Source organism: Gossypium raimondii, chromosome 5 (genome assembly GCF_025698545.1).
Source record: "Gossypium raimondii isolate GPD5lz chromosome 5, ASM2569854v1, whole genome shotgun sequence".
NCBI classification, from domain to species: Eukaryota; Viridiplantae; Streptophyta; class Magnoliopsida; order Malvales; family Malvaceae; genus Gossypium; species Gossypium raimondii.
In genome coordinates, this window is record NC_068569.1 from 51,386,654 (window position 1) to 51,458,742 (window position 72,089).

Sequence of the window (72,089 nt, forward strand, 5' to 3'; positions counted from 1 at the left end):
ATTGTTTTAAACCCTCCAAAATTTCTCTACATTGTATGTATTGAAAATTAAAGAATATAATGTCTTTTACAATACTTTCCTAAACCAAGATCATAGTTTTGCCTCACCTTAAATCATTTTGATTAATATATGTTTATATTTTATTTAAATATTAATAAAAATAAAATATATTTTAATTAACGCACATTATCATTTCGTGTAAAATATTTTTAATACTATTTAAGTTTTAATACTTTTTCAAGCCCAGGCCCGTTTTCGGGATAACTTGGTTGATCCCAAAATTCTACTTTACTGTGCAAAAATATTTTAAAAATACTTATTAAATTTAATTTTAAAAATATTTTATATTATTTAAATTGAATTCGAGTTGTACCCACTCAAGACTTCTTTCCCACCCACGCCTTTATCTTTCTCTTCAACATCACAAAATATACATCAAATTTTATTAATATGGAGAAATTAGATTTATAAAAATAAAAAATAAACTAAACTATAAATGGTTCATACCTTTCATCCTTCCAAAGGGGTTGAAGAACATTTTTAAAGTTTGGATCGTCATCCCACTCTAACCATTCCCACCATTCTGTGCTTGACCTGATGATAAGAGAAGGTGGAGCATATGCAAATGGCTGCCCATTGCCAACAAGGGGAACAAATGGAGGAATCCTCTTCAGTTTATCACAATCTCCAAACACTTGGATAAGTTGGAGAGAATCACAAACCATCACTCCACTTTTGCTGCATATGCTCTTCACATTTGGTAATCTCCACAATTCCAACTCTCTCAATTTGGGAAGATGGAATTTGATTAATGCATCACTCCCTTTTTCTTTAACTTCTGATGTTGCTGCTCCCAATATTTCTACTAGCTGACTACAAGCCTCCACGTGTATTTTTTCCAAGTTTTGGAGGTTTGGAAGCAACCAATGTGGAAGCAACATCTTCATACTTGAGCAGCTGTTTATCGTAATTTCCTTAAGATGGGAAAAGGTGGTAGACGGAGCCAATGTTGATGTAGTTGCTGAACCAATTCCTGCATCATTCATAATAAGGGCACTCAACTTTGGCAGATGTTGAAGATCCAACATCTCGAGGCTCTGAAATGGATGAATGGAAGAAGAGGCAAAAGAGGACAAGGAAACAACACACTCTATCCCTTTACAATCATAAATCCTCAAGTCAATTGCATTTTTGAAGGAAGAGTTATCATCGACTAAGCATCTCAAATAGTGGCACTTTACAATATTCAACTCTTGAATTTCAATTGGGTGCATAATTAAATCACCTTCCCAATTCTGGACTCCTCCAATTGTTACTGTTTTATCCCTTGTATCATGCATATAAGATGAGCCCACTTGTAAATAGTACTTGATGAGATTTTTCTTACTTTGTTGCATTGAGGAGATGAACTTATTGAATTCATTGATGTCTTCGAAATGTCCGGTTAAGCACTCCAACTTCTTCAATGGTTCCATCTCCTTTGCTTTTAGACTTGTTTTTTCATTGTTCCCAGCAAAACTCAAGTGCTGAAGGTGAACGAGTTTTGGTAAAAGTCCAGCGGGTATCTCTTTCAGAGTGAACACTTCAAGATCAAGATATCTTAGCTTTATCAGCATATCCATGCCTTCAGGGACTTCCTCAATTTTTGTCCAACAAAGATCTAACTTCTTCAATTCTTGAAGCATCGAAAGACATGGCAGATCTCTTAATTGATAACAACCACGAAGCAACAATGTTGTGAGGTTCTTTAATTCAGAGATGGAATTTGGTAAACTCTCGATCTTTGTAAAAGACAAATTGAGAACACTCAGACAAGGCATGTTTGTGAAGAAAGAAATTGAGATCTTCTTTATAGGGTTGTTCTGCAATAACAAGGTTGTGAGCAGTTGGCATTTTGTAGGCAGCACATCTATGGAAACTTCTGATATGGAGTTATACATAAGTGACACTTTCTCAATATCCGGACTCCATTGCTCCTTTTTTGGTAACTCCTCTAATTGCAAACCTGCTTGTATCATATATCGAGGATTCATTCTTGTGATCGACAATGCCATGTCTCTCACTGCATCATGCATTTTCATTTTTCCACTCGAGCCATTTTCGAGCAAGCAATTGTCTTCCAACTTCTTCAAAATAACATGGCCCTTGCCTTTCATTTCTTGTCTTGTACCCATATCATCTATGAATCCCTCTTCAATCCAGCACTCAATTAACACATCCTTCCAAATTTCAAAATCTTCAGGAAATAATGCGCAATGTAAGAAACAATATTTCACTTTCTCGTCCTGTAAGTGATCGAAGCTAAATTTCAAACGCTCTATCACTTTAGCTTCCACTCCTTCCACTTTTTCTATTCTCTCTTTCAATTCCTTGAATGCGTTTTTCCAAATAAGAAGGTCCTCTTCTCCTTTCAATGTACTAGCTACGACGACAATTGTAAGAGGCAGACCCGCACATTCTTCGACAACGAGCCTCAAAATTGGCATTAAAGTTTGATTTTGCACTATGTTAGGCCCAACTTTACTCAAGAATAGTGTCAGTGCCTGTTGTGCAGAAAGGGGCTTCACTTTTATCACCGTGCAACCCATATACTTACCGACATGCTCCGAACGGGTTGTCAACACCAACTTGCAGCCATTGCTGTCACTCGGCTCGGGGATCCCAACTTCCTCTAGAGAAACTTTATCCCACACATCATCTAGGATTAGAACATGCTTTCCTGCGTTCTTCAGCATTTCTGACAAGATTGCTGCTCGTCTGAGCTCGTCTCCTTCTCTGGGCCAATCTTCCTTCAACTTCAAAGCACCTGCAATATCATCTTGTACCTTCATCACATTGAACTCCTTTGATATGGTAACCCAGATTACCCTTTCGAATCTCTGTTGCTTTAAAAGATCATTGTGGATGTGCTTCATGATAGTGGTTTTACCCACACCGCCCATCCCCCAAACCCCAATCTTGCTCACCTCCTCCTGCATCAAACATGCCCAAATCTCATTTCTGACAGCTTCCTCTCCAACTAGTTCTGATGTCGGCAGCGGCAACCCAGCACTTGGACCATCCGTGGCAAGACCTTTAGAGGCATTAGGAGCTTTATCAAGAAATCTCTTCATTTCTCGAGTCTTTTCATCAACCAGCTTGCCGTTGCAAGCACGACAGAGATATCTCCCGTTCCTGACTTTGTTTTCAACAACTTGTGCTTCCCTAATCATCTCTTTCACATCTTTCAACCAATTTTCAACTACCTTCTTTGGTATCTTCCGCAGAGGACGAAGAAGCTCTGCTTTCACTTGCAGCTCTATATCTTCCATTTTGCAATTCAATTCATCTCTCATCCTCTTGAAGTTTCTCACATAATCGTTCATCTTTCTGTGATATTGCAAGTATTTACAAACAGGAGTTCCGAGACAATTTGCAATGCCAACAACAGGCTCTACGTACTCCATTGCTATGTCCCTGCAATGCAATCATATATAACAGTAGCAGATAATGAAAATCTGTGAATGTATTGGATGAAGTATTGATATGTCTGTGTAAGCATGAAAAGGAAACATGAATGCAAGTTTCAAGCAATGGCGTTTGTCAGATGGAGCTATGGATGGGTGGCAGACAGAAACATGATGAAATTCTGGTCACCAGAATCAAGCTCTCAATGTGTATAAAATGATAGATTCAAGTGTGCAAGAGTTGATTACAGAAGATAAAGAGGTAAAATGTTCAACAGGAGATTTCAACATTATATTGCTTCTGGGTAGCTCTTTTTGTATTAATTTCTATCTATAGTAGATTATGTCTGGTGGTCATCCACTCTTAAAATCTAAAACTGTTGATAATCAGTAGAGGAAATCATAGCTTCAGATTTTATTACCTGACTTAGTGGCTGAAAAGTGTTGAGAGATTAGAAGTGAAAAGGAAGCAGTGAAGTTGAGTTCCTTGACAATCTTACAAAGCTAGCTGCTATAACAGTAGCAGATAATCAAAAGCAAAGAAAAGCATGTGATGAATTAAGCAAATGAAAGAAAATTACCTTGACTGGATGCTTCAAAATTTGTGACATCGAAACAAATTAAACACAGTGGATAAGAAATAAGAAGAAAGTGAAGATAAAACGAGGGAAATTATGAAGTCAGTGGTAGGTTTCCACAAAGTTTTATTACTTTTTCTTTTAGCTTTTCTCCTTGCTGTCTGCCATTACAGATGGCATTATAATTATTCTTATTATCAATTTAATTTACGGTACAGTATAAAATTATAATTATAGAAATTTAAAAAATATATATATATATATGAGCCAAAAAAAACTACTATCAATAATGTTAATTGTTATGCCTTACATAATTTAAACTGGACTAATGTGTAAGAGAACTTTTTAGTTTTGGTGTTGAAGGGGAATAAAAACACTATAATAAATAATAAGGGTTTACAAAAAAATTAACCTTATTTAAGATTTTGTGCTACCACACTGCACACAACACCCTTATAGTGAGAAATTTACATATCAAGTCTTTAAATTTTTTAGTTATCACATTTTAGTCTAGTGTTGCCAATATGCCAGACGACACCAGCAGAACATGTATCAAATGTCTTATTTTTGTAATTAATTTATTTTCCTTATCATTTTCGTAATTAATTAATTTTTTGTATGATTTGGATAATATACATGTTTCTATTTTATAAATAATTTTGAGTTTTTTATACAAAATAAGGAAATTTTTTATTTTACCATACACTATTAATTATTAGTTACTAAACTATGAGTATTTTGGTTGGTTTTTTGTTCTTAAATTGGTAAGGAATAAAATATTTGATGGAGATAGTTACGTGGGTTGAAACATATGTAAAGACTTGAATATGGGAAATGGAATGTCCCCATGAATTTTGTGTTTTAAATTATTTTTAATTTTAGTATTTCTTCTAAAATATTTTAAATCTTTTGCTAAACAACTAACAACATTTTAACACTAATTTTAATTGTTTTAAGCCGTACAAATTAAATAAAAGTAGATAAAATTTTTAAAATAAATAAAGTGAGAGAAAATGAGAGATAATTGTTTTAAGCCGTACAAAATTTTTCTATATTATTTGTATTTAAATATCCAATACACATTCTTTAGTAAAAACGTAAGAAGAACATAAAGCAAAATTATATGTTGTCTGCTTTCTTGACATAGCTTTTACGTTATAAAATTTTTTTAAATATAATTTATTTTTATAATTTGAGTTTTAAAAATAATTTAAATGTAATGAAAAATTGAATTAAGTTTGAAAAAGGAAATTTTGTTATATATCTTGACTAAAAAAATGGCATTAGGGTCAATTTCAAAAGCCTTGGTAATATGAGTTCTAAATGTTCTTCAAGGGCATGATACTCAACTTGATAATATTACTAATTTGGTTTCGAGAAACATTGAGGAAGCTTTTTTTGGTTTTGTTCTGTTTTTAATTTGTTATCGGATTTTCCTAGTAATTTGCTTTATTTCTCATACAATTTAGTTATTAATGACCTGTTTATTCTTTTTAAGAACAAGAGATACCTTAGTGTGGTACAGGTTATTCTTTTTAAGGTTTTACAAAATTTTCTAATGACCTGTTTGAAACCATGATATGGGTAAAAAAATTGGATTCGGTAATGGGTGCACGATCTTTTGGGGATGACGCTCAAGGTTACACCATCTTTTCCGATATTGTTTTTGTTTGAGGGATGTCGCGTGTTGATGGTCAAATTTGGCGGTGGCGAGCATTCACTACACCAAAACAGGCTTTTAGCGGCGCTTTTTAGGCCTTTAGCGGCGCTTTTAGCGCCATGAAACTTTTAGCGGCACTTTGATAAGCGCCGCAAAAGAAGCCGCTAAAGATTAGCGCTTAACTTTAGCGGCATTTTAAAAAAAACGCCGCTAAAGGTGTTGGTCTATAGCGGCGCTTCTATCATAAACGCCACTGAAGAGTAAGAGCTTTAGTGGCGCTTTAGTAGAAGCGCCGCTAAAGACTAATACCTTTAGCGGCGTTTTTAGTATAAGCGCCGCTATAGATCGGGTCTTTAGCGGCGTTTTTAGTAAAAGCGCCGCTATAGATCGTGGTCTTTAGTGGCGTTTTAGTATTAGCGCCGCTATAGATCGGGGTCTTTAGCGGCGTTTTTAGTTAAAGCGCTATAGATCGAGGTCTTTAGTGGCGTTTTTAGTATTAGCGCCGCTATAGATGAGGGTCTTTAGCGGCGTTTTAGTTAAAGCGCGCTATAGATCGAGTCTTTAGTGGCGTTTTTTGCTCAAAGCCGCTATAGATCGGTCTCTTTAGCGGCGCTTTTCCCAAAACGCCACAATAGACCCTGATCTATAGCGGCGCTTTTACCAAAAACGCCGCTAAAGACCAACACCTTTAGTGGCGTTTTTAAAAAACGCCACTAAATTTGGCGATTTGTAAAATAAATTTTATATATTTTCACCCTCACGTAAAAAACAAATCAAGAAATCATATCTAAACCAAACCAAAAGTAATAAAAATCTATATATTAAACAAATAATATAATAAATATCAATAAATATAATAAAATTCGTATTATTCTTACAAAAATGTTAAAACTTAAAATGATAATTCAAAGTCAAAATTGAAATATATTTACACGATAATATAAGGCAATGGCGGTTGCATCATTGAAACATCTTCATCATACTCTGAGTTGCTGCTGGAGTTCATCGAACTTTTGACGCTGCTCTGCTTCCCTCGCTGCAGCCTCTACTTCCCTCGCTTTAGCCTCTGCTTCCCTCGCTGCAGCCTGTACTTCTCTCGCTGCCGCCTCTGCTTCTCTTGCTGCCGCATCTGCTCTAAGCTGCTGCTGGAGTTCTTCATACTTTCGTTGAACCTCAACTTCTCTCATTCTTGCATCCGCTTTAAGTTGTAGCCGAGTTCTTCATATCTTCTTTGAACATCGACTTCTCGGATGTTGCCTCCGCTTTAAGTTGTGTAATTTGCTCACCGTTGTCGCTTGCATCCGAGCCATCTGGTCTCTTAACCTCGAACTTGACTTATTTCGACTCCCGAAGGCATATATTGTTGCGAGCTAGATCCAAAATATTGGGATGGGTTAACAAAAGATCCTTGAAATCGAACCCGACCATACCTTTCAGACCCAAAACTTCAAAGTGATAATCCGGTTATCAAAGTTGTCAATATGAACAGAACTATCACTTGGAAGCAATCGCCCAGACTCGCCTTTTATCCTTTAATTTTCCTAAAAATAAATCACATTGTTAGGAGCATAATATATATTAAAAACCGAATGCAACATAACTTAACAATATTTGCATTACAATAAATGAAATAAATAATTAGAAAGTAAACACTATAAATAATTAAAACAAGTGAAATTGTATTAAGCAAACGTACCATAATTTCTGCAGCTTCAGGAGTCATAGGGTTTCCATCTTTCTTCCTATGTGTAATGTCAAAAAGTTGAAGTCGTCCAACTTTTTGACCGGATGATAGTTCCTACAATACAATAGTAAAAATATTAATTGATAGAAAGTAATAAATATATACCAATATTAAAAAATTCAAAATACCTCTGCATGAGCTACACACACAAAACTTTTCGACCCAATTTGTGTGAGTGAATTTTTATTGTTTGCCTACTTTGTTTTCCAACTTGTTTACGATCCTACATTATGAAATTATTAGTACGTTAATTAGGAAATACTATACACCAAAATAATTACAAAATTTTATAAGGGACACATACCTCTCCCTTCTTCGAAGTCCAAAATCTAACGACCTCTTCCCACTGGCACCTCAGCATTCCCGGCGGGACATTTTGTAATCTCTCGTCGAGTGTTGTTTTTGTCTTAAAATATTGTTTCTTTAAAGTGCTCTTATGGTCTCTCCATCTTTTCCCCAATGCCTTCTTTACATAAGCATCGGAGACCTCTAGAGCAAATCTCGCCTACAAAAAACACAACTTAAGAAATTAATCGTAAACGAAACTTAAACCCAAGTATTATAAATGACATACACGTTTTTTTACCTTAATGTTATCGAGAGCTTGGTTCTTGTTACTCTCGGGCACTTTATGCCATGACTCGAAGTTAATTGGCAACATATTTGCATTCCGTGCTAGAATGCCCATGTATCCTGCTAAAAGGTGGGCTTCTGATCCAACAGGCTGACCAAAGCTATTACTGGATACTTGGACACGCTCGACTGGATCTAGGTCGTATAAATCGCTTTCGATCTTGACGTCATGAACTCTCCGCGTCCCACCGTTTCATCTGAAAAATGAAAGTATTGTAATATACGAAATTTTAAAAAAACAAACAAGAATTCAACACACATGTAAATTAAATGTTAAATTACTTTGATCTTCTATAGGTTCCTCAGGTGTAACCGGAACATTCGAAGATCCAATAGCAGTCTGTTGTTCAGTGCTGTTTGTTTCCGCCGAGTTTGGAGTACCTTGAACAATGTGGTGCGATCGCACTTTTCTTCTAGGCATTTTATCTGCAATACAAATAAATTATGTAATAAACTTAGTATACAATTACAACAATAATATCACATATAAAATAGTTGAAATATCATCATTCGTAAATATATACATACATATTCGTAAAAGCTTACTACATTATAAATCGTAAATATCTTCATCCGTATCCTGGCGGACCCATCCAAATTGTGTACTAGTACTAGGGATGTTTTCGTATAAGTTCTGTTCTGGAAATGGTAAAGTTTGTGTTCTGTCGTCAATGTCATCTCTACTTCCACTGCCCATGTCAAACAAGTCTCTAGGGATGTTACGGAGTACAACGTACCAACCCTCATCAGTTGGATCTTTTGAGTAAAAAACTTGTTTGACTTGAGAAGGAAATACATACTGACTCATCAATCAATTGTTGTCTGTGTGAATCAATCGGCGAAGTTTACCATTGTGAAACCAAATTGATCTTGCTTGATTCCACGTGCGATATTAACATCGCCCAATCACCTCGAAATAAGACAACTTTCCATTTGCCGTAGTAATCCAACTCAACTATGTCAGTAAGAAGTCCAAAATATTCCACATTTCCCTCAACAGATTATTGTCCCTAGCACTAGCATAACTTGTAATTGAGGAATTAACAACTATTCCACAATTTTGCGTTCTCCTCAATCTCTCGCGATATTTTGTATGAAATCTGAATCCGTTTATGAGGAATGCACTATATCTTTTAACCACCTGATTTGGACCTTGGGAAAGCCATTTAACTTCGTCGGTGACGTTCTTCCCACTCCAAACCTATTGAATGGAAAGTAAACTAGTAATTAAAAATGTGAGTGCTCAAATATTATTATTTGTCGGTGAAAGAGGCCATTTACATACCGTTTGGCTTAACCATTCAAGAAAAGATTCTGTAAACAACTTATTGATATCTCGATGTTGTGTTCTTCGGGAGCGCGAACGAGATCTCAATATTTGTTTCTACTCACTATGTTAAAAAAATGTTCAGTTTGTTAACCTATAAACAATTTCTACGTGATGAATATTTATCAAATTTCTAGAACTTACTTGCGTAAAGGTTCCATTGATTCGTGGTGAAACAGAACATATCGATGTGCTTGTACCCACGATAAATCATCTAATTCTGCAATTTCAACTTTACCGATTGGTTCTCCAAAACTTTGGAACAAATAATTGTCCGCAAAGTTATGATCCGTGAGTCCAGCATTTCTATTTGGTCTGTTCAACCGTGTTTCAACATCTTCCAAATATCTTGAACAGAAGGTCATACATTCCTCTGCCAAGTAGCCTTCAGCAATCGATCCTTCTGGATAACGCTTGTTGCGGCAATAAGACTTTAATTTGGATAGGAATCTAAACACGATATACAACATTATCAAGAATTGTAACTAAAGGCATATAGGTGAATGAAGGCAAATTTTAAAAATTGTAATTAACACATTTCTATGGGATACATCCATCGATAGAAAACGGGTCCGCCAAGAATTGCTTCATGCGGGAGATGGATTATCAAGTGAACCATAATAGTGAAGAAGGAAGGTGGGAAGATTTTCTCCATGTTGCATAAAGTTAAAGCGGCTTGATCCTGTACCTTTTGAACTTCTTGAACATCCAAAACTTTGCCATAAATGGCTTTCATTATATTGGATAGTTCAATTATAGAAGACGTCACCTTCTTCGAAATACAACATCGTAGAGCAACTGGAAGTAAATCTTGCATCAAGATGTGATAGTCATGTGATTTTAGCGAATATAGTCTTCGATCTTTAACACTAACACATCGAGATATATTTGATGCATACGCATCTGGAACCTTTATATCTTTCAACACCATGCAGAACACTTCTTTCTTTGTCTTCGACATTGAGAAAATAGAAGGTGGCAACCGATATTTACCATTCGGAAGTGGATTCGGATGAAGATCAGGTCGAATTCCCATCTGAACTAAATCAAGTCGACTCTGAAGATTGTCTTTTGATTTTCCGTCTACATTCAAAATTGTACAGACAATGTTCACGCAGACATTTTTCTCAATATGCATAACATCAAGATTGTGTCGTAAAAGGTGGTGCTCCCAATAAGGCAACTCAAAAAAAATACTTCTTTTCTTCCACAAGTCCGACTCATTAGGATCATCCTCTTCATCGAAGTTATCATCAGCTTCATCATTTGATCTTCTATTTCTCTGCGTGTTTGCCGGTTGATTCATCTTCCCATAACAAAAATTCATATCTTCCAACATAGACAAGATTTCAGATCCACTTGTCTGCGAAGGAGCTTCTCTGAACTCTTCAGTACCGTCAAATGCCGAACTCTGAAATCTAAATCTATGAGTTTCCGGTAACCACCGACGATGCCCCATGTAAGAGAACTTCTTCCCATTGTATAACCATTGCGAACATGTTTGTGCAGCACAACAAGGGCACGCATAACGACCCTTGGTACTCCAACCGGATAAATTGGCATAAGCGGGGAAGTCATTAATGGTCCACATCAAAGATGCACGTAAATTGAAGTTCTCCTTTCTCAGCACATCGTATGTCTCGACACCAGCCCATAATTGTTTTAACTCTTCAATAAGTGGCTGTAAATAAATGTCGATATCATTCCCGGGCCCTTTCTCTCGTGGATAATCATAGACAAGATAAGGAAGATTGCTTCATGCAAATCCACGGAGGCGATTGTAAGGAACAAGCACTCATCGGCCAAATCGTATGCGATACTCATGATCTTGTAAGGATTAAATCCATCAGATGCTAGGCCAAGCCTCACACTCCTTGGATCGCTTGAAAAGCTTGGAAATTTATTGTCAAATGATTTCCAAGCCAAAGAATCTGCCGGATGCCTTAATAATCCATCATCGGTTCGTCCTTCATGGTGCCACGTCATTGACTTCATTTGTCTTGACGACATGAAAAGCCTTTGAAGCCTTGGTATCAGCGGAAAATACCGCAAATCTTGACCGGCTTCTTTCTTGGCTGTGCATCATTTTCATCGTTGTTCCCATCTTCTGTGTTTTTATTTATCCAACGGGATTCACCGCATACATGACAGCACTGTTGGTTTCTCCGATCGCCCCAATACAACATGCAATCATTTGGGCAACTATGGATTTTGTTGTACCCAAGACCTAAGTCTTTTATAATTTTCTTCATATCTTTGCAAGACAGAGGGATTTTTGCAAACGGAAACATTTCTCTCAAAAACTCTACCAGCATTGTCAATGAGTTCCCGGTCCACCCTCCCAAACATTTTAACTGGAAAAGACGAATGCAGAATGACATTTTTGAAAATTTCGATCCCTCATATAGTTCTTCGTTCATCTCATTAAGTAGCGCGTAGAACTTTGCCGCTTCTCCATTCGGCTCTTCATGATGTACACTTCTTCCGGGTTGGGCACCAGCATTTCCACCGAGATTACAATCATCAGATGGCAGAAAGTCGGGTGGGAACGACTGTAAACCATGACTCTAAATATTAAATGCTTCACACAACATCCCTTCCATGTCATCCCCTCTAACAGACTGATGGTAGGCACTACTATCATAAGATACATCCATCCTTGAAGAGGAAGTACTAGGCGGGCATTCTCCATGAAAAAACCATTGTTTATAACCACGAACAAACCCATCAACAATTAGATGCTCGTATACAACTTCACGATAATGCCAGTTTATGTTGACACACTTCTTACACGGGCAAAGAATCATGTTCTCTTGGCTTGCATATTGAAATGCAAAATCTAGAAAAGTTTGTACTCCATTTCGGTAATCGTCGCTTACCCTTGACAAATTCATCCAAGACCGGTCCATTTCTTATTTCTTGAAGCCTAATCTTGAGAATAAATTGCACGGGTTTAGGATTTAGGAATAAGTATAACTAAGCTACGTAAGTTATGTATTATGTAAGTTATTTATTATGGCAATTATGTAAGTTGTGTATTAGTCAAATTATGCTATGTAAGTTATGTATGTCGTATAAGTTATGTAAGTTGTAAGTTATGTAAGTTATTTATTATGAAAATTAAGTAAGTTATGTAATTTACGAATAATTAAAAAATTGTAAGTTATGTAAGTTGTAAGTTATGTATAACATTAATTAACTAAGTTATGTAATTTATGTATAATCTTGATTAATTAACTAAGTTATGTAATTTATGTATATTAACTAATTAAGTTATGTGTGTTGTAAGTTGTAAGTTATGTAAGTTATAAGTTATGTAAGTTATAAGTTATGTAAGTTGTAAGTTATGTATAATATTAATTAACTAAGTTATGTAATTTATGTATCACATTAATGTAAGTTATGTAACATATGTATAATATTAATTAACTAAGTTATGTAATTTATGTATCATATTAATGTAAGTTATGTAACTTACGATCGAGATTAATTTCGTAAGTTATGCAAATTATCGTTGATAAGGTACTGCAGATTGGAAAATTGAAAAAAACTAAATTGTTTTAATATATAAACCCATTTAAAACCTAAAACAAAACCCATTGCTTTTAATTAAGTTTTGTAAAACTTTTATTATGCTTTTAAATATTAATTAGCTAAATAAACATAAATCAATGTCAAGTATTATAAATTTATTACTTTTTTTTATTGTTGTTAAAACTTTCAAGAATATGTGTTCCCTTTATGTTATTATTGTTATTAAAACTTCTAAAATTTTGGTCGTCATTATTAACATTTTCAAGTTTGGTACATTTTTTTGCTATCATTACAAAATAATGCCTCGTTTGGCTAGTAGAGTAATAATATGAGGAAAAAACTTATTTATTATATATGTATTACAATGGTTAGACATAAAATAAAATAAAATAGTTAGTACAAATTTTGCTATCCAAGAAAATAATACTCCAATCAAAAATAACCTTTAAAACTGAATTATTATGGGTCAAAATCAGTTCAAAGCCACAGGATATAAACAGAAGCAAAATAAGGCAAGAAAACTTGATTTGCTAAGCCGCCAAAAGTTGCAAACTCTTGAAAACGAAATATTTACTTGAAAAAGAAAATCGAGAAACTGATATGATCTTGTTTGTTTTTCATGGATTCTCCCGGGGACCATATAGAATCCAGATTTTTTTTTAAAAAAAACCCAACATTTGTTCTATTATTATTCATAAAAGTTTAATCAAATGATAAACCAAAATCAGAATTTAGTAGTAAATAACGAACCTTTAGACACAGTGAAAAATCTCCTAGATTCCAATAAGGGAGACCCCGGTTGATAATAAGTAGTTAAAAGACCGAAAACGAAGAAAGTATCAGCGACAATTAAGCGAGTAAGCAAAATTCGGGGATAGAATTTTGGAGAATCAAATAAAAAAACCTAGAAACGTCCAGGCTTGAGAGATTTGGAGGGTAATTTTTATTATGTGCAATTGGAATATTCCAATAATTATATTATTCCGCGTAAATGTTCAGTTTGCGTACATGAATGATAAGCTTGCTATCCAAGAAAATTAACTAAGTTATGAAACACAAAATAGACAAATTCTTCAAATTCATAGAAGTGTAGGCCAAACTTTTGTCTTGCATAACCATCTGAAATATCCAAAATTCCACATGTTTGATGTCTTCATACACAACAGAATATAGTGGCAAGATTCAGAGGCCCCAACAGTCATTTAACTCGTAAAGTGCACACAAAACTCTCTCAAGACACATGTTATATGCAGTGCAATTTTTTAATGAAATATTATTACAATCTAGCATCATACATGGATATAAACATTCAGGGCAATCATATAAGAAACTAAGAATGTATGATAACGAAAACAGTATCATGTCAATGTAGAATTTTGCTTTCAAATGGAAATGTAAGTCAAGAAACTTACAGCAAATCTCAAAAGAAGAATAGGGTTTCCAACACCAGAATCTCCAATAAGCAGAAGCTGGAACAGGTAGTCACTGCAAATTATTGCAACCAGATAATCTCAATATCTGTTCCAACGATGCATAAGAATAACAGCTACAACTTTAACATGTGAGTTATGTAATTTTATTTTCGCCAAAAGAGGCCTAATCCCCAAAGTTTGTACTCTCATAAACCAAACACCGTGTTTAACTTGTCAGCGTTAAACTGCCAATTAACCAAATTAAGTGCCCAAAGATTAACCTTAGAATGCCAAGCAATTATCGGTTGACAGATTTGCTTCTTTTGACCAAACAAATAATCGATTTCAAAATGATTAGAGCAACATTTTAGAGCAAAACAAATAAACTATTGACCAATTCAAAATGAATTTCGATTTCAAACAAATTACAGCAACAATTTTTAAGACTGAATTGATTCTTCAATACACATAATCGATTTAGCAACATGTTAACAAAATATAACAAATTATTTGCAAAAGAATACCATTTTAAATATTTATTAAGGCATCTTACAAAACTAGAAGCCTATGTCCCTCCTGAATGTTAACTGTTACTGTTAACTCTTCAACAATGAGAAGAACTAGCAGTAAAGTAAACACAGGGTCGGTACTTCTTCCCAAACCCAAACCCAAATATACAACCAAAACAAAATTCAAATTAGGGAATGGCGATAAAAATCCTAATCGGTAATATATGTTACTGTTAATATATTCGGTTTCAAGCTTGATAAAAATCCTAATCGGCTGTTTTGGTGATATGCCATTTTATAGTACTATATTCTTGAATTAGTGAATAAAATATTTCAAATTTTACCATATTAGACCTAACCCAAACCCTAAATCAAGATACAGCGTTTTAAAAGAAAAAAAGCTTACCTTTTAACCAAAAATTCCGAAACCTTGATAGTATCCTCTCAAGATTGGCTCAGCTGTTGCTTCGTTTCACCCGATTTATGAGTTCTCCTCTCCCTTTTTTCCTTTGCCCTTTCTCTTTCGTTTCTATCGCGATGTTTTGTCTGAAGGATGTTTGTTTCTGTGTTTATGCCTTATACAGAAAATGATAAGTTAAAACACGATGAAAGAAACGGCGTCGTTTTGCCAAAATTTTAAGACACCATTGCGGCGTTTGTTAGGAAAACGCCACTATTTCTTGTATATTTGCGGCGTTTCCAAAAAACGCCACTAAAAATTGAATTTATAATCTGAAACGGCGCCGTTTAATAAAGCTTAATGCATATTTCAAACTATATTTTTTAACTTATTAATCTTAATTCTATTTAAAATAATATTTAAATGACAAAAACATTAATATAATTTATATCAATTGGTACTTTAAATTGATTTTTTAAAACATTATTTAAATAAATTAATCTAAACTAACCTAAACCTTTATCCGACCCCTGAAACCCTAAACCCTAAATTCTAAACCATTAACCCTTAGCCGTAACTCGTAACCCCTAAACCCTAACCCTTATATCCCAAACCTTAAATCCATATACCCCTAATCCTTAAAATAGCACAACCATCCAAAATAATCCCTAAATCTTTAATAATCATAAAATAGTTATAATTGATTAAACAATAATTAATAGTAAAAACTTTTAATTTGTAATATTACATTTTAATTTTTTTGTATAAATTTTGAATTTTATAATATTTAAGTTTATTGATAAATAAATAAATTTAAACTATATACTCATAATTTCAATATATTAAATTTATTAATATATATTTTAGAAAGTAATAAGAACATATTTGATATAAAAATTAAAAATACCGCAAAATCTAATAACTTAAACTCTAACATAACCGTTGAAACCCTAAACCCCAAATCTATAACCCCCTAACCCCTTACCCTTAAATCCCCTAAACCCTAAAGCATAACCCTTAAACCCTAAATCCCCCTTACACCTAAACATCAAATTTTCAATTACACAAACAAACGGTGACGTTTTCACAAGTAGAACATATTTGCGGCGTTTTCAAAACGCCAAGATAATAAGTACATCATTCAATGAAACGACGCCGCTTACGCTAGAGTATCAAGAATATTAGCGGCGCTTACCTATAAAACGCATACAATAGAAACTGATTCCCTAACACGTAACGACATCGTATATTGCAAAATTTGTATGCGTTTTGACTACAACGCCGTAAAGGCTACCTTTTGCGTTGTTTTTCTATACAAACGCCGCTAAATTTCTCTTTTTGTGATCTTACATTTAAATAATTAATTACCTATTTATTTAACAAATACATAATTACCAACTTATTTATTTATACCAAGATTATTTTGGTCCTATATATACAAATTAAATAATTAATAACTATATATATATATCCATATGGATATATATATGCATATATATCAAAAATATCAAATGGCGTTAAATATTTGGGTTAAATGTTTTAAATATACAACTATTATTAATTAGTTAATTGTATCATTTAACAATCTTCAAATTATAAATTAACATGCATCCATAAAATGATCATCTAACTACCACGCACCTATATATATATCTATTAATAATTATAATATAAACTATAGTAAACTTCATTAATATATATTAATTAAATTTATTGATCATCTGGATTTATTTTATTACAAATATATAAGAACGTATATATTCACCATAAAAATAATAAAAACAAATCTAATTAATTAAACCCTAACATATGCATGACCGTTGAAATTAACCCTAATTAAATATCAAACCCTAAACCTCTAACCCTAAATTAACCTTAAATCCCAATTACCTTAAATCTATACCCGTACTCCTTAAAATACCGTCCATAACAAAATTTCCTAAATGTTTAATATATATAATCATAAAATATATATACTCAATAATTAATTAATTGTTAAAATATATATATTTTTGTATAAATTAGTCGAACAATATATACTACCAAAATTTATTACTCTTATAAAAGTTAATTCTATTTTTAATATATTCTTTAAATTAATACAACAATTTAAGTTTTATTTATATTTTATTTTATTCATAATTTAATATATTTTCTCTCGTAAAGTAGTTTAAATCAACTGTTATAAATAGTTAGTTGTTATATATATATCGACTTCTCTTTAATAAAAACTTTTATATTAATCAATATTATTTGTTAATTATAATTTAAATGTAAATTGTCCCACTATATAATAAATAGAACAAAATATTATTTATTTCAACTTATAAGATATTTGTTACTATTAGCGGCGCTTCGGCAAAAACGCCGCCAAAGGTCAATACATTAGCGGCGCTTAGATACAAACGCTGCTGAAGACAAGAGAATTAGTGGCGCTCAGTTAGAAACGCCGCTAAAGATCCGAGCATTGGCGGCGCTTGTATAAAAACGCCGCTAAAGACCCCAAGCATTAGCGGCGCATAGAAAAAAACGCCGCTAAAGACCCGAGCATTAGCGGCGCATAGAAAAAAACGCCGCTAAATATCCGAGCATTAGCGGCGCATAGACAAAAACGCCGCTAAAGACTCGAGCATTAGCGGCGCTTAGACAAAAACGCCGCTAAAGGTTTAAAAAATCGCAAAAACGACGCCGTTGGTCTTAGGTTTTTTTGTGGCGCTTTATATAAAACGCCGCTAATTCCTATTTTTAGCGGCGCTTCGGGATAATCGTCACTGATGCTCTACCTTTAGCGGCGCTTTGGCTAAATCGCCGCTAATGCTCGATTTGTTGTGGCGCTTTTGTTCCAAACGCCGTAAAAAGTGCCGCTAAAAGCCTATTCTGGTGTAGTGATTTGGTGACAAGAGTTTAAAGAAACATCTTACTTCAGAGCCAGATGTGAGCATTGAAACAACCGACGATGATACCGACCTTATAATATTGGCTAGTGATGGTTTATGGAAGGTAAGCCCTATCTAATCACATTTTTAATGGTCCGTTACCAAGAAGCTGTCGATGCTATCAAAGGCATTAAGGATGCTCGATCTGCTGCAAAGCACCTAACTGAGGAAGCTGTTAAGAGGAGCAAGAAGGATGACCTTTCCATCATTGTTGTAAAATTTTAGTGATCTGTTAGTGTGGCAACTTCACCTGGTTCCGTTCGATAACGAACTTTTTTTTTGTACCGTTCTAATGTTGGATAGAATGTTATGCATATTTTGTGTCGTATCCTAAGCTTTCTATACATAGGCAAACTATAATGAAACCGTCTAATGAAGTAAGGAAACCAAAGTTGAATTTGTAGCATTGGAACATAATAATCTACCAAGCTTTCAATCGCTTTAGCGGTTCAAATTGATCGATACCTAATCGCCATGAATTTCAAATTTTATGTTTAACAATCTGAATTTCCTTCAGATGTTATCCCTTAGATTCCCTCTGACGTTGTTATAAAATCCTTCATCATAGTGTAGTAAGTTGATGTTTTGGTTCTTAAGATTGGTACCATAAGCTGATTATGTCTGCAATGACTCCCTTTCGGTTGCAGTTAAATGCATCCGATAAACCGAGCTTGGATTTCTTTACTTGAGAAGAAGACTGTGACAACCCATCAGTGAACCCTATCTTCCCATAGCAACCCCTTCTTCTTCCTGGTCATCTTCCCTGTCATTGTCAAGTTCACAAATATTTAGAATTGTGCTGGCATTGTAGGCACTGTAAGCGTTTATGAGTATTTAAAATTATGTTAACCTTGAAGGTAAAGCAATTATTTGAAGTTAAGCTCACCTTAGAGGCGATAGAAACTATTCAGGATTATGCTAATGTAATAAGGCGAGCTACTGTTTGATCAATGAACCTTTAGTGGAATAAAAGTGAACCCTTGGTGAAAGCAAGGGCGAACCTTGGGGGGTGGCAGGCCCTGCCCCCTTAAAATGGAAAATTTTCCATTTAGCCCTTTTAAAATTTTTAAAAATTTAAATTAGTAAAGATAAAATTACACTTTGCCCCCTAAAAATATAAAAATTTGATGTAATCTTTTAAAAATTATAAAGATATAGGCTACTAAAATGGTAAAATTACATTTTTTATGTTAAAATTACAATTTAATTTTGCCCCTAAAAAGGTTTTCTAATTTCACCCCTAGGTAAAAGGGTGCCTTTACGGTGGATGGGTACCTTTAGGTGTCATACTGTGGATGGTATCATTAAACTGAATCTAAGTCTTGACTTAACTTTTTTTTACTTGGTATATTGATGAATCGTGCTTTTGTTTGTCTTATATGAACTTCACTTTTGTAGTTTGATGGATGGTATAGACATTGACTCAAGAATATAAAATACCTTGTGAGGCTATTGAAATTAATGCCTCATCTTTTGTGGAGAGCCACTGAACAGTTCACGGAGGGGCCTAACTATCAATTTTTGGAGATATGCCTCATCTTCGTGGAGAGTGATTAAACAGTTCATGGCGAGCTCGATTGTCGATTTTTGGTATTATGCCTCACCTCTACGGAGGGCTGCTGAACAATTCATAGAGGGTCCCAACTATCAATTTTTTGGAGATATGTCTCACATCTGTGGAGAGCCATTAAATGGTTCATGGAAGGGCTTGAGTATCAATTTTTGGACATATGTCTCATCTCCGTGAATAGCCACTGAATGGTTCATAGAATGGCCCAAAGGTGACACCGTTGACCTTACGACCCAGGATTACACATGAATGTAAGAAGTTGAGAAACATAAAAAGTTGCTAACTAAATTTATAATTTTAATAATTGGGTAACCAAATTCAAACATCTAAAATAGTTCAATGATAAATAATTTTAATTGTAAATTAACTGACAACTTTATGTAATGACTGATTGCATAATTATTGATTACATATCCTATTTTATAAACTAAAATATAATTATATTACAAGTTCTATAATATGATATCTAATGGGTTAATTTTTAAGTTGCATATTTTAAAATTAAAATTTTAATATGTTAATTTATCATTATTTCAATTTATATTTGTCCTAAATATGTGATTTCTACACATATATGCGTGTGATAAGATTTCTAGCATAATTTGAATCTTTCAAACAGTAAAATTTTAATTATTAAACTCTTGATATACTCAAGTTTTTCAAGTCTAGGTTTGCTTTTGGCCTAGCTCGATCAATCCAAAAACTCATTTTACTAATTTTATATTAATATTTATACATTTAAATTTAAATTTAAAAATATTTTATTATTTAAATGGTTTAAGAGTGTAAAAATCCTCAAACTTAAAAAAACAATTAAACCCTTGCTTTTATTTTGCATTCACTTGGATATATAAAAACTTTTAAAATGCATCAAAAAGGCCCTCAAATATTTTCAAAAAAAGTAATTAAGCCTCTGGTTTTATTTTTCACTCAATTAAATACTTGAACTTTCAAAATACATCGAAAAGGCCCTCAAAATTTTTCAAAAAAAGTAATTAAGCCCCTGATTTCTTTTTTTTTTTTTTGCACTCAATGGGTACTTGAACTGTCAAATACATCAAAAAGACCATTTGACCGTTAACTTTAACAGTTGACTGTTAAACTTTAACAGTTGACCATTCAAATACCCAATTGAGTGCAAAAAAAAATTCGGGGGCTTAATTTTTTTTAAAAAAGTTTGAAGGCCTTTTTTATACAATTTGAAAGTTCAAGTACCCAATTGAGTGAAAAATAAAAGCTGGGGCTTAATTGCATTTTTGAAAAAGTTTGAGGGTCCTTTTGATACATTTTGAAAGTTCAAGTACCAAAGTGAGTGCAAAATAAAATCAAGGGCTTAATGGCTTTTTTTGAAAAATTTTGAAGACTTTTTACACCCTTAAACCTATTTAAATTGAATTCGCCTTGGACCAAATTGAGAGTCTATAGTCAACTTCTATCCCATATTTTTCACTCTAAAATATGAGGCGTAGGTTTTATTTATTTATTTATAAATTTTGAAATTTATTTAATATAAAATTTACAAAATAATATATTGGTGTCGAATATGGTAAAAACCATAATAATATTTGATTCGATATCATAATATCAAAATAAGTTTATAACTTAAATGTTTTAATTATAAATATGAAAATTTAGAAGGTTATTTTGGGAAGTGTATATATATATATATATTGGAGAAGAAAAAGAGAATAGAAGGAATGGTAAGAGAGGGAAAATGTTTAAAAAGTGGAGGCAGTTTGATTTCTTATTTATTTATGCTCTCAACCTAAACTTAAAAACCGTCCAAAAATAGTTCAAAACCAAAATAGAATAAACCAGATTAAAATAATAAATATAACAAGAAGATAATTAATCGAGCTCCAGTCGCACCGACTAAGGATTACCTAAGAATAAGAGAAACTGATAGTGAACTTACAAGCTCAATGTGTAACTTATGAGGGTAAAAATATTAGATATAATTTTTAAACATGCTTTCAAAAGTCAATCAGACAAATATCATATACAGAAACAAAATCAGAACATATCAGATGTAGTTTACAATCCTACTCCGATCTGTTACACACCATCTCCGACCATCCCTACACACTATATAGGGTATTAAATACCCATGAAACCCTACACACCGCTTAGTGCCGGTATGAAACTTTTCAAAATATTCGCAGCCTAACTGTCAGATCGTTAGGTGATTCATCACCAAATGTAGAAATATGTGTGGCTAAGCCACCAAATATGGCAATTGAATTAAACTCCCACACTTCCTCCATAAAGACAGATCTCATCCTAATGCACATGCAGAATTAACAAATGTCTGAAATGTACATGTCATACATGCTTTTATAACAGATAAACATTTGTGTTCTAAATTTTTATATATTTGTGTATGTAAATAATGTTATTGATTTAGCATCACCAACTCGGGATTGAAGACAAAACAATGATAAACATTTGTATTCATTTAGTATTCTTAATATGATGTGTTTTTGTGTTTAGATTTTGTTTTACTCTCAATTTAATCTAATTTTTATTTTAATATCATACATATTTCACGTGTTATTATTAATTAGTTCCAAATCATACTTTTCAAGATTCATTGTATGTTATTTTTAAACACAAGTCGTGTTATAAATATGTGATTTCCACATGCATATGTGTGTGATAAGATTTCTAGTGTTACTAAGACCTTTCAAAAAAAATTGTAATTATTAGACTCATTGATATACTCTTTTAAATAATCTAAAATTTTTCAAGCCTAACCCATTTTAGCCTAGCTTGGTCAATCCAAAAGTCCATTTGAGAGTTCGAAAATAATAAAATTTTAAAAAATATATTTTTTAATTAAATTTAAATTTTAAAAATATCTTTTATTATTTAAATTGAATTCAAGTCGTAACTGCTCAAGACATAAAACCTTGTCCAACCCAACTCGACCATGGAAGAAGAAACATAATTTGTTTTTACAATTTGGCTTATGAAAAATAATTTAAATATAATTAAATTTTGAATTGAGTTTGAAAAAAATTTTGTGGTATATTTGTAATCTTTTGACTAAAAGAAATTGACATCCGGGTTGATTTCATAAGCCTCTGTAATACCGATTCTAAATGTTCTTCAAGATCATGAAACTCAACTAGATAATATTACTAATTTGGTTTCGAGAAACGTTGAGGAAGTATGTAATGATCTAACTTTTTATTTTGCTATGTGCCTAGTTTGTTATTGAATTCTATTGACTGATACTTTTCTTTATTTCTCATACAATTTAGTTCTTCAACAACATATTCAAGATTTTATTTTTCTAGAATTTTATATACATTTTCTATTTTATAAATGATTTTGAGTTTTTTATAATTTTATATAAATTAGGGTCAATTTGATAAAAATATAAAAATTAAGGACTAAAATTATAACATCCTAAACCCGCCTAGACGTTATAGCCAAATTTGGAGGAATTACATTAGGTTATTTAAAACCTAGAAATTGAATTTGAAGTCGTGTGTTTTGACAATATTAATTCTAGCAAATCACTTTCCAGTTTTTAAGAAAACACTCATTAAAATTATTTATTTTATTATAGAAAACACTTAAATGATTATTTTATTTTGCAGGGAAATTTGAGTATTAAATTTCAAAAATCGTGACTTAATTTGCAAAACACAAAACTTTGTAGTTTTAAGTAATAATTACTAAATTCAACTAAGCAAACCAAAACATAAAGCAAAATACAGAAACAGATTTACAACCCCCCAAAAAAATCTAGAAAGTCCTAAATAATTTAAAAACATGAACCATCCTACTTAAATAACTGAGAACCCAATCTGAGCTTCTACACGTCGTTTGGTTCTAAGTATGCCGATTACCTGAGAAGTCAAAGAACTTGGGTGAGCTTATAGGCTTAGTGTGCAACTCAACCCAAACAGGCAGAATAGACTCAAATACAATAACAATTATAGAAATAGATACAATTCAATTACATATATAATTTCAGTTTTAGATACAGATACAATCTCATATACAGAATCAGATGCAGATATAGATGCAAATACAAATGCAAATACAGACACAGAAACAGATCCTACACCCATCGACTACACACCATCTCCGTCCCACCAATACATACCAAATAGGACTATAAGAGCCCATCCATCCGTCACACCAATAAGTGAGCATATATCACTTTTTAGAATAGCATAGTCAAGCTGCCAGAAATAATGCGGTATTCTACCAAAATCAATAAGTGTGGTCAAGCCACCATATTAGATATGTGGTTAAACCACAAATTAAGTTATTCCGAGTTGCCCGACAATGATGGCTTATAAATATTAGTATGCAATTAAACTGCCAAAACACTTCCTCCATCACATCATCATCCCACCCCAATGCACATGTGAAAACATTTTACATACTTAGATGCACATAAATGAATCATGCTTAAATAGATTCTCAAATTACAGATCAGAAGCATAAATTATACCACAGACATGCTCTTGAATGTTACACGTACAATGTCAATATTGAATAATATGCTTTCAAAAATCACATTAACAGAAACAAAATATCAAATTTTGTATCCAGAATGCATACATAACACATTTCAGAACCTGCGAAGTGACTAATTTCAAATCGCACTTCAAATACGACCCTAACGAAATTTTATGAAAAATGGTCCCACACGGCCTAACAGACCCAACCCGTGTGGCCTGCACGGCCTGGCACACAGCCTAACACACACCTGTGTAGCCTACACGGCCCAAATAACTCAACCCGTATGACCCACATAACCTGGCACATGGCTATGTGACGTCGATAGTGGGTTTTTCGACATCGTGTCATTCGCTATTTTTTTATATTTCCATTACACACCTAGTCGGTTTTCAATGCTAACACCACTACGAGGATTCCAGCACCTAAACCGACATTTTAGAACGTAAGAATTATTAGTAATATGCTAAATCCAAGTCACTAATTCGATCGCAAATGCTAAACACTTAGCCTAGGCTTAGTGTGTAACTCAACCCAAACAGGCAGAATAGACTCAAATACAGTGAAGAAGAAAGAATGTTGTGGGTACAATAGCCAAAGGAAGAAGAAGAAAGAATTTTGTGCGTAGAAAGACAAAACTATTAAGCAAAGAAAAGCATGTAATGAAATAAGCAATGAAAGAATGTTGAAGTTTCTCACATAATCATTCAGCTTTCTGTGATATTTCAATTATTTACAAACAGGAGGTCCAAGACAATTTGCAATGCCAAGAACAGGCTCTACGAACTCCATTAATGCTATGTCCCTGCAACGCAACCATATATAACAGTAGCAGATAATGAAAATCTGTGAATGTCAGTGTAAGCATGAAAAGGAAACATGAATGCAAGTTTCAAGCAATGGCATTTATTAGATGGAGCTATGGATGGGTGGCATTTATTAGTGAAGTTCACTCCCTTGAGTATCTTACAAAGCAAGCTGCTATAACTGAAGCAGATAATAAAAAACAATCATTGCATAGTCATGAATTAAGCAATGAAAAGCATGTCATGGATTAAGCAAATGAAAGAAAATTACCTTGATTGGATGCTTGAAAAGTAATGATAGACCTTGGACATCAAAAGAAACTAAAAACAGTGAAGAAGAAAGAACGTTGTGGGTACAATAGTCAAAAAAAGAAGAAGTGAAGATAAAAAAAGGCAAAATTATTAGTAAGAAATCCCATCTTTTTTCTTTTAGCTTTTCTCTTTGGTGTCTGCCATTATTAGTTGGCATTTTTATACTGAATTTTCTCAACAGTTGTATCTATCAGTTGGTAATAAAACCTTTTATCTGCTCTCAAATTTTCAAAGATAGATATGATTGTCTAAAATCCATGGAAATGTCTTTTGCATTAATTCTTGACAATACCAACAAGTATTGCAGCGATCTTGGTGCTCAATTGTAACAGATAATAATAACTAATGAGAGAGTATGGGAAAAGCAGGGTATAGTTACTGGTGTTGTTCTTGTTGGTATTCAATTTTGGATTCAACTCAGGACAATTCTTTACATATGGATTTGTAAGATGTGAATGAATCTATTCAATTTTTTTTATATATAAATAAATCTATTCAAGTTAAAATAAATATATATATATATTCTTGGGTAAACTACATTTCTGGACTCAAGTCGTGGTTTATTGGTCGAGTGTTTACCTTCTTTAGAAATAGATGGAGTTCGAATGATCATTGTACCAAAAAAAAAAATTACATTAGTCACTAAACTATAGAAAATTTTTGTTGTGATCACAATTACAATTTTTAGTCCTCAATTTTTATACTCTCAATCAGTTTAGTCTTGATAATATTAAAATTTTAAAACATTATAAAATTAAAAAGTAGATAAAAATTCAAAAATAAATACAGTGAGAGAAAATGAGGGTAATTATTTTAAACCCTCCAAAATTTCTCTTTATTATCAGTATCAAAATATTCAATACCCATTCTTTTAAAAAACATAGAAAAGGAAAACATTAAGTAAAATTATTTGATCTCTGTTTTTTTACGTCTTTTGTTTCTTGACATAGCTTTTACATTATAAGAAAAGATAAAATTCTGAATATAATTTATTTTTACAATTTGGGTTTGAAAAATAATTTATCGGTAAAGAAATTAATTTGAATTGAGTTTGAAAAAGAAACTTTTGTGGTATATTTTGTATTCTTCTAACTAAAAAATGAGATTAGGATCAATTTTATAAGCCTCTATAATACCAGTTCTAGATGTTGTTTAAGAGCATGAAACTCAACTTGATAATAGAAGTGATTCGGTTTCAAGAAATATTGAGGAATCATGTAATGATCTAACTTCTTCTTTCTTTTTTTTGGTTTTGTTCAATTTTTAATTTGTTATTGAATTCTATTCTCCATCTTCTAATATTACTATATTGTTTTATAAAAATTATTCCACAAGTTCTTTATAGAAATTGGTATTCTTGCTATGGTCCATTCAATGCTCAGTGAATTGTTTCTGTCAAAGTAAAACATCGACAATCATTAGGTTTCATTGTATCATCGAAGTCAATTTGCGAGTAACTCTTTCGTACAGCAATAGATAGATGGGGGCAAATAGAACTTTAAAATAATGATATTGATACACACCTTAAAACTTTTTTTAATTTCTCATAAATTTATTTTTATCTCCGCACATTAACAGTTAAGGAAACAATAATCAAAGAAAACAAACAATATTATAAGTCAATTTTTATGGTCTTCGGGGCAACTTTCGTTTTTAAGTTCCACATAGGTAAAGTAAATTCGATATTAATGTTTTCAAAATTGTATTTCAAAATTGTAATGAGGATAATTGTTTTAAACCCTCCAAAATTTCTCTACTTTGTATATATTGAAAATTAAAGAATATTATGTCTTTTTACAATACTTTCCTAACTTTTATTGTAAATAAAACCAAGATCATAGTTTTGCCTCACCTTAAATCATTTTGATTAATATATGTTTATATTAATATTTATATATTTTATAATTAAATTTAATTTTAAAATATTTTATATTATTTAAATTAAATTGAGTTGGACCGACTCAAGACATGGAGGGATTTATAGCCATCTTCTATTGTGTATATATATATTTATATAAAATTTAAAATTTATTAAAATTAACGAAATAATAGACTAGTGTTGAATGTGATAAAAGTCCATAATAATATTTCATTCGATATCATATCAAAATAAGTTTATAACTTAAATGTTTTAATTATAAATATGAATATATAAAATTAAAAAGACCATACATTGTTCATACCTCTTATCCTCCACGGGGGGTTGAAGCGAATAACATTTTTAAAGTTTGGATGGTCATCCCACTCCAACGATTCCCACCATTCTGTGTCTGACCTGATGGTAAGAGAAGGTGGAGCATATGCAAATGGCTGCCCATTACCAACAAGGGGAACAAATGGAGGAATTCTCTTCAGTTTATCACATCTAATAATACGGATAAGTTGGAGAGAATCACAAACCATCACTCCACTTTTGCTGCATATGCTCTTCAAATTTCGTAAGGAAAATAGAATCAATTCTCTCAATTTAGGAAGATGGAATTTGATTAATGCATCACTCCCTTTTTCTTCAACTTCTGATGTTTCTGCTCCCAATATTTCGACTAGCTGACTACAACCCTCCACTTGTATTTTTTCCAGGTTTTGGAGGTTTGGAAGCAACCAATGTGGAAGCAACGTCTTCATACTTGAGCAGCTCCCTACATAAATTTCCTTAAGATGGGAAAAGGTGGTAGACGGAGCCAATGTTGATGTTGTTGCTGAACCAATTCCTGCATCTTTCATAATAAGGGCACTCAACTTTGGCAGAAGTTGAAGATACAATAACTCGAGGCTCTGAAATGGATGAGCGGAAGAAGAGGCAAAAGAGGACAAGGGAACAACACACTCTATCCCTTTACAATCATAAATCCTCAAGTCAATCGCATTTTTGAAGGAACAATTATCATCGACTAAGCTTCTTAAATAGTCGCACTTTACAATAATCAACTCTTGAATTTCAATTGGGTGCATAATTAACTCACCTTCCCAATTCTGGACTCCTCCAATTGTTACTGTTTTATCTCTTTCAGCAGGAATAAAAGATGAGCCCACATGTAAATAGTACTTGATGAGATTTTCCTTACTTTGTTGCATTGAGGAGATGAACTTATTGAATTCGTTGATGTCTTCGAAACGTCCGGTAAAGCACTCCAACTTTTTCAATGGTTCCATCTCCTCTGCTTTTAGACTTGTTTTTTCATTGTACACATCAAAACTCAAGTGCTGAAGGTGAACGAGTTTTGGTAAAAGTCTAGCGGGTATCTCTTTCAGAGTATGCACTCCAAGATCAAGATATCTTAGCTCTATCAGCATATCCATGCCTTCAGGGACTTCCTCAATTTCAGTCTGATTAAGGTCCAACTTCTTCAATTCTTGAAGCATTGAAAGACATGGCATATCTCTTAATTTATAACAGCCACGAAGCAACAATGTTGTGAGGTTCTTTAGTTTAGAGATGGAATTTGGTAAACTTTCGATCTCCGTATAGGACAAATTGAGGACACAAAGATAGGGCATGTTTATGAAGAAAAAATATGGGATCTTCTTTATAGGGTTAAACTGCAATAACAAGGTCGTGAGCAGTTGACATTTTGTGGGCAGCACATCTGCGGGAAATTCCGTTATGGAGTTATCCATAAGCGACACTTTTTCAATATCTGGACTCCATTGCCCCCTTTTCGGTAATTCTTTTAATTGCAAGCCTGCTTGTACTATATATCGAGGATTCATACTTGTGATCGACAGTGCCATGTCTCTCACTGCATCATGCATCTTTATGCGAGGTTGACCAAATAAATTAGTAATATTTTCCAACAAGCAGTTATCTCCTAACTTCTTCAAAATAACATGGCCCTTGTCTTTCATTTCTTGTCTTGTATCCATATCATCTATGAATCCCTCCTCAATCCAGCACTCAATTAGTTCATCCTTTTCAATTCCAAAATCTTCGGGATATAATGCGCAATGTAAGAAACAATATTTCACTCTCTCGTCTTTTAAGTGATCGAAGCTAAATTTCAAGCTCTCGATTACCTCAGCTTCCACTCCTTCCACTTTCCCTATTCTCTCTTTCAATTCCCTGAGTGCATTATTCCAAATAAGTGGGTTATCTTCTCCTTTCATGGTACCAGCTACCACGACAATTGTAAGAGGTAGACCCGCACATTCCTTGACAACATGCTTCAGAGTAGGCATTATAGTTGGACTTTGAACAATGTTAGGTCCAACTTTATTCAAGAATAGTATCAATGCCTCTTCTTCTAAAAGAGGCTTCACTTTTATCACCTTACAACCCATATACTTACAGACATGCTCCAAACGGGTTGTCAACACCAACTTGCAGCCATTGCTGCCACTCGGCTCGAGGATCCCAACTTCCTCTAGAGAGACTTTATCCCACACATCATCTAGGATTAGAACATGTTTTCCTGCGTTCTTCAGCATTTCTGACAAGATTGTTGTTCGTCTGAGCTTGTCCTCTTCTTTGTCTAAATATTTCTTCGCCTCCAATGCACTTGCAATATTATCTTGTACCTTCATTACATTGAACTCCTTTGATATGGTAACCCAGATTACCCTTTCGAATCTTTGTTCTTTCAAAAGATCATTGTGGATGTGCTTCATGATAGTGGTTTTACCCACACCACCCATCCCCCAAACCCCAATCTTGCTCACCTCCTCCTGCATCAAACATGCCCAAATCTCATTTCTGACAGCTTCTTCTCCAACTAGCTCTGATGTTGGCAGTGGCAACCCAGCACTTGGACCATCCATGGCAAGACCTTCAGAGGCATTAGGAGCGTTATCAAGAAATTTCTTCATTTCTCGAGTCTTTTCATCAACCAGCTTCCCGTTGCAAGCACGGCAGAGATATCTCCCGTTACTGACTTTATTTTCAACAACTTGTGCTTCCCTAATCATCTCTTTCACAGCTTTCAACCAATTTTCAACTCCCTTCTTCGGTATCTTCCCCAGAGGACGAAGAAGCTCTGCTTTCAATTGCAGCTCTATATCTTCCATTTTGCAATTCAACTCATCTCTCATCCTCTTGAAGTTTCTCACATAATCATTGAGCTTTCTGTGATATTGCAAGTATTTACAAGCAGGAGTTCCAAGACAATTTGCAATGCCAAGAACAGGCTCTACGTACTCCATTGCTATGTCCCTGCAACGCAATCATATATAACAGTAGCAGATAATGAAAATCTGTGAATGTATTGGCTTTTTGATATGTCAGTGTAAGCATGAATGCAAGTTTCAAGCAATGGCGTTTATTAGATGGAGCTATGGATGGGTGGCAGACAGAAACATGATGAAATTTGTATATCCAGAATTAACCTCTCAATGTATAGAAAATGCTAGATTCAAGTGTGCAACAGAATATTAAGAGGAAAAATGTTCAACAGTTTGGTATTTCAATATTATATTGCTTCTGGGTAGCTCTTTTGGTATTAATTTCTAACTATAGTAGATTATGTCTGCTGATCATCCAGTCTTGAAATCTAAAACTGTTGATAATCAGCAGAGGCAATCATAGCTTCAGATCTTATTACAATTATTCATCTTTCTTGTTATGTAAAAGCAAAGGAAATCATGTCATGAGCTGATAATAAGCAAACAAATTTTCAATTGAGCTGAATTGCATATTTAAGGATCAAAGAATGGGAAGCAGAAATTGCCTAACCTACTGGCTGAAAAGTGTTGAGAGATTAGAACCGAAAATGAAGCAGTGAAGTTCACTCCCTTGACTATCTTACAAAGAAGTTGCAGGTAATAAAAAACAATGATTGCATAGTCATGAACTAAGCAATGAAAAGCATGTCATGGATTAAGCAATGGCGTCTATTAGATGGAGCTATGGATGGGTGACAGACAGAAACATGATGAAATTTGTATATCCAGAATTAACCTCTCACTGTATAGAAAATGCTAGATTCAAGTGTGCAACAGAATATTAAGAAGTAAAATGTTCAACAGCATGAGATTTCAACATTATATTGCTTCTGGGTAGCTTTTTTTCGTATTAATTTGTACCTATAGTAGACTATGTCTGTTGATCATCCTGTCTTAAAATCTATAATCAATAGAGGAAATCATTGCTTCAGATCTTATTACCTTGACTATCTTACAAAGCATAGCTGTTTTCGTATTAATTTGTAACTATAGTAGATTATGTCTGCTGGTCATCCTGTCTTAAAATCTAAAACTGTTGATAATCACTAGAGGAAACCATTGCTTCAGATCTTATTACCTTGACTATCTTACAAAGCTAGCTGCTATAACAGTAGCTGATAATAAAAAACAATCATTGTATAGTCATGAATGAAGCAAATGACAGGAAATTACCTTGACTGGATGCTTGAAATTAGTGATAGACCTTGTAGATGAAAAGAAATTAAAAAAAGTGAAGAAGAAGGTGAAAACAGAAATAAGCAAAGTTGTGACAGGAATTAATGGGAAAGTATGTGAAGAAGAAGAAGAAAGAGAAAATAATTAATAATTAATGGGAAAGCATAATTACATGTATAAAAAGACGAGTAAGAAATCCATCTTTTTCTGACTTTTTCTTCGCTGTCAGCCATTAAAATTGCCATTAAATAATAATTAGGTTTAATGATAAATTTGGTCACTAACTTTTGTTTATTTTGTCAAAATGTTTCTAACTCTATTTTTGAGCTTTTCTTCACCATCAACCTTTGTTTCAATATTTCTTTTCTTTCAAAAGTTTTGAAGACAAAACAATGATAAACATTTGTATTCATTTAATATTCATGTATTTTTGTGTTTAAATTTTGTTTCACACTCAATTTAATCTAATTTTATTTTAATATCATACATATTTTATGTGTTGGCATTAATTAGTTTGAATCATACTCTTCATTATTTATTGTATGTTCTATTAAAATGCAAATATGTGTTCTAAATACGTGATTTTCACACGCATGTGCTTGTGATAAGATTTCTAGTGTTATTAAAACATTTTAAATTAGACTCATTGATATAATCTTAAAAATAATTTAAAATTTTTTCAAGCCTAACCCATTTTTAGTCCAGCTCAGTCAACCCAGAAAAGTCCATTTGAGAGATCAGAAAATAATAAAATTTAAAAATATTTTTATATTCTTAATTAAACTTAAAATTTAAAAATATTTTTTATTATTTAAATTGAATTCGAGTTGGAACAGCTCGTGACATAAAAACCTTGTCCAAGCCCAACTCAACCATGGAAGAAGAAACACATTTTGTTTTTACAATTTGGATTTTGAAAATAATTTAAATGTAATTAAAATTTGAACTGAGTTTGAAAAAAATTGTGGTATATTTTGTAATCTTTTGACAAAAAAAATGACATCCGGGTCGATTTCATAAGTCTACGTAATATCAGTCCTAGATGTTCTTTAAGAGCATGAAACTGAACTTTTTTATTTCGTTTTGTTTCTAATTTGTTATTGAATTCTATTGAATGATACTTTTCTTTATTTATCATACATTTTAGTTATTCAACAAAATATTCAAGATTTTATTTTTCTAGAATTTTATATACATTTTCTATTTTATAAATGATTTTAAATTTTTTATATAAAATCGGGGTCAAATTGATAGAAATATATATATATATAAATTGAGGACAAAATTGTAATGCCACAAACTGGTTTATACGTTATGGTCAAATCTGGAGGAATTACATTAACTTTGACCATATTAATTCTAGTGAATCACTTTTCAATTTTAAGAAAACAATCATTAAAACTATTTATTTTGTTATAGAAAAACACTTAAGTGATTACTTTATTTTGCAGTGAAAAATTTTAGAGTACTAAAATTTGAAAACCATGACTTAATTTGTAAAACACAAAATCTTGTAGTTATAAGTAATAATTACTAAATCCAACTAAGCAAAGCAAAATTCAGAAAAAGATTTACAATCCCCCAAAAAAATCAGAATGTCCAGAATAATTTTAAAACATGAACCATCATACTTAAATAATTGAGAACTCAATCTGATCTCTTGCACGTCATCTGGTCCTAAATATGTTGATTAATTGAGAAGTTAGAAACATTGGGTGAGCTTACAGGCTCTGTAACACCCCAAACCCGACCTAGACATTATGGTTAAATCTAGATATGTTACTACAATTTATTTGAAAATCCAGAATCTATCTATTCGACTTATAAAACAATGCTAGCTCTTATTAAGTAAAATCCGAGTTTATTTGGGGAAAATATCCTTCTTAACCATTTCGATAAATTTGTCAATTATTTACTCGTAAAACACTTATGCTTATAGCGAAAATTCTTAGTCGAGTCCGATTTTGGAAACACGGTTTGTTGCTACATAATTTAACATTTTGTAGATCGAATTTAAACCAACCAAAAATGTTTAAATAAAGCGAAAATAAACCTAATCTTATAAACAGTCCAAAAAAAGTTCAAAACCAAAACAGAATAAACCAGATTAAAATAAGAAATATAACAAGAAGATAATTAATCGAGCTTCAGTCTCACCGACCCACCTAAGTCTAAGGATTACCTAAGAATAAGAGAAACTGAGAGTGAGCTTACAAGCTCAATGAGTAACTTATATAAGAGTAAAAATATAAGATATAATTTTCAAACATGCTTTTGTAAGTCAATCAGACATATATCATATACAGAAACAGAATCAGAACATATCAGATGTAGATTACAATCCTACTCCGATCCATTCACACCATCTCCGACCATCTCTACACACCAAATAAGGTATTAAATACCCATCAAGCCCTATACACCGCTTAGTATCAGTATGAAACTTTTCAAAATATTCGTAGCCTAACTGTCAGATCATTAGGTGATTCATCGCCAAATGTAAAAATATGTGTGGCTGAGCCACCAAATATGGCAAATGAGTTAAACTCCCACACTTCCTCCGTAAACACAAATCTCATCCTAATACACATGCAGAATTAACAAATGTCAGAAATGTACATATCATACATGTTTTTATAACAGATAAACATTTGTGTTCTAATTTTTTTATATATTTGTGTATGTAAATAATGTTATTGATTTAGCATCACCAACTCGGGTTGAAGACAAAACAATGATAACCATTTGTATTCATTTAGTATTTTTAATATGATGTGTTTTTGTGTTTAGATTTTCTTTTACTCTCAATTTAATCTAATTTTTATTTTAATATCATACATATTTCACGTGTTATTATTAATTAGTTCCAAATCATACTTTTCAAGATTCATTGTATGTTATTTTTAAACACAAGTTTGTGTTATAAATACTTTATTTCCACATGCATAATCGTGTGATAAGATTTCAAGTGTTATTAAGATCTTTCAAAAAAAATTGTAATTATTAGACTCCTTGAGATACTCTTATAAATAATCTAAAATTTTTTCAAGCCTAACCCGTTTTTAGCCTTGCTTGGTCAATCCAAAAAGTCCATTTGAGAGTTCAGAAAATAATTGTAACAGCCCAATTTTCAGTAGAGTTGGAACGGTGATTTGAGATCACTAAATCCGACGAATAAGTTAGAAAAATTTGATAATTATTAATAATTTATAGGTTAAGTGTGATAATAGGAATATTTTGAATTGGTGAATTTTGTGATTTTAAAAGGAAAAATTATTACGTAAATTGAGTTAAAACGAGGTGTCGAGACCTCGAAATTATAAATCAAGCCAAAAATATTTATGGAATGTTAATAAGTTGGTATTAAAGTTTCGTTAGAAAATTTTAATGTTTGGATAGTTAATTAATTAAAAAGAACTAAATTGTAAAAGGTGTAAAATTTGCTAAAAATTATTAAATAGCTTAAGAAATAATTAAAGGAGGACCAAATAGGCAATTAGACATGTGGGCAAAAAGGCTGGACGGTAGAAATATAAAAATTAGTGAAGAGGTAATGTGAACTAATGGCAAAATTGGAAATTTTGTAAAATTAGTGAATAAATATCTTTCTAAAAGAATTTTCTAGCAAATTCTTCATATTTTCCAGCCAAAAATGGCACACAAGAGTTCTCTAAGCTGGTTCTTCATCATTTTTATACTATGTAAGTTCAATTCCTGATTATTTCTTGAAATTTTTGTGTTTTTGTGACTTTTTCAACTAGGTCCACTTGTTGAAGTTAGATTTTTTGATTCTATGAAAGAAATTGAAAGTTGCTATGAATATGTGCTGGATGTATATGATGATTTAGATTGGAGTTAGAGATTTAAATTGTTTATATGCCGATTTTATTGAAAGAATTGAATAGATAGTGAATGTTTGAGACCTAATTGTAAAAGAGTTTGAAGTTAGGGTTTTATGTGAAAACTCTGAATTTCAATAGTTGTGAAATAACTTATAATTTCTGGATAAAGTATTAATTGAGAAAAAATTAGCTTAATCGAGGGGTTAATTGAGCAAAGGCTCACTACACCAGAATAGGCCTTTAGCGGCACTTTTAGCGGCGTTTGGAACAAAAGCGCCACAAAAAATCGAGCATTAGCGGTGATTTAGTCAAAGCGTCGCTAAAGGTAGACCATCAGCGGCGATTTCCAAGAAGCGCAGCCAAAAATAGGAATTAGCGGCGTTTTATATAAAGCGCCACAAAAAACCTAAGACCAACGACGTCGTTTTTGCGATTTTTAAACCTTTAGCGGCGTTTTTATCTGAGCGCCACTAATGTTCTGGCCTTTAGCGGCGTTTTTGTCTAAGCGCCGCTAATGCTCGTATCATTAGTGGCGTTATTGTCTGAGCGCCACTAATTCTTTGTTCTTTAGCGGCGTTTTTTTCTAAGCGCCGCTAAAGTTCGTGTTTTTAGTGGCGTTTTTATCTGAGCGCCACTAATACTCTGGCCTTTAGCGGCGTTTTATATGTAAGCGCCGCTAATGCTACATTTAGCGGCGTTTTTTCCGAAGCGCCGCTAATAGTAACAAAAATCTTATAAGTTGAAATAATTAATATTTTGTTCTATTTATTATATAGTCGTATATATTATTTATAAATTATAATTAACAAATAATATTGATTAATACAAAAAGTTTTTATTAAATAGAAGTCGTATATATATATATATATATATATATATATAACACTAACTATTTATTACTAATTTTCAATCATAGTTGATTTAAACTACTTTACGAGAGAAAATATATTAAATTATGAATAAAATAAAATATAATAAAACTTAAATTTTTGTATTGCAAAGAATAAATTAAAAATAGAATTAACTTTTATAAGAGTAATAAATTTTGGTAGTACTCATGTTCGACTAAATAAATGAAAGGAATTATAAAACACCAATTTATACAAAATATATTTTAACAATTAATTATTGTTTAATCGATTTTGACTATATTTTATGATTATATATATTAAATATTTATGGAATTTTTTTTATGGACGGTATTTTAAGGAGGACTGGGTATAGATTTAAGGTTTGGGATTTAAGGTTAATTTAGGGGTTGGAGGTTTAGGGGTTTGAGATTTAGGGTTTCAACGGTCATGTTAGGGTTTAATTTAGATTAATATTAGTTTTTGATTTTTTTTATGGTAAATATATATGTTCTTATATATTTGTAAATATAGATCCGAATAAATTTAATATATTGAATATTAATATAATAGGTAGATCATCATGATGGATTTATGCATGTCTATTGATTGGTTAATTTGAGACTTGTTAAATGATACAATATCTTGTATATTTAAAAACATTTATAACCCTAACCATTTGATTTTTTGATATATATGGCTATAGCAATAGCAGATGCAAAAATATCGATACTTAAGTTCAAAAATGGTAAAACTTATATTTAGATCGATCCAAACGAAAATTATTGTCATAAAGATAATTTGCTACGTACCATATTTCAATGGTCAGGGGGTTTAGACGGTCATGATAGGGTTTCTTAATAAGAGGTTAATATTAGATTGATTAATTTTTACGGTAAATATATATATATATGTTCTTATATATTTGTAAAATAAATCCAGTTAGATGAAATTTAATATATTGAAGTTTAGTATATAGTTTATATTATAATTAATATATATATATAATAGCCATTAGCGGCGTTTTAGTCAAAAACGCCACAAATATTACAATATACGGCGTCGTTTCGTGAATTAGGGAATCAGATTCTATTGTGCCATTTTATAGGGAAGCGCCGCTAATATTCTTGAAACTGTGTCAGAACGGCATCGTTTCAGTTGAATGATGTACTCTATTAGTGGCGTTTTAAGGGAAAACGCCGCAAATATGTCTACAATTTTGTAAAAACGTCACTGCTTTCTTTCGTAATTGAAAATTTAGTGGCGTTTTTCCGTAGCGCCAATAAAAGGCATGCAATAGCGGCGTTTTTACCCAAAACGCCAAAATGTGACCTATAATTAATTTAAACGGCTACTTTCTTTAAAGGCCATTTAACCCTTGTCCTCATCCTTTACGAACTTATTATCGAAAAATGCATTTTCTATACCAAATTTTATAATAAAAATTGTTTTTATTAACTTAGAGACAAAATTTGTTGTACCAAGTTTATTATAACAAATTTCATCCATTTGTTAAGAGGACATTCAAGCTTCATACGAAAATTTGTCATAAAGATAATATTGCTTCCTTATTTCAAATTTATACAATATTTTTAACTATATATATATAAGTTATTATATTTTAATAGATTTTCACTATATTTTTTTATTATTAAAGAATATTTAGGGAATATTTTGGTCGATGCATGGTATTCTAAGGAGTACGGGCCGGTATATATGAATTTAAGGTTTGATAATTATGGTTTAGGGTTTAGGGGCTAGGTTATGCTTTAAGGGTTACAGACGTAAATTTAGGGGTTAAGGATAGGGTTAATTAGGGTTTAGGGTTTAGTGAGGGTTACAGATGTTTTAGGGGTTTGGCCGGGGTTTAGGGTTTCTTAATAGGTTAATATTAGATTGATTAATTTTGAAGGTAAATATATATGTTCTTATATATTTGTAAAATATATATCCAGAATAAATTTAATATTAAGATAAGTTTTGAGTATAATAGGTAGGTGATCACTTTATGCATGTACGTAGCTACATAAATTGAATGGTTAATATGAAGATTACAAGGTTAATTTATAATTTGAGACTTGTTAAATGATACAATATAACTAATAATAGTTATAACGTCCATTTGATATATTTTTACTTATATATGGATATATATGAATATATATGGATATATATATATATAGTTATTAATTATTTAATTTGTAAATATAGGACCAAAATAAAATTGGTATAAATAAATAAACAAATAAATAAGTTAGTAATTATTTATTTGTTAAATAAACAAAAAGAAAATGAGAGTTTTAGCGGCGTTTCTATATAAAAACGCCACAAAAGGTATCCTTTACTGGCGTTTTAGTCAAAAACGCCACAATTATTGCAATATACGGCGTCGTTCCATGAATTAGGGAATCAGATTCTGTTGTGGCATTTTATAGGGAAGCGCCGTAAAACTTACATAACTTAACTTAAACGGCGCCGTTTCGTCAGCGGACAAATTCACTTACATCAACCCTTAACAAAATTCACTTACATCTTTGCCTCCGTCCTCCAGTTACAACAACCCTTAACAAAATTGCAGAGATTAGGTTTCGAAATTTTCTAAGTGTCGAAATTACAGAAAGAAGTGTGTAAAAACTTATCACGAAAAATAGAAAGGGAAGAAAAGTGGTCGGAGTCGATCTTGAAAGATGGTGGGCACAGCTGCGAGATTTGTCGATTGAATAGGTAAGTCGTTTCTGTTCTTTTTTGATTAAATTTTTGGGGTTCTAGGTCAGTCTAAGTTATTTGGGGTTTTAGGGTTTCGATTAAACAACATAATTTGTGGGGAATCATTAGATGATGGGGAATAGGTAAGTCGTCTGTCGTCTTGGAACTGTGTTTGAATTTAAGGGGAATTTTACTCATGTCTTCGCCATCCATTGTTTTTCTTTTGCAGAAGAAAAAAGGGGAATTTGTTTGAACTGGAACAAGGCAAGAACAAGAACAAGAACAAGGCAAGGCAAAGGTAAGGCAATGGTGTCGATGGCTTGAATTGAATCTGTCCATGTTGTATTGAAAACATTGTCGAAGACATGAATGAGACATGCATTCTCAATAGCTAGAGAAATAAGTATAAGAGTGAAGGAGAATAATAGAGTGATTAACAAGTTTTAGACTTTGATTTACAAGGATCTTCACAATTCTTTCTGCCAAAACTCAATTTGTGTTTTTGGTTTATAAAAGGCTACAAACTGCCAAATTAATTATTTCTCATCACCCAATTGCCTCCGTTTTCTTTTCCAGATTTAATTAGAATGGTTTTAACCCACTAATGATTTCAGGTGAAGAATATGATGGTTAGATTTTGGTGTGAATTTGACGTGTTTTATTTCTTTAGTGTGAATTATATTTTAGTGTTTTAACCCACTAATGATTTCTCATCACCCAATTGCCAAATAATTTGCTGTTTGCTGTGACTTATTTCTTTTTAAAGTGGGGTGATGTGATTATAATGTAGTACCAATGTAGGAATCATTACTGAAGTTTTGGGTAATTATTAGACAAGTAGGTAGACTATTGATGTTAGTTTAATGGATTTAATGGATTGTTTTTCTGTCATGTTATTTTGGGAACATATATATATGTTCAATTTTGGGAACATGTTAGTTTGGGTACAGTTATATATGTTCAATTTTAAACCTCTAATATCATCTAATTCATCATCATGTTTCAACATATATTCATATATATTTTCATATATATGTTCAATTTTAGCTTTTTAGTTTAGCTAACTTTGTGAGTATAAACTCCTGTTTTTTAATTTTTTGGCTTTAATTACTTATGTTTTTTCTATGACGTACTAATGTATTTCATCTTTTTTTCCGTGATTTGCTTGAATTGAGTGGATTTAAGGTATTTGTTCCTATTTTTCTCTATTTAGGTTTCTTATAAAAAAAGTCAAATTGTTAAATTTTTATATGTTATTATATTTTAGTTGTATAGTTTAATTATTATTTTTCATTTTTAGATGGGAGTTTTAATTACCATTTTAGCTAAATTTGCATTTTACTTTGCAACTTATTACATATTATTTGATGTTTAAATTTTCTGCTCAAGATATTCGGCAAAGGCAATTGTTTTAAACTATTAAAATTCGGAATACAACTCTTAAACAACTTTATATATTTGAGTGCGTGTCCAATGATGGGCGAATCGTTTTATCGGTTTAGCGTTTATAAATCATCGATTTCCAATATTATGTGTTGCCATTATAAATTTTACTGGAAAATTAATGATTAATTATCGATCTTAACTTACATAATGGGAATTCGTTAATGATTAATAATCTTTTACATACAAATAAATTTGTATATTTATTTATATTTTCTATTAAAATAAAATATACTTTTTCAAATATATTTATTCAGAATGGCAATTCAAAGTATTATTTCTTTAGTAACAAAAATATCGCGATAAATATAAACAAATTAATTATATCTTGTAATTCAAGTCAATTTTTTTACTAACATAATTTGTTGTTTGAATTAATAAAAGCTACAAAATATACATCATATCGTAACGATCTTTGAATTTTCCGAGATTAAATCTACAAAATTATATTTTAAATGAAATGTTTTCAAAGTTATATTTTAAAACATCTTTGATATATATATATATATATATTTATATACGCTTTTAATATATTAATTAAAATTATATTGATATATTTGAAAATTTTAAAGCATTTCTAAATCATAATTTACATACATAACACATAGCCTACATGACTTATATAATACACAACTTAAATAATTTCCGAATGTACATAATACATAACTTACATTCATAACTTACATAAACTTATATGTTACCTTACATAATTTGTTGTGACTTATTTCTTTTAAAGATGGGGTGATGTGATATTATACATAAATTACATAACTTAATTAATTAATATTATACATAACTTACATTAATATTATACATAAATTACATAACTTAATTAATTAATATTATACATAACTTACATTAATATTATACATAAATATTATACATAAATTACATAACTTAGTTAATTAATATTATACATAACTTACATAACATTTTAACAATTTGCATAATAAATAACTTACATAACTTACATAATACATAACTTATATGACTTATATAACTTACATAGCATAATTTTCATAATACACAACTTACATAGTTTTCATAATAAATAACTTACATAATACATAACTTACATAGCTTAATTATACTTATTCCTAAATCCTAAACCCGTGCAATTTATTGTCAAGATTAGGCTTCAAGAAATAAGAAATGGACCGGTCTTGGATGAATTTGTCAAGGGTAAGCGACGGTTATCGAAATGGAGTACAAACATTTCTAAATTTTGCATTTCAATATGCAAGCCAAGAGAACATGATTCTTTGCCCGTGTAAGAAGTGTGTCAACATAAACTGGCATTATCGTGAAGTTGTATACGAGCATCTAATTGTTGATGGGTTTGTTCGTGGTTATAAACAATGGTTTTTTCATGGAGAATGCCTGCCTAGTACTTCCTCTTCAAGAATGGATGTATCTTATGATAGTACTGCTTACCATCAGTCTGTTAGAGGGGATGACATGGAAGGGATGTTGCGGGAAGCATTTAATATTCACAGTCATGGTTTACAGTCGTTCCCACCCGACTTTGTGCCATCTGATGATTGTAATCTCGGTGGAAATACTTTTACCGAACCCGGAGGAAGTGTACATCATGAAGAGCCGAATGGAGAAGCGGCAAAGTTCTACGCGCTACTTAATGAGATGAACTCAGAACTATATGAGGGATCGAAATTTTCAAAAATGTCTTTCTGCATTCGTCTTTTCCAGTTAAAATGTTTGGGAAGGTGGATCGGGAACTCATTGACAATGCTGTTAAAGTTTTTGAGAGAAATGTTTTCGTTTGCAAAAATCCCTCAGTCATGCAAAGATATGAAGAAAATGATAAAAGACTTAGGTCTTGGGTACAACAAAATCCATAGTTGCCCGAATGATTGCATGTTGTACTGGGGCGATCGGAGAAACCAACAGTGCTGTCATTTATGCGGCGAATCCCGTTGGATAAATAGAAACACAGAAGATGGGAACGACGATGAAAATGATGCACAACCAAGAAAGAAGCCGGTCAAGATTTTGCGGTATTTTCCGCTGATACCAAGGCTTCAAAGGCTTTTCATGTCGTCGAAGACAGCGGAGTCAATGATGTGGCACCATGAAGGACGAACCGATGATGGACTATTAAGGCATCCGGCAGATTCTTTAGCTTGGAAATCATTTGACAATAAATTTCCAAGCTTTGCAAGCGATCCCAGGAGTATGAGGCTTGGCCTAGCATCTGATGGATTTAATCCTTACAAGATCATGAGTACTGCATACAGTACTTGGCCAGTAGTGCTTGTTCCTTACAATCTGCCTCTGTGGATTTGCATGAAGCAATCTTCCCTTATCTTATCTATGATTATCCCTGGAGAGAAAGGGCCCGGGAATGATATCGACATTTATTTACAGCCACTTATTGAAGAGTTAAAACAATTATGGGCTGGTGTCGAGACATACGATGTGCTGAGAAAGGAGAACTTTAATTTACGTGCAGCTTTGATGTGGACCATTAATGACTTCCCCGCTTATGCCAATTTATCCGGTTGGAGTACCAAGGGTCGTTATGCGTGCCCTTGTTGTGCTGCACAAACATGTTCGCAATGGTTATACAATGGGAAGAAGTTCTCTTACATGGGGCATCGTCGGTGGTTACCGGAAAATCATAGATTTAGATCTCAGAGTTCGACATTTGACTGGCATCAAGAGTTCGAGAAGCTCCTTTGCGACAAGTGGATCGAAATCTTGTTAATGTTGGAAGATATGAATTTCAGTTATGGGAAGATGAATCAACCGGCAAACACGCAAAGAAATAAAAGATCAAATGATGAAGCTGATGATAACTCCGATGAAGACGATGATCCTAATGAGGCGGACTTGTGGAAAAAAAGAAGTATTTTTTTTGAGTTGCCTTATTGGGAGCACCACCTTTTACGACACAATCTTGATGTTATGCACATTGAGAAAAATGTCTGCGAGAACATTGTCTGTACAATTTTGAATGTAGACGGAAAATCAAAAGACAATCTTCAAAGTCGACTTGATTTAGTTCAGATGGGAATTCGACCTGATCTTCATCCGAATCCACTTTCGAATGGTAAATATCGGTTGTCGCCTTTCTATTTTCTCAATGTCGAAGACAGAAAGAAGTGTTCGCATGGTGTTGAAGGATATAAAGATTCCGATGCGTATGCATCTAATATATCTCAAGTGTTAGTGTTAAAGATCAAGACTATATTCGCTAAAATCACATGACTATCACATCTTAATGCAAGATTTATCGCCAGTTGTTCACGATGTTGTATTTCAAAGAAGGTGACGTCTTGTATAATTGAACTATCCAATATAATGAAAGTCATTTGTGGCAAAGTTTTGGATGTTCAAGAACTTCAGAAGGTACAGGATCGAGCCGCTTTAACTTTATGCAACATGGAGAAAATCTTCCCACCTTCCTTCTTTACTATTATGGTTCACTTGATAATCCATCTCCCGCATGAAGCAATTCTTGGCAGACCCGTTTTCTATCGATGGATGTATCCCATAGAAAGGTGTTAATTACAATTTTTAAAATTTTCCTCCATTCACCTATATGCCTTTAGTTACAACTTTTGATAATGTTGAATATCGTGTTTAGGTTCCTATCCAAATTAAAGTCTTATTGCCGCAACAAGCGTTATCCAGAAGGATCGATTGTTGAAGGCTACTTGGCAGAGGAATGTATGACCTTCTGTTCAAGATATTTGGAAGATGTTGAAACAAGGTTGAACAGACCAAATAGAAATGCTGGACTCACGGATCATAACTTTGCCGAGACTTATTTGTTCCAAAGTTTTGGAGAACCAATCGGTAAAGTTGAAATTACAGAATTAGATGATTTATCGTGGGTTCAAGCACATCGATATGTTCTATTTCACCACGAATCAATCGAACCTTTACGCAAGTAAGTTCTAGTGTCACGGGCCAAAGTGCAAAGCCCGTGACCATGCCGCAAGAAGTGCCCCATGGAGGTCTATCGATTAGATGGGGGACATTTAGCCCACAAGAACTGGCCCGATTCAGAGAAATACTAAAGAAGCCTATCAGATTGAAGCCTGGTTGGCCCAATGATGAAGAGATGGCAGCTTAGGCAATTTTGGTAACTAATCTTAGAAGATAGAATAGAATCATATCTTATAAGATTAGATTAGATTTGATATGGTAAATCTTGTAAATCCCTAAAATCAAGGGATATAGTGAATCTCGTCCGTCGATGTACATGTATCTTGACCGTCGGTTTTGGGGGAGCTCAACTATAAATAGAGAGCCTCCCCCTCATTTGTAAATCATCCATTGTAGCTTGAATTCTTAAGAGTAATAGAATTCTTGAGCATTTACTCAAACACTTTGTGTGCTTTCTTTCTTTAGCTTTCTGTTGTTCTCTTGTGGCTTCTTTTGGCACAATCGCTTCCGCTATACAAATTGGTGCCTTGGAGGAGTTCTAAAAGAATCCTCTCTTTTGGGAGTTAAGGCTGACTTGGGCGAGTTTGGAGCTAACGGATCGCCTAAGGCCGCACGGATTGCGAGACGAAAGGTCTAGCCCCGTGACAAGTGGTATCCGAGCCAAGTTTGAACCAAGTTATATTCGAGTGGTTCGAAGGCACTGTTGGGATGTCGAAAGAAGTCGTCGGTCAGAGTGAACAAATGGAGACCCGTGGTAGGGCCAGAAAAGCTAGTCGCTCGAGGGAAATGCTGACAGCTTTGGAAAATCGAGTGGTCAATCTCGAAGAATCCGTTGGGAACGTGAAAGAGACGCTTGAATTGGTCGAGGGACGCACGGATGGGTTTGACTCCATGGAGGAGCAACTCAGAGATTTTGTGTTGGATTCTCTCGGTGCAAATAGGGAAAAGATAACGGAATTACTCGAGTCCACTGAGGTAAAGTGGCAGAGAGGATGAAGCTCTCGAGGATATGGTGCTAGCCATGAAGAAAGAAATGGAGGAGCTCAAAGGGGAGCTCGCAATTTACAAAGCCGCTTTGAGTAATGGGATGTTGTCTTCAAGGCCGAAGCAACATGCAATGGATGTTCCCAAACCGGAGAAGTTTAAGGGTGCACGATCCGCGAGGGATGTGGACAACTTCTTGTGGGAAATGGAGCAATACTTCCGAGCGATGGGCATCGAGGATGATGGCATTAAGGTAAACACTGCTTCAATTTACTTTACTGATGTTGCTCTCTTGTGGTGGCGACGTAGGTCCACGGATGAGAAACGTGGAGGAACGGCTATTGGAACTTGGGAGGAATTCCAAGGAGAGTTAAAAGAGCAGTTTTACCCTCAATATGCCGAGAAGGAGGCTCGAGCTAAGTTGCGTCGTCTCACGCAACAATGCACTGTTCGGGAGTATGTGCGGGCATTTAGCGAGTTGATGCTTCAAATCTCTGACTTGAGCGAGAAAGAAGCATTCTATTGGTTCGAGGATGGGTTAAAGCCGTGGGCAAAGCAGGAGTTGCGAAGGCAAGGAATCACCGAACTTACTGTAGCCATGGCCGAAGCAGAGTCCTTTGTTGAGCTTGATCCGGCGGGAGACAAGCTTGAGGCATCTAAGCCCAATGGAAGGGGCAATGGTGAGAGAAACCATGAAGAAGATGAAAGGGGACATAGCGATGGGGGCAACAGTACTGATAGCACAAGTGGCAATGGGAAACCACGAGATGCGAAGCGGGGATTAGACAACCCAAGGGACAAGAGGAAGAAGATGAAATGCTTCATTTGTCAAGGACCACACATGGCGCGTAAATGTCTAAATAAAGTGATGATTTCGGCAAAGGAGGATGAGCCGAAGGAAGAGGCGAAGCCTACCGAGGGAAACACATCGAAAGTCAATTCGATGGTGCTCATTCCTAGGAAGAGGAATGAAAATGGGTTGATGTTTGTGGACATCAACATTGCGGGTCAGAAGCGGAGTGCTCTTATTGATACGGGAGCATCGGACTTGTTCATGTCGGAAAAGGCTGCGAAGAAGCTTGGTCTGTCGATTAGGAAATCGAATAAGAAGATCAAGGTAGCAACTTCTGAGAAAGCCCCAACTGTAGGAGTAGTTCGTGATGTGGAACTACAAATCGGCGAATGGAAGAGCAAGGAAGAATTCGAGGTAATCCAATTAGATGATTACGATTTTGTGCTTGGCTTAAACTTCCTTGTCAGGATTCAGGCAACTCTACAACCATGGGCCGATCAAATCCATATTGCCACCGGTTCATCAACAAAGAATATTGTGCCGGTGCATCGGGATGTGAAAGTTGGGACTAAGGTGTTATCGTCAATCCAACTAGTCGAAGATGTTTCGTATGGGAGAAACATTAAATCGTCGAAATGGAATGCTACGAAAGCCCCTTCGAAAGTGTTAGTGGCGCAAGGACCGATATGAAGCTCGGGACCGATCAGGAGCCAACACCTTTGGGAAAGGTGGGTGGTGCATCGGGCTCCAAGGGAAAAGGAGCAATGCAAGGACAGTCGAGACGAGTAAATGCTACGAGTAAGGTACATTGTAAACACTCTGATAGTGTTTTGAATTCTGACTTGTTGGCTTGGCAAGGTCGTAGGGGCCCTTTCAAAGTTCATAAGCAAGGAGACCAAGGAACTGTGGGCAGTACGAAGCCGAGGTATGAGAATCGAGGGGATTCCAACAGAAACAAGTCAAAATTGGGGCAAGTTATAGCGGAGACTTCTTGCCAGCAAAATGTACCAACGAGTGGAACGGTTCAAGATAAGAGGCGACGGAAGTCGAGGCATAAGTTCCGAAGGAAGGGACAACCTGATCGCAAGACGAGTCGAGAAGAAGCCGAGGCAACGAAAAGTTTCACAATGAATCAAGTCGGTGTCATCGTAAAACGCAACGAGGGCGCTATGGATTGGGTGGGGAGAATGTCACGGGCCAAAGTGCAAAGCCCGTGACCATGCCGCAAGAAGTGCCCCATGGAGGTCTATCGATTAGATGGGGGACATTTAGCCCACAAGAACTGGCCCGATTCAGAGAAATACTAAAGAAGCCTATCAGATTGAAGCCTGGTTGGCCCAATGATGAAGAGATGGCAGCTTAGGCAATTTTGGTAACTAATCTTAGAAGATAGAATAGAATCATATCTTATAAGATTAGATTAGATTTGATATGGTAAATCTTGTAAATCCCTAAAATCAAGGGATATAGTGAATCTCGTCCGTCGATGTACATGTATCTTGACCGTCGATTTTGGGGGAGCTCAACTATAAATAGAGAGCCTCCCCCTCATTTGTAAATCATCCATTGTAGCTTGAATTCTTAAGAGTAATAGAATTCTTGAGCATTTACTCAAACACTTTGTGTGCTTTCTTTCTTTAGCTTTCTTTGTTCTCCTTGTGGCTTCTTTGGCATAATCGCTTCCGCTTATACAAATTGGTGCCTTGGAGGAGTTCTAAAAGAATCCTCTCTTTTGGGAGTTAAGGCTGACTTGGGCGAGTTTGGAGCTAACGGATCGCCTAAGGCCGCACGGATTGCGAGACGAAAGGTCTAGCCCCGTGACACTAGAAATTTGATAAATATTCATCATTTAAAAATTGTTTATAGTCTAACAAAGTGAACATATTTTTAACATAGTGAGTACAAACAAATATTGAGATCTCGTTCGCGCTCCCGAAGAACACAACATCGAGATATCAATAAGTTGTTTACAGAATCTTTTCATGAATGGTTAAGCCAAACGATATGTAATTGGAGCTTTCACGACAAATAATAATATTTACTCAAAACATTTTAATTACTCGGTTTACTTTCCATTCAATAGGTTTGAGTGGGAAGAACGTCACCGACGAAGTTAAATGGCTTTCCCAAGGTCCAAATCGGTGGTTAAAAGATATAGTGCATTCCTCATAAATGATTCGATTTCATACAAAATATCGCGAGAGATTGAGGAGAACGCAAAATTGTGGAATAGTGGTTAATTCCTCAATTACAAGTTATGCTAGTGCTAGGGACAATAATCCTGTGGAGGGAAATGTGGAATATTTTGGACTTCTTACTGACATAATTGAGTTGGATTACTACGGCAAATGGAAAGTTGTCTTATTTCGAGGTGATTGGGCCAATGTTAATACTGCACGTGGAATCAAGCAAGATCAATTTGGTTTCACAATGGTAAACTTTGCTCGATTGATTCACACAGGACAACAATTGATTGATGAGCCGTATGTATTTTCTTCTCAAGTCAAACAAGTTTTTTACTCAAAAGACCCAACTGATGAGGGTTGGTACGTTGTACTCCGTAACATCCCTAGAGACTTGTTTGACATGGGCAGTGGAAGTAGAGATGACATTGACGACAGAACACAAACTTTGCCATTTCCGAATGTAACTTAAACGAAAACATCCCTAGTACAAGTACACAATTTCAATGGGTCCGCCAGATACGGATGAAGAGATTTACAATTATAATGTAGTAAGCTTTTACGATTATCTAATTACATCTACGAATGATGACATTTCAACTATTTTATATGTGATATTATTGTTGTAATTGTATACTAAGTTTTCAACTAATTTATTTGTATTGCGATAAAATGCCTAGAAGAAAAGTGCGATCGCACCGCATTGTTCAAGGTACTCCAAACTCGTGAAACAAACAAAGACCGAACAACAGATCGCTATTGGATCTTGAATGTTCCTTACACTGAGGAACCTATAAGTTCAAAGTAATTTAACATTTAATTTACATGTGTGTTGACTTCTTGTTTATTTTTTTTTTAAATTTCGTATATTACAATACTTTTATTTTTCAGATGAAACTGGTCGGACGCGGAGAGGTCGCGGACGTACGGTACTGAGCGATTTATACGACCTAGATCCAGTCGAGCGTGTCCAAGTATCCAGTAATAGCTTCAGTCAGCCTGTTGGATCAGAAGCTCGCCTTTTAGCAGGATACATGGGCATTCTAGCATGGAATGCAAATATGTTGCCAATTAACTTCGAGTCATGGCATAAAGTGCCCGAGAGTAACAAGAACCAAGCTCTCGATAACATTAAGGTAACAACGTGTATGTCATTTATAATACTTGGGTTTAAGTTTCGTTTACATTTACTTTCTTAAGTTGTGTTTTTTGTAGGCGAGATTTGCTTTAGAGGTCTCGATGCTTATGTAAAGAAGGCATTGGGAAAAGATAGAGACCATAAGAGCACTTTAAAGAAAGACTATTTTAAGACAAAACAACACTCGATGAGAGATTACAAAATGTCCCACGGAATGCCGAGGTACCATGGGAAGAGGTCGTTAGATTTTGGACTTGAAGAAAGGAGAGGTATGTGTAACTTATAAAATTTTGTAATTACTTTGGTGTATAGTATTTCCTAATTAACGTACTAATAATTTCATAATGTAGGATCGTGAAGAAGTTGGAAAAAAAGTAGGCGACAACAAAATTCACTCACACAATTTGGTCGAAAAGTTTTGCGTGTGTAGCTCATGCAGGTATTTTCAATTTTTAATATTGGCGATATTTATTACTTACTTACATTAATATTTTTACTATTGTATTGTAGGAACTGTCGTCCGGTCAAAAATTTGGACGCCTTCAACTTTTTGACATTACACATAGGAAGAAAGATGGAAACCCTATGACTCTTGAAGCTGCAGAAATTATGGTACGTTTGCTTAATTAATACAATTTAAATTGTTTTAATAATTTATAGTGTTTATTTTCTAATGATTTATTTCATTTATTGTAATGCAAATATTGTTAAGTTATGTTGTATTGGGTTTTTTTAATATTTATTGCGTTCCTAACTATAGGATTTATTTTTTAGGAAAAATTAAAGGATAAAAAGCGAGTCTGGCGATTGCTTCCACTGATAGTTCTGTTCATATTGATGACATTGATAACCGGATTATCACTGAAGTTTGGGGTCCTGAAAGGTATGGTCGGGTTCGATTTCAAGGATCTTTTGTTAAACCATCCCAATATTTTGGATCTAGCTCGCAACAATATATGCCTTCGGGGAGTCGAGCTGAAGCTGAAGTTCAGAGGTTAAGAGACCAGATGGCTCAGATGCAAGCGACAACAATTGAGCAAATTACACAACTTAAAGCGGAGGCAACATCGAGAGAAGCTGAGGTTCAAAAAAGATATGAAGAACTCCAGCTACAACTGAAAGAAGATGTAGCAGCGAGAGAAGCTGAGGTTCAACGAAAGTATGAAGAACTCCAGCAGCAGCTTAAAGTAGATGCGGCAGCAAGAGAAGCAGAGGCGGCAGCTAGAGAAGTACAGGCTGCAGCGAGGGAAGCAGAGGCTAAAGCGAGGGAAGCAGAGGCTGCGAGGAGGGCGGAGCGGCGTCAAAGTTCGATGAACTCAATGACTTCAAAGCATGATGAAGATGTTTCAAAGATGCATAACAACTTGTCTTAGACTATCGTGTAAATATACTTCGATTTTGACTTTTAATTATCATTTTAACTTTTAACATTTTTGTAAGAATAATACGAATTTTATTTTATTTATTGATATTTATTATTTGTTTAATATATAGATTTATTACTTTTGGCTGGTTTAGATATGATTTCTTCTGATTTGTTTTTACAGGAGGGCTGAAAATATAAAAAAATTTATTTTACAAATCTGCCAAATTTAGTGGCGGTTTTAAAAAACGCCACTAAAGGTGTTGGCCTTTAGTGGCGTTTTTGGTCAAAGCGCCGCTAAAGATAAGGGTCTTTAGCGGCGTTTGTGGAAAAAGCGCCACTAAAGATCATGGTCTTTAGCGGCGTTTTTGGGGAAAGCGCCGCTAAAGATTAGGTTCTTTAGTAGCGTTTTGTGGTCGAAGCGCCGCTATAGATCAGGGTCTATTGCGGCGTTTTAGGGGAAAGCGCCGCTAAAGATTAGGTTCTTTAGTGGCGTTTGTGGTCAAAGCGCCGCTATAGATCAGGGTCTATTGCGGCGTTTGAGAAAAAACGCCGCTAAATACCCTGATCTTTAACGGCGCTTCTAGCACAAACGCCGCTAAAGATCAGGGTCTTTAGCGGCGCTTCCACTAAAGCGCCGCTAAAGGTCTTAGTCTTCAGCGGCGTTTGTGCTAGAAGCGCCGCTATAGACCAACACCTTTAGCGGCGTTTATTTCTAAAAACGCCGCTAAAGTTAGCGGCGCATTCATTAGCGGCGTCTGTTGCGGCGCTTTTCAAAGCGGCGCTTTTCAAAGCGCCGCTAAAAGCCTGCGGCGCTAAAAAGCGCCGCTAAAGGCCTAAAAAAGCGCCACTAAAAGCCTGTTTTGGTGTGGTGGCTGAATTGAATAAACTGTGAAATTTGGGGCAAAATGGATATCAACACTTTGCACTAAAACAGTTTTGGACAGCAGTAGTAGTCTAACTCTTAAAAATCACCAAAAATTGTAGAAATCAAATTAGAAGATGAATAAAATATGTCATTAAATCCTATTGAGTGTAGGTTTTTATAGATGAAACGGTGTAAGCAATGGAATTGTAAATCATGAGATATAATAGGTTTTGTGAGATAAGGTTAGAATGATTTTAGGTTCCCCTGTTTTGACTTTGAAAAATCATAAAAAATTGGAAAAAAATAATTAGTGGCTTAAATTTATATGTTTAAAATCATGAATGAGTCTATTTTCAATAGAAACAAACGAGAACATCATCCGTATCTCGTGTGAGGAGATAATTAATTTTTAGTAAAGAAGGGTCGGAACTGTCAGAGAGCAGAACATGGGTGACTTTAAAGAATAAACTGTACTTATTGTCTAAACCAAAAATTCTGAAAATTTTATAGTAAGAATATATGTGAGTCTTGTTTTAGAAAAGAAAATTCGGATCTTAATTTGGAGTCTCGTAGCTTAAGATATAAATAATTTAGTGATTATGACTCAAATAGACAGTCTTGAATGAACTATAATAATAGTAGAATTATAAAGAATGTTACATATGAACATGAAATGTATTAAATGAATGATTAAATTTATTTATTTAGATCTGGAAAATTCAAATACGAAGCTAGATCGAAGGAGGGAAAAAGTTCGGAATTAGTAGATTTTGAACACGAACAATTGTCGAGGTATGTTCGTATAACTAAATGAATATAAATTTATGCTTGAAATGTATGGTTGTATCATCATAATTCAAGATATTTAATTATTAAATGTTTAATTTAATATATGTGTACAATAAGTGAATTAAGGTAAGTATAGGGATTGAATGAAATAAAAGTGTGATAATTCATGAAAATATGTGATTATTATATTTGAATGATATTGAATTGTATGGTAAAAAGATTGAGTAATGATATGCTTATGGATGAAAGAAAAGAATTGGATTGAGAAAGTGAAATGAATTGACAAATTGAGTGATATTGAATGAATTATGAATTTAATTGAATGAGAATTGAAATGAGTAACGATAAATGCAAGTAGTATGTGAAATGTGTATTGATTTGGAAATGAGAAAGTAGATATAATTGATTTGAGTTGAATTGTGTTTTTGAAATGACATTGAAATTGATATGAAAGTGAATTTGAATTTGGAAAAAAAATAAAAATAAAAGAATACCCTATTAACTAGTCGAGCTAAGTCGGATTAGTTGGCATGCCATAGGATTTGAGATGTATTCAAGAGATTTTCGGCTTGGCCGAGGAGATATTTTTGTTATTATATTCTTCGGTTTAACCGAAGAGGCATTTAATGCCTTACTGGTGTGTTTGGGAGGATTATGATATATTATACTGGTGTGTTTGGGAGGATATATTATTTTGGTGTGTTTGGGAGGATTATGATATATTGGTGTGTTTGGAGGATTATATTATTCTAGTGAATTGGGATGGAATCCGTGTATCCGTCAAGGCCCGAGTCAAGTTAATAGGTGTAAATAAATGAATTGATCAAATTAATTGAAATTGAATGAATTCATGTATAAAGTGTAATGAAATTATAATTGAGAAATATGAATTGACGAACTCTGAACTTTTACACTATATGTGTACTACTGAATGTCTATCGAAATTTCGGAAAAATTTAACGAAATACACTTGAAAATAGAATGGAAATGGTGTGGAAATTGTATGGGTATGAAAAATATGGGTGATATGAAAATTCGTATAAGAATGAAAAATTTGAACATAAGATGAAATAATATGAAAAGTATTTTAGATACATGAGGTTATATAAACATGGAAATAATCAATTATTCTTATGTGTACGGTATGTGAGAATGATATAAGTTAATATGATGTTACTTTGATAGGTTGATATCTGAACATGGAACATATGGAATATGTTGGATAATATTATTCAATTGTGAAAGAATTATTAAAATGTGACCATTTGATTTTTATAAGGAACTTATATGTTGAGGGTTGAAATAAAATAGGTTAATACTGTTTTATATTTTTTTTATACAGACATATGTATACGGTAAGTTAATAATTATATTATATGAACTTACTAAGCATTATGTGCTTACTCCGTTATATTTTTCCCCTATTTTCTAGTGATTTTGGAGACTCGATAGATTAGAAGCTCAGCAGAGATCACTCACACTATCCAATGGCTTAATGAATATGTTTGGTAAGTTAATTAAGGTTATAATGGCATGTATAGGATGGAATGATAGTGTTGACACAAATATGTCCAAATGACTAGCCATTGGCTAATGTTGTATATATTTTGATATCTATAAATAAGGTTATAACATGTAAGTTTGAATGAGATAGTATGTTAAATATTTATTTGTTAATTATTTGTAAAAGGTCCATTCGGTTCGGTAGTGCCTCGTAACCCTGTTCTGACGACAGTTTAGGGTTAGAGGGTGTTACAATAATAAAATATTAATTTTTTTATATTTCTAGTTAAATTTAGATTTTAAAAATATCTTTTATTATTTAAATTGAATTGAAGTTGTAACGGCTCAAGACATAAAAACCTTGTCCAAGCCCAACTTGACCATGGAAGAAGAAACATCATTTGTTTTTACAATTTGGGTTATGAAAAATAATTTAATATAACTAAATTTTGAATTGAGTTTGAAAAAAATTTTGTGGTATATTTTGTACTCTTTTGACTAAAAGAAATGACATCCGGGTCGATTTCATAAGCCTTTGTAATCTTGGTTCTAAATGTTCTTCAAGAGAATGAAACTTAACTAGATAATATTACTAATTTGGTTTGAGAAACATTGAGGAAGTATGTAATGATCTAACTTTTTATTTTGTTATGTGCCTAGTTTGTTATTGGATTCTATTGAATGATACTTTTCTTTATTTCTCATACATTTTAGTTCTTCAACAACATATTCAAGATTTTATTTTTCTAAAATTTTATATACATTTTCTATTTTATAAATGATTGTGAGTTTTTTATAATTTTTATATAAAATTAGGGTTAATTTGATAAAAATATAAAAATTAAGGACTAAAATTATAACATTCTAAACCCGACCTAGACGTTATGGCCAAATTTGGAGGAATTACGTTAGCGTATTTAAAAACCTAGAAATTGAATTTGAAATCGTGTGTTTTGGCAATATTAATTATGGCAAATCACTTTCCAGTTTTTAAGAAAACACTCATTAAAACTATTTATTTTATTATAGAAAAACACTTAAATGATTACTTTATTTTGCAGCAGAAATTTCAGAGTATTAAATTTCGAGACTTAATTTGCAAAACACAAAACTTTGTAGTTTTAAGTAATAATTACTAAATTCAACTCAGCAAACCAAAACGTAAAGCAAAATATAGAAACAGATTTACAACCGCCCAAAAAATCTAGAAAGTCCAGAATAATTTTAAAACATGAACCATCATACTTAAATAACTGAGAACCTAATCTGAGCTTCTGCATGTCGTTTGGTCCTAAGTATGCCGATTACCTGAGAAGTCAAAGAACTTGAGTGAGCTTATAGACTTAGTGTGTAACTCAACCCAAACAGGCAGAATAGACTCAAATACAGTAACGGTTACAGAAATAGATACAATTCAATTACATATATAATTTCAGTTTTAGATACAGATGCAATCTCATATACAGAATCAAATGCAAATACAAATACAGTTGTAAATACAGACACAGAAATAGATCCTACAACCATCAACTACACACCATCTCCGTCCCACCAATACACACTAAATAGGACAATAAGAGCCCATCCATCTGTCACACCAATAAGTGAGCGTATATCACATTAACCTACGTTTGAAGATCACTCATAAGCACAAAGTTCATCTGATATGAAAAAAATTTTACATATAGATTTTTGGAGCTCTTTGATAGAGTCGTCAATGATCAGTTCGATGCAATCTGCATGGCGGAAGTGACTCGAGGTTTCAAACAAGGGTTCTGGCGACTTTTCGCATGAGCCTAGATGTGGATTTGTTGGCTTTGAAGGTGATGAGGAGGGCGGTGTGAGAAATCCCCAAAATCTCCAAAATTGAAAACCCTAAACAAAAATTCTCAAAATCAAAACCCTTACTCAAAATCCCCATATTAGACCACTGAAAACCTAAAATCCCCAAAATTGACAACCCCAAACAATTTATGGTGATATTAGAAAGAAATGCAAAAGAAAATAAATATTTATTTTTGAAAAAAAAAACAGCTCAACCTCAAGAGACGAAACACTCAAATATCGAGAAAGTTAGATTTAGGAAAATCCTAAAATTTTTAGAAACTCTTCAAATGCGACAAAAGAATCTTCCATCTAAATCTAGAAAAAAACTGGAAAAAGAAAATTTGAACAAACAAATTGTACAGAAACTGGTTTTGCAAATGATATGCGATGGATTCAAAAAAGAAATAATAGAAGGATTTGAAGAGAGAAACTTACCAATTAAGAAAAGAGAGAATTAGCAATGATCTATTTTAATAATTTTTTTATATTCAAAAAATTAATTTTAATAATTTTAAAATATTTGTTGACATGACATATAAAATAAATTAGTGTCATGTCAGTAATTAAATACATTTGGACCGCCATGTCAGCAGTTAACGTTGACAATTAGTTAACTAACGGCCACATCAGCATCTTCGTTAAAAACAGATCAATTTGACCCAAAAAAAATTAGGTGTCAAAGTGCTCAAAACAAAAAACATAAATGACCTAAGTGACCAAACAGTCAAACGTTAGTGACTATTTTTGGCATTATGCCTTTTTTTTAAATAAAGTTAATATGCACTAGATTTTACTACACTCAATGTGCGTGAATAAAAATATTTTATATTAAAAACAAATGATGATTAGTGGATTGGTAAGGAATTTTCATATGAATTTGTTGGTTTGGTGTTCAATTTTTGAATAATGTTTTTGAGTGGTTTAAGTTGAAGATTATATAAAAGTATGAAAAGATGAAAATATTCTTATAATAATATTAATTAATCATTGATGTAAAAATATTTTAGTAATTTCATAACTAAACTAATGTTGAATTGACAACTACTTTATATATAGGATAGATGCCCTTCATGAGTTCCTTTACCATTCCATATTTTTTGAGTAATGTCTTTCAATTATTTATTTTGAAGATAATATAGAAGTACAAAATAATTCTTTTATAATAAATTAATTGCATAATAAAATTTAATACTTGAAAATGCAACATTAATTAATTAACTAATTGATTTATTTTAATCATAAATTCCTAATGCTCTTAACCTCATCCATCATTTTGTTTGGAAGCATCTTTTGCTGCTTTCCAACCTCCATCATTGGTTTCATTGCCACTATCTCCGCCACCATTTCCCTGCTACTGCTGTCAACTTCTTTGGCAGCAATGGAGGGTGGTGACACTTTTAATATAATCTTAAACAAAAAAGTACATTGAATTGTATTAAAATGAGAAATTAGATTTATAAAATAAAAAAGATAGACAAAATGTTCAATGATTGATACCATAACTGCTTCCAAAGGGGTTGAAGGACATTTTTAAAGTTTGGATGGTCATCCCACTCCAACGATTTCCACCATTCTGTGGTTGAGTTGATGATAAGAGAAGGTGGAGCATATGCAAATGGCTGCCCATTGCCAATAAGGGGAACAAAAGGAGGAATTCTCTTCAGCTTATCACAGTCAGGAACAACATTGATAACCTCGAGAGAATCACAAACCATCACTCCACTTTTACTGCTGATTCTCTTCAAATTTGGTAACTTACGTAGTCTCAATTCTCTCAATTTGGGAAGATGGAATTTGATGAATGCATCACTCCCTTTTTCTTGAACATCTGATGTTGCTGCTCCCAATATTTTTACTACCTCATCACATTCTGCCACAAAAAATTGTTTCCAACTTTTGGTGGTTTGGAAGCAACCAATGTGGAAGGAACGTCTTCATACTTGAGCAGGACCGTATATAAATTCGTCTTTGATAACAAGGGCACTCAACTTTGGAAGATCTTGAAGAACCAACACCTCGAGGCTTTGAAATGGATGAGCGGAAGAAGAGGCAAAAGAGGACAAGGAAACAACACACTCTATCCCTTTACAATCATAAATCCACAAGTCAATCGCATTTTTGAAGGAAGAAATATCGTCGACTACGCTTCTCAAATAGTCGCACTTCAAAATATTCAACTCTTGAATTTCAATTGGGTGCATAATTAACTCACCTTCCCAATTCTGGACTCCTCCAATTGTTACTGTTCTATCTCTTGTAGGATTCACAAACAGAGGAGCTATGCCCACCTGTAAATTGTACTTGATGAGATTTTTCTTACTTTGTTGCATTGAGGAGATGAACTTATTCAATTCATTCATGTCTTCGGAACGTCCTTTAAAGCATTCCAACTTCAATGGTTCCATCTCCTCTGCTTTTAGACTTGTTTGTCTATTTGTCACATGAAAACTAAAGTGCTGAATGATTAATGGTGTAGTTTAATTAAATGGTTTTAAAAATTTTAGTTTAAAACTTTTTTATCTATACGTACTAAGTCTTTTACATTGCGGTCATCTATCAATCAGGTCTCCACTCAGTAAGAAAATTACCAAAAAATCATTTTATTTGTAAAGTAAGATATATGATTATGAGGGTGATTTTGTCTTTTCATATTTTATAAATCATTAAAATTTTATCCATAATGAGATTTAAACCGAGAATATTATGCATATAAATCTTTTCCTTTACATTTGAACTAAAGCAATTTTTAATTTTATTTCAACTAAAACAATTTTTAATTTTAATTTTAATAATTTCGTTGATTTAATGTCACAAATGAACATGACACCACTTAGGATTGAAGACAAAACAATGATAAACAATTGTATTCATTTAGTATTCTTAATTTGATGCGTTTTTGTGTTCAGATTTCATTTTACTCATATTTTAATCTAATTTTAATTTTAATATCATACATATTTTTTGTGTTATTATTAATTAGTTCCAAATCATACTTTTCATTATTTATTGTATGCTATTTTTAAACGCACATTTGTGTTCTAAATATGTGATTTTCACACGTATACGTGTGATAAGATTTTTAGTATTATTAAAACCTTTCAAAAAATAAAATTTTTAATTATCAGACTCCTTTAGTATACTTTTTAAAATAATTCAAATTTTTTCAAGTGTAGGCTGTCACGCCTCAAAATCAAGGCGAGAGGGAGAGAGTGAGAGAATTTATGCGATTAAGTGGAAGAAAAGAAAATACGAATTTAGAAACTCCTAATTAGAGAGTAGTAATTAGAAGTTTGGATTAGTTTAGGTGAGATTAGAATTGAAATCTGGGGATAAAATTGAATAAATTACATTAAGGCTCCGTTTGTTTGCCAGTAAAAAGTTTTTTGAAAAATGATTTCTTGAAAATGATTTACTTTTCTAGAAATGATTTATTTTTCTGGTGTTTGGATGAATCTTTGTAAAATATTTTCTATTGTTTGGCAGATTTCCTGAAAATTTTTTCCTAAAAGATGTTTTACATATATTAATAAATTTATATTTTAAATTATATTTACATATATTGCAATGATTTATTTATAAATAAATAAATCAAATTAAATATATAATAATACTCAATTATTAAGCTAGAATATTAACACGAGTTTAAATCTTGCCACATGCAAATTTTTATATTTCCTCTGTCAAGTGTTTATTTTAAGTATAGATATACAATTCATTGAAGCAATAAAGTAAGCATAATACAATTAAAATGCAAATGTAATATTAAAATCCCACCACATGTAAACTTATTATTATTTTTAAATAAAAAGACTAAAATACCGTCAAATAATACAATTTATTTTAATTAGGGAAGAACATTTTAACAATTTCTCTAACCGAATTGGAGCTCAATTGACTCATGACACCAACTCAATTAGGGGGTTTAAATAATATCATAAATATTTGAAAATAATGATGCAGACCCTTTCACTATAGAATAACGAAAGCTTTTATCTAAATACATCGGAAGCACACGCTGGTTGAACAAATAAATGAATCAGTAAAGACACTTGTATTAACCACATAGAAATCATGCACTCCTCTCAATTTTGTCCAATCTTCTGAAAGTTGGATAACAATGAGAAGTCATAGCTAGAAGACTGGACCCTTTCTTCTATTACTTGCATTCTGTGACAAAAAATGTATCTATAGAAGAACATCAAATTTTCCTCTTCACTTTTCTCACTTTCTTTTCTTTATTAGAAATTGGTAGTTTATTAAAGCTCATAACAGAACATAAAACAGGAATCAAATAAAACCTGCCAACTAAAGCCCCACAGGCTAAGAAAAAGGCAGAAATAATGCTTCACCCCCACTGTCCAAATCCTTCAAAGTTTCAACATCTCTTGTCAACATAAATTACAAAAGCATTGACAGATAGCTCAAGCTATGAACATCTAAAATCAGAGCAATATGCATAGCAGGGATCAAGTAAATAAAAAAAACCCAAGAAAGCACCAAAATGATTCAAAGATCAAATCTAAACCAATAGAGCACATCTCTAAACCTCAAACAATTAAGAGCAACTTAAAAATAGTCAAAGATAACACCCACCTCTGTATGGAATACCATCATCATAGTCCATAGGAATCACTGGGGATGCATAAGGAGAAAGATTAGGTCGAGCTGCAAACTGAGTAGGCTTTGCCATGGAATCAGCAACACTTTCCTGAAAACAAAGCAAAAGCTATTCCTAAGCATCTTTTGGTCCAAAAAATAGTCATAAATCATACACTACAAATATTTCCCTATTTATTATTATGTCAACATATTAGCAAAAATTGGCAACTTTGAAAGAAATTATTTTGCTTGAATCTAATATATTACAAGTCTAAAAACCAATTAAATCTCCATCTAACATATCCATAAGAAAAAAAAATCTCCATCTAATATCTATACCAAAAAAATATAAAATACTATGTTCAACTCAATAACCTCCCTATGCTCAATGAGCTTTACTCCACTACCTTTCATATACAAGAGAGGTTTCCATTGTGAATGGAAGCAATCATTCGCATCTCTCCAGATGTGCCCGTGTGAAAGAGGAAATAGGAAATTAATTAAAGATATGCTCTCTGCGTGTCAGTATCACAGGGAGAATATTTTACCTTTAAAGGATATCTAATAGCTTGCGTCCTAAGAGTTAAACAACTGAGCATGCTCATAGGAGTAAAGAAAATAGAAATAATTACAGTTTAGCACACAGAAGAAAGAACCCATAAATCTCACCTTTTTGTCTTTACTTTTCCTGGCTATATAATGTTCTTCCTTCTGTCTCTTGCTATTTTCCTTTTTCTGCATCAAGCATAAATTAGATTGTTCTCTTATCACACATGTGCATGCAGGCGCACGCACAAACACATATACACTATATAAAACACAGAATAGAATTATGGAATCAAGCTAGCAAAATATAAATTTGTTGCGGAAGCGTCGATAATATTAATAACAATATTATCAGAAATATTTAGATAATTATTATGCCAATAATTATACTAAGAAAATTCCCAGTTAAATTGGAGGGGTCACAAATGGTCCCACTTAAAACCCAACAACTAGACAGAACTCACTTAGTTATTTATAGCAATAATAACTAAATAAATATAACCAACGTAAAGCTATTAAATATAAGCAAACAAATGAGAAATAAAACACCAGAATTTTAACGAGGTTCGGCCAATTTAGCTTACGTCCTCGGACACTACCAAATTAATATTTCCGCTAGAAATATTACAAAAGAGAAGATCAACACCAAGTTACAATTAGCTACTTGGATTTTCAAAATGAGATTTGGGATAATGAAACCTAAGGGGGAGGGGTTCTATATATAACAAACCAAACCCCCTCCCTTTCTATCTTTTCCTAATGTGGGATATTGCCAATATTCAACAAATCTCCACCTTGGCGATATTCCACATCTTCGAACATCTTCTCATAACACAAACTTCAATAGTGTCTTCAAATTTGCGCCAATGACACCATATCAAATGTGTCGGACATTGATCAAGTCTAAACGATGTTCAAACTTGGCCCTTGTAACCACCTTAGTCAGCATATCTGCAGGATTCTCCGTAGTGTGAATCTTTTGGAGAAGTATCTCCTCTTCTTCGAGAATTTCCCGCACAAAGTGATAGCGAACGTCTATGTGCTTCGTTCGTGCATGAAAGACTTGATTCTTTGCTAAATGAATAGCACTCTGACTGTCAGAATATACCTTAAGTTGTTTCTGACCAACTTCCAAGTCTTTAAGCAATCCGTGAAGCCAAATTGCTTCCTTCACAGCTCTGTAATTGCCATATACTCTGCCTCTATTGTAGACAAAGCCACCGTGGACTGTAAGGTAGATTTCCAACCAACTGGTGCTTTTGCTAAAGTAAACAAATAGCCAGTTGTAGACCGTCACTTATCCAAATCACCTACATAATTAGAATCACAATATCCAACTATGCATGACCAAGTGATTCATCCCGCTCGAATGCCAATCCGACATCTATGGTATTTTGGAGATACCGCAGAATCCATTTCACAGCTTGCCAATGACCCCTGCCCGGATCATGCATGTACATGCTAACAACACTAACAGCCTGTGAAATATCTGGTCTCGTACATACCATTGCATACATCAAGCTTCCAACTGCATTTGCATATGGGACTTTTGCCATGTACTCTCGTTCTTCCTCAGTCGTTGGAGATAACTGGTTACTCAGTTTAAAATGAGGAGCAAGTGGGGTACTTACAGGTTTTGTACCTTCAAACATACTGAAACGTTGTAGTACCTTCTCCAAATAATGTTTTTGTGACAGCCAAAGTTTGCCCCTTTTTCTATCCCAAGTTATTTCCATGCCGAGAATCTTCTTGGCTTCCCCTAAATCCTTCATCTCAAACTCTTTACTCAACTGAGCCTTCAGTCTATCAATCTCCATTTGGCTCTTTGCTGCAATCAGCATATCATCAACATACAAGAGTAAGTAGATGTAGGAACTATCTTGAAGCTTGAGCAAATACACACAATGATCGTATTTGCTTCTTTTGTACTTCTGGTCCTTCATGAACCTGTCAAATCGTTTGTACCATTGTCTCGGAGATTGTTTCAATCCATATAACGATTTGCTAAGTTTAAACCCAATTTTCTTTACCAACAACCTCAGTATCCATCTGGTGAGTCATATAGATTTCCTCCTTCAAATCACCGTAGAAACGCGGTCTTCACATCAAGTTGAGCTAGCTCCAAATTCAAGCTACGCTACCAAGGCCAACAAAATTCTAATGGAGGAATGTTTAACAACTGGAGAAAACACCTCATTATAGTCAATTCCCTCCTTCTGAGCGTAGCCTTTAGCCACCAACCTTGCCTTGTAACGAACATCTTCTTTGTCAGGAAATCCTTCTTTCTTTGCAAATACCCATTTGCAACCAATCGCCTTCTTCCCTTTTGGTAGTTGTGCCAGCTTCCACGTCTTATTTTTCTCTAGAGATTGCATTTCCTCTTCCATTGCACCTAACCATCTATCATTCTCTGAACTTTGAATGGCTTCGGTGTAAGTGGATGGAATATTATCAACAACTGGAAGTGCATAAGTTACCATGTCAGTGAAACGAGCAGGTTTCTGAATTTCTCGTCTCTGCCTTCTGACTGCAATTGGCTCTGATTACTGTTGAGATTCTTGGGTAGAAACCTCCTCCTCATCTGACTCTGCATCTGCCAATGAAGAATCACTAGTGGTACCTTCTGCTGGAATTACCACACTCTGCTCAAACTCCACCTGCTGCGGAGTACACTCCACCTGCTGCGAAGTACTACTCACTCCTTCTGGATTTACCTTATTCAACATGGCAGATTCATCAAAGGTAACATCCCTACTGATTATCGTCTTCTTTGCCTCTAGACACCACAAACGATATCCCTTAACACTAGCATTGAAGCCCATGAATAGAGCCTTCTTTGTTCTTGGATCTAACTTTGATTCTTTCACATGATAATATGCAACAGAGCCAAAAATATGCAAGGTGTCATAATCAGTAGCAGGTTTTCCATACCATTCCTCTAAAGGAGTCTTGCCATTTGTAGCAGATGATGACAAATGATTGATGAGATGTTGAGCGTACGTCACAGCCTCAGCCCAAAACTTTCTATCAAATCTAGCATTAGATAACATACATCGAACTTTCTCCACAAGCGTTCGATTCATACGCTCTGCCACCCCATTCTGTTGCGGTGTTCCACCTACGGTGAAGTGCCTTACTATGCCACAATCTTGGCATATCTTCAGGAATGAATCGCTTTTATATTCTCCATCGTTGTCTGATCGGAGAACCTTAATCTTCCTTCCTGTCTGATTTTCAACTTTAGTTTTCCACTTAAGGAAAACTTCAAGCACCTCATCTTTGTTCTTCATAGGAAACACCCAAACTCTTACGGAAAATCATCAATAAAGGTGACAAAATAACGTCTTCCTCCAAGTGATGGAGTCTTGGACGGTCCCCATACATCAGAATGCACATAATCTAGAATACCTTTGGTATTGTGAATCCCAGTGCCAAATTTCACCCTTCGTTGTTTTCCCATAACACAATGCTCGCAAAATTCAAGTTTGCAAGTCTTTGTACCTTTCAATAATCCTTGCTTAGCTAGAGTTTGCAAGGATTTTTCACCAGCATGGCCCAAACGCATATGCCACAGCTGTGTTGCCTCAGCGTCCTTCTTGGTACTCGAAATTGCTGCTGCTGTTGTCCCGACCACTGTACTACCTTGATAGTAATACAAATTATTCTTGCTTATGCCTTTCAACATCACCAATGCTCCTGAAGTTGCTTTAAGAACTCCATCTCGTTTTGTCACAACTAGGCCTTTAGATTCTAAAGACCCCAAAGAGATGAGATTCTTCTTCAACTTTGGGACATATCGTACATCCCGTAAAATTCTAGTAGATCCATCATGATTCCTCAGTTTAATTGAACCTATCCCGGCTGTTTTACATATGTTATCATTACCCATGTAAACAACCCCTCCATCTAGTTTTTGAAATTCAAAGAACCATTCCCAAATGGGACACATATGATAGGAACAACCAGAATCCATGATCCACTCATCTGCATGTGATGTTGAAGATGTCATACTAAGAGAAAAGTCTGACTCTGCTTCACTATTGCATTCTGCAACATTTGCATCTTGCGGAGTCTTCCCTTTTTTCTTCAATTTTGGACAATCTTTCTTCCAATGTCCTTTTTCTTTGCAAAAAGAACATTCATCTTTGGCAACAGCTCGACCTTTAGACTTTCTTCTCTTCCCCTTAGACTGACTTTGCTGACGACCTCTTGTTACCAATGCTTCCACTGCTGCTTCACCTGAACCTTTCAACTTATCCTTTCGGCGTAGTTCATAGCTATACAATGCAGCAGTTACTTCATTGAAAGTTACTTCTGACTTTCCATGAAGTAGAGTAGTTTCAAGGTACTCAAACTCCTCAGGAAGCGATCCCAACAACATTAACGCCAAGTCTTCGTCTTCAAAAGTCACATCCAAATTCAACAAATTAGCCACCAGCTGATTAAAATTGGTAATGTGCTCGTTCATCATGGTACCAGGAACATAACTGAAACGAAACAGTCTTTTCTTCATATGCAACTTATTTTGACTGTTCTTCTTCAGGAATTTCTCCTCCAATGCTTTCCATAATTTACTTGCAGAAGTCTCTTTACTGAATGTATACTTTTGCTCTCTGGAAAGACATGATCGAATTGTACCACATGCCAATCGGTTGATGGTCTTCCATTCTTTATCATCAACCCCTTCTGGTTTTTCTTCCTCAATGGCAATATCTAGACCTTGTTGAAAAAGGGCATCTAGAAGCTCACTTTTCCACATGCTGAAATGACCTGTTCCATCAAAAATTTCCACTGCAAATCTCGTATTTGCAGTTCCAACCCTCGACAAAATGTACAAGGTGGAAGTTGTTGATGTGGATGGTTTTTCTTCTGTCATTTTTTCCATAGCTTCTATTTAATAGCCACCAAATGCTGAATACCCACAAGCTTTAGGAAATGTTTCTGATGTGTAAGATCAGACTAAGCTGCAAACACAGAGCATACTACAAAACCTGGCTCGGATACCAATTGTTGCGGAAGCATCGATAATATTAATAACAATATTATCAGAAATATTTAGATAATTATTATGCCAACAATTATACTAAGAAAATTCCCAGTTAAATTGGAGGGGTCACAAATGGTCCCACTTAAAACCCAACAACTAGACAGAACTCACTTAGTTATTTATAGCAATAATAACTAAATAAATATAACCAACATAAAGCTATTAAATATAAGCAAACAAATGAGAAATAAAACACCAGAATTTTAACGAGGTTCGGCCAATTTAGCTTACGTCCTCGAACACTACCAAATTAATATTTCCGCTAGAAATATTACAAAAGAGAATATCAACACCAAGTTACAATTAGCTACTTGGATTTTTAAAATGAGATTTGGGATAATGAAACCTAAGGGGGAGGGGTTCTATATATAACAAACCAAACCCCCTCCCTTTCTATCTTTTCCTAATGTGGGATATTGCCAATATTCAACAAAATTGACTCCAACGATTACAGCCTGCCTCGTTGCGGCAGCATTTTAAGCCACTCGAGAAATATGTTCTACATCTATGAGTCTATATGTTCTAGAACTCAGGCAAACAATTAAGTGATGAATTTAGATCGACTTTTGAGAACAATAACGCTTACTGTCATCCATCTGCACCGCAAAGCCACATCCCGGACTGTCTTATTTTGTAACTGCAAGGCGATTTTTGCATAACGAATTATGCTTGGCTTTGACGCATATCTGCAAGGAGATGCCACACAGAAAGATGCATCATTAAAAAAATGTCGACAAAATATAACTGATAAAAATAGATTATTTTATAGATTTAAGTTTTAATTGTATTGTAACCTTAGTATATTTTTTCAAGTTAGTCTAAAAATTTAAATTTAAATTTAATAAATTTTATTAAAGTAAATAGTAATTTTATTAAATTTAAAAGGAGGATTTATAAGTTAATAATAATTCAAGATTGCATTTCAAAATAAAGTTTAATTTTTTTATTAAATATTATTTACATTAAAAAAAACCCAAATTACGTTCCCAACCCTTTCCCTAAACACCACTTCGCAACCCAAAATTTACACTTCTTCTGCTACTGCTACTGCCGCTGCCATTTCTGCTTTCAAGATATGGGTAAGCTTCCTTCTTCTTTTATTCTTTGTTCGGTTGTTAATGCTGGAAGCCATCTTTCTAATTTCCACTCTTTTTCTTCTTCTTCTTCTTCTAACACCATTGCTACCCACATCGAATGCCTAAGTAAGAAACTCATGTCCATGCCTGTTAGAGGAAAGGGAAAAAGAGACCACCGCTTCGATATTGTTGATCATGCTTTGATTTTGTTCAATAATTTGATTGAAAAGTACCCAAAGCCTTCAATTGTGGAATTCAATAAATTATTAGGAGCCATTGTTAAGACGAAACATTATGCCATTGTTGTTTCTAAGTATAGACAGATCGAATTATTGGGAGTTTCCCATAATGTTTATTCTATGAACATCTTGATTAATTGCTTTTGTCAATTAGGTCGAATTGATTTTGGGTTTTCTGTTTTGGGGAAAATGCTGAAGTTAGGTGTTGAGCCTAGTGCTGTAACTTTTTCAACTTTGATAAATGGGCTTTGTAATCAAAGTAAGATTTCTGAGGCCTTTTGTATGTTCGATGAAATGACTGAAAAAGGGTATCAACCTAATTTGATTGTTTACAGTACAGTACTTAAGGGGTTGTCTAAGACTGGCAATACTGATAGAGCTGTTAGGTTTCTAAGGTTGATGGAAGGCAGAGGTTATGAACCCAATATTGTAGCATATAGCACTGTCATTGACTGTCTTTGTAAGAACGGGTTGTTAAAGGAGGCTCTCGATCTCTTCTCTGAAGTGAAGGTTAAAGGCATTAGACCAAATATCATTACTTATAACTGCTTAATTCATGGTATGTGTAATTTGGGCCAGCAGGAGGAGGCAACAAGGCTTTTGAATGAAATGGTTGATAACAATATTTCAATTAATATCGACACTTATAATATATTGATTGATACACATTGCAAGGAAGGAATGATTTCTAAAGCTGTAGAGACCATTGATATGATGAGAAAGCAATGTATTGAGCCCAATGTTGTCACGTATAATACATTGGTTGATGCACATTGCAAGGAAGGGATGGTTTTTGAAGCCGAGGATATCATTGACGCAATGATAAAGAGAGGCATTGAGCCTGATGTTGTTACCTATAATGCATTAATCAACGGCCATTTCTTGCAGAATGAAATGGATAAAGCTAGAAGAGTTTTCAACTTGATGATTGAGAAGGGTTGTGAGCCTGATATAGTTACTTACAGCACCATGATCAATGGATATTGCAAAGGTAAAAGGTTAGACGAAGCAATGGAACTCTTTCATGAAATATCTCTAAAGGGACCAATCCCGGATACTGTCACATATAGCACTCTTTTGCAAAGTATGTTTCAGTTAGGGAGAGTTTCAACTGCATGTGAACTGTTTAGAAAGATGCTTGCTTCTGGACAAGTTCCAGATTTAGTGACTTGTTCGATTTTGCTGAATGGTTTAGGCAAAACAGGTGATATTGAGGAGGCATTGAAACTTTTTCAAGCAATGCGAAACAGTGGGTTGGAACTTGATATTGTCCTGTATACTATCCTAATTGATGGGTTGTGCAAAGCTGGGCATATCGAATTTGCCAAGGAATTATTTCATCAAGTCTCAGACAATGGTTTAAAACCGGATGTTTACACATATTGTATAATGATTAATGGACTGTGTAAAGAGGGATTGCCAGATGAAGCATACAGGTTGTTTGGGAGCATGGGAGATAATGACTGTTTGCCTGATAGCTGCTGTTATAATGTAATGATTCGGGGGTTCCTTTGCAACAGCTATACCTCAAAGGCAACACAACTTCTTACGGAAATGGTTGGTAAGGGCTTTTCTGCAGATATAATCACTGCCACCTTGTTTATGGATCTTATCATACACTCTAATAAATCAATCTTGCTCTGAAATATTTCACAAATTGTGGAAAGATCATCACTTGCAATGTGAATCAGTTGTACATAACCATTGCACAGTTGTGGAAACTAGAATGAGGTTTAGTGTCTATTTTCAATATTGTTGATTTTGTTCTGACTTGTGTAGCTTGTTGATCTTGATCTTAGCACCTTCTTGATCTTTTTGGTGGTAATGTTAAGAAATTAGGGGAAAACCAATATTGCTTGTGAATTTTAAAGCAGGCTCATTTGTATGAGCAACGAAACATGAGTTGAGAATAAAAGGAATTGAAATAAATATTAAGGTGATTTAATGGCATTGATCTACGTGTGTTAAGGGTTGAATGTTTATATAAAGGAGGGTAGTGATTTCAGCCTATCCCCAACAGTCCCTGCACTGTCCTTGCAAAGAATGCTCCTCAGTGCAGCAGGTGGTTGATTCAGCAGCCTGCTTAGGCCAAACGCATTGGCTTCCCGGACAATGTGATGTATCTTGACCTTCCTTTGCCGATTCTAAAGAACTCGAATTGTGTGATATACTCTGCTTGGCAGCAGACTCATCCAATATGATGCGGACAGCAGCAGCACTGTCGCTCACAATCTCCACACATCTAAAGCCTTGGATCCAAATAAGATTCAAACCGTCCAAAATGAGCCACAATTCAGCTTCAAGCAGCGAGCAACATCCCATATTTCTAGTAAACTCCCAGAACCACGATCCATTCCTGTGTGTATCAATGAATTTATTTTTGTTTTCAACCCGGCCTAACCTGAATTTCAATTAAATATTTTTTAAAATAGTTTTATTGAAATTGGGAAAAAATTTTGGCAAACGGAACCTAAAAAGGCTCTTAGCTATCGTGAAGCATGATATTTTTCCATAATAGTGAAAATTAAAAATCGATGGCGAAAATGTTGAGTTTGGCATCAAAACGACTGATTGGGCTAACATCAAGGAGATCCCGTCACAATCCATTCATCGGCATCGGTTTAGTTGGAGCTCCTGCTTGTGGCGATGTTATGAAGCTTCAAATTAAAATCGACGATAGAACAACAAAAATCAGCAAAAACAAAAATACCAAATAGTAAGCATCCAAAATCAAACCAACAAAAAAAGAGCAAGAATCCCAAATTGACTTGCATCAAAAGAGGGAAGTAAAAAAAAACTAAAAAAAGAAGAGAATCAAAAGAGAAGAAACCCTCACCCATTTTGGGTTTTGCGGGTTGGAGAACTCAAGCCAGTTTGATGATTCGAATTGTTAAGAGTCATGGTTGGTCGAAGAAAAGTTGTGGCCGGAATATGGTGGTGATCAGACGGTGGAACAAAGATTCAACAGATAACAGCAAACTGAGTGGTGGCTCTACCTTGGAGGAACAAAACGGTCGTAGCTAAGGTATGTTCATTTCTTCTTCTTCTTCTTTTCTCCCTTTTTTTCTTTTCTTCTTTTCTGCTGCCCTGCTAGGACTATGGGGCTGTTTAAATGATAGCTAACCCTCCATTAAATGTTTTTCTGTTACGTCTGTAACGAAAAATAGTTAAAAGGACTATTTTATTATTTTTCAAAAGTTGAGTGACTGAATTGAAACCAGGGTAGCTATTTTTTTAGCTACATCAAAGTTGAGTGACTGTTGGTATAATTTACCCTTCTATTTTTCCCAAAGATTACACCATTATTTTCTTCTTAACGAAAATGAGGTAAAATAATATATGTGCTTGTTTTAGAAAATATCAATGGTAATGCACATTACATTCCAAGAAGATAAATTGAGGTTGAGTGATTGAGATAAATTTTATAATTGTTCTGATTTGATGAAAGTTGTTAGCTTTGATGTCCTAAGCTTTTGATATAACAACATTTTAGATAAATTTTATTTATATTTTTAAGTCATTTAGTAAAAATAATTATTAGAAATTTTATTAAATATTTGGTGAAAATGATTATAAGAAATTTTAGTTTCCTTTACTAATTTTATATATCAAAAATAGTTGTATATATTATAATCTACCATAAAATTAGATACTCGTTTAGGGTGTAAGCTTACATATATCATTAATATAAAGAATGTAAATTATAATAACATAGTTGTATATATGAATACATATCATTAATAATCTACCTTAACTATATAATGTTAATTGTATATATTATAATTACCATAAATTAGCTAACCTTTAAGGTTTAGGTTGAATATTGTTAATAAAAGAAAGTACATTATAATATCATAATTGTATAATAATTACTATCTATTCATATTTTACGTATATATAACAATTGATATATTATATGTAGTTAAACATGTATGTATATATGTTTTGTAATACAATATGTACTAAATAGAATTATTCCCATATTATAAAATAAATTCATATTAATTATGATATTTTTAATTATATAAATATTAAGTTTTTATTTAAAGTAATTTAATTAATTGAGTTCATCAAACAAGATAAACTAAATGAGATTTAAGAAAGCAATATGTTAAAGAAAATATTTTTTCTCAAAAAATATTATATTTAATAATATTAATAATTATTATATTTAATTAAAAAAATTTATTTTTTATACAATATTTATTAATTTGTGTAAATTATAATCATGGTTTAAATTAGGTATTGATGGTTCAAGCAATATGTAAGAAGAGGTCTTGGGGAGGAAGCTTCAAGGAATGAGTTTTGTAACACCCCACACTCGACGTAGAAGTTATGACTAGATCTTGAGGAATTACATTAACTCTTAAAAAAAAAATTCTGATTTTATCTAACTTAGTGTGTGTGTCAAAAATATAAGTTTGGCAAAACTCTTACATATTTTTGGAAACTCTCATGTTCGAAAAAACACTTATTTAACAGAAAAACCACCAAATAACATTACAGCAGAAGTTTTTAAAGTTTTAATTTTGGAAACTGATTTCTAATTTAATAATTCATACGTTATCATAGTCTTATGATAAAAATACCAAAATTCAACAAAATGAGCAGAAACTATAAAGAAAGTCCATAGACGAAGTTACAATCCAAAAGATCATAAATAAATTAATCATAAACCGATTTATATTATTAACCATAAAATCAATC

At 33.5% G+C, this 72,089-nt stretch overlaps 3 protein-coding genes and 1 long non-coding RNA gene across 7 annotated transcripts; 1 reads left to right on the forward strand and 3 right to left on the reverse strand.

The window, feature by feature from the left end:
- Nucleotides 1–384: 384 nt before the first annotated feature.
- On the reverse strand, nt 385–31,798 carry LOC105767178 (probable disease resistance protein At1g61300). Of its 3 annotated transcripts, none has more exons than XM_052630123.1 (3): nt 4,028–4,158; nt 3,869–3,957; nt 385–3,456 (listed from the first exon to the last, which is right to left on the reverse strand). In XM_052630123.1, exon 3 carries the CDS (start codon nt 3,444–3,446, stop codon nt 486–488), a length of 2,961 nt encoding a protein of 986 aa, XP_052486083.1. In that variant the 5' UTR covers nt 3,447–3,456; nt 3,869–3,957; nt 4,028–4,158; the 3' UTR covers nt 385–485. The 3 variants fall into 3 exon arrangements, with proteins under 3 accessions (XP_052486083.1, XP_052486082.1, XP_052486084.1); XM_052630122.1 differs by having other exon boundaries at nt 3,869–3,954; nt 4,028–4,127; XM_052630124.1 differs by lacking the exons at nt 3,869–3,957; nt 4,028–4,158 and adding an exon at nt 31,674–31,798.
- LOC128040971 (disease resistance protein At4g27190-like) lies at nt 27,406–31,656 on the reverse strand. Its single transcript, XM_052630118.1, has one exon. It carries the CDS (start codon nt 30,480–30,482, stop codon nt 27,504–27,506), a length of 2,979 nt encoding a protein of 992 aa, XP_052486078.1. The 5' UTR covers nt 30,483–31,656; the 3' UTR covers nt 27,406–27,503.
- A 27,839-nt stretch (nt 31,799–59,637) lies between the features above and the next one.
- Nucleotides 59,638–60,824, reverse strand: LOC128041178 (uncharacterized). Its single transcript, XR_008195838.1, has 2 exons — nt 60,469–60,824; nt 59,638–60,240 (listed from the first exon to the last, which is right to left on the reverse strand). It is a non-coding gene; the product is annotated as an uncharacterized LOC128041178 (long non-coding RNA).
- A 6,228-nt stretch (nt 60,825–67,052) lies between these two features.
- LOC105766453 (pentatricopeptide repeat-containing protein At3g22470, mitochondrial) lies at nt 67,053–69,336 on the forward strand. 2 transcript variants are annotated; one of them, XM_012585926.2, is made up of 2 exons: nt 67,053–68,373; nt 68,578–69,336. In XM_012585926.2, the coding sequence occupies exons 1-2, from the start codon at nt 67,143–67,145 to the stop codon at nt 69,024–69,026; spliced, it is 1,680 nt and encodes a 559-aa protein (XP_012441380.1). In that variant the 5' UTR covers nt 67,053–67,142; the 3' UTR covers nt 69,027–69,336. The 2 variants fall into 2 exon arrangements, with proteins under 2 accessions (XP_012441380.1, XP_052486771.1); XM_052630811.1 differs by having other exon boundaries at nt 67,053–69,336.
- The last annotated feature ends 2,753 nt before the right edge of the window (nt 69,337–72,089 follow it).

What these genes read in the sequence shown, in the direction of transcription:
- LOC105767178 (XM_052630124.1), bottom strand. Translation starts at nt 3,446, where the DNA reads ATGGAGTACGTAGAGCCTGTTGTTGGCATTGCAAATTGTCTCGGAACT.
- LOC128040971 (XM_052630118.1), bottom strand. Translation starts at nt 30,482, where the DNA reads ATGGAGTACGTAGAGCCTGTTCTTGGCATTGCAAATTGTCTTGGAACT.
- LOC105766453 (XM_052630811.1), top strand. Translation starts at nt 67,143, where the DNA reads ATGGGTAAGCTTCCTTCTTCTTTTATTCTTTGTTCGGTTGTTAATGCT.